Raw genomic sequence first — 58,843 nt, 5'->3', positions numbered from 1 at the left:
TATAACTTCTATTATTATTAATCATGTTAATTTCTCATTATTTACTACTATCCTAGATTGTATTATCATCATTATTAATAACTCATCTTCGCATTGCCTTCTCACTATCAGCTCTCCTATCCGGCTTCTGCCTCCATCACCCTGTTCACCTGTTGCTTCAGTCACCTTGAATATTGTGGGAAAATAATCAAGTAAAATATTTTTAAAAAACTACATTCCCCGGCATGCACGGCCCTCACACATCATGTGATACATCACGTGACTCTTTTAGACGCAACCAGCGGGCGGGGCAAAATAGCGGTGCTGATAGATGATTGGCTAGCTGACGCGCCGCTTACTATTGGCTCTGTTGTTTCACTTCCTGTTCGCTTCCGGTTTCCGGTTCTCGCTGAACAGAAGGAGAAGTGACAGGAGGAAGTAACTGAGGCGTCACGTGAGAGCAGGAGCTGGCGCTCATCTCCCCGGTGTCTGGTGATGTGCAGTGGATAGTCGGAGTCTCCGGTCTGCACATAGGGCGCTGTGTGTACGGGGAGCCCCGGCCGACACTACAGTGGTATGGAGGCGGTGACACTGGAGTAGAGGAGGACACACATCACTACCGCGTGTTGTGCTCACATACGGGGTCCTGCAGGTGTTTGGGGCCCAGACCTCGGTCCTGTGTTATCCTGACAACCCGACATCGACCTAATATCACAGGAAAACCCACAGGAAGTGACAGGATCCGTCCAGGTAATAGTGTGTGACTCTTCCCAGCTGTATGGGGGGCTCAAGTGTGCATGGGGTCTCAACTCGTGGGTCCCACCCCGTGGTGTGTGTGTGTGTGTGTGTGTGTGTGTGTGCGCAGTGTCACCTCGTGGGTCCCACCCCGTGGTGTGTGCGTGCACAGTGTCACCTCGTGGGTCCCACCCCGTGGTGTGTGTGTGTGCGCGTGCGCAGTGTCACCTCGTGGGTCCCACCCCGTGGTGTGTGCGTGCGCAGTGTCACCTCGTGGGTCCCACCCCGTGGTGTGTGTGTGTGCGTGCGCCGTGTCACTTCGTGGGTCCCACCCCGTGGTGTGTGTGTGTGCGTGCGCCGTGTCACCTCGTGGGTCCCACCCCGTGTGTGTGCGTGCGCAGTGTCACCTCGTGGGTCCCACCCCGTGGTGTGTGTGTGTGTGCGCGTGCGCAGTGTCACCTCGTGGGTCCCACCCCGTGGTGTGTGCGTGCGCAGTGTCACCTCGTGGGTCCCACCCCGTGGTGTGTGTGTGTGCGTGCGCCGTGTCACCTCGTGGGTCCCACCCCGTGGTGTGTGTGCGTGCGCAGTGTCACCTCGTGGGTCCCACCCCGTGGTGTGTGTGTGTGTGCGTGCGCAGTGTCACCTCGTGGGTCCCACCCCGTGGTGTGTGTGTGTGTGTGCGTGCGCAGTGTCACCTCGTGGGTCCCACCCCGTGGTGTGTGTGTGTGTGTGTGTGCGTGCGCAGTGTCACCTCGTGGGTCCCACCCCGTGGTGTGTGTGTGCGTGCGCAGTGTCACCTCGTGGGTCCCACCCCGTGGTGTGTGTGTGTGTGCGTGCGCAGTGTCACCTCGTGGGTCCCACCCCGTGGTGTGTGTGTGTGTGCGCGTGCGCAGTGTCACCTCGTGGGTCCCACCCCGTGGTGTGTGCGTGCGCAGTGTCACCTCGTGGGTCCCACCCCGTGGTGTGTGTGCGTGCGCAGTGTCACTTCGTGGGTCCCACCCCGTGGTGTGTGCGTGCGCAGTGTCACTTCGTGGGTCCCACCCCGTGGTGTGTGCGTGCGCAGTGTCACCTCGTGGGTCCAACCCCGTGGTGTGTGAGCGGGATCTCTCTTCGTTGGTCCCATCCCATGGTGTGTGTGCAGGATTTCGCTCCGTTGGTCCCACCCCGTGGTGTGTGAGCGGGATCTCTCTTCGTTGGTCCCATCCCATGGTGTGTGTGCAGGATTTCGCTCCGTTGGTCCCACCCCGTGGTGTGTGAGCGGGATCTCTCTTCGTTGGTCCCATCCCATGGTGTGTGTGCAGGATTTCGCTCCGTTGGTCCCATCCCATGGTGTGCGTGCGCAGCATTTCGCTCCATTGGTCCCACCCTGTGGTGTGTGCGTGCGCAGGGTCTCGCCTTGTGGTGTGTGTTTATGATCAGTGGGGGTTCAACCTCTGGGTCAACCATAACTCTGGAGACTGAATATGATGTAGTTTTAATGTAGTACTGCCCCTTCACTCTTCTTGTTTTTTCTTCTGATGCTGCTCTCGCTGGCTGTTCAAAGAACGGCGGCGTGGCTTCATTTACATCAATGAGAGAATTTCATCCTGCATCCCCTTCAATTCTAGAGTCTCTGGGGGAACCCCACCAAACCCCATTATGGCATATCCTAGCTAAGCAATATCGCTAGATGAGATGACCCCTTTATTTCCATACACTGTTTCACAACACTTTAAAGAGTGTCCACTAGTATTGACAATTTTTTTCATGCTTAAATTCATATATTAAAGAAGCCCTCCTTCCATCAAAACTTCTATCTTAATATATTGCAATCATCATATTATACAGCACTGTGTGCTTACAATTGCTCATTTTGCCTTTCTACCCAATTAATTCTTTGCATTAGGTCTATGACATCACATGATTAAATGGCATGGCAAAATGAGCAATTGTAAGTACACAGATATACTATGAGACTGCAATATGTTAAGAGGATACAAGCTTTGATGGGAGGAAGAGGGATCCTTTAATGACCAAAAATAATTTCATTAAAATGTTGCACCGTTTATCTTCTATAATCTTTGTTTTGCGCTATGTTTATCTAGCTGCGGAATGAGTTGGCTGAGAAATCGTCAGTGTGCTTATTCTGACAGCCCAATTGGACGTCTTTTGACTGTTATCTGTCTCAGCTCGTTTATGACCACCGACCACATCATGGGACACAAAGAACCTATAAATGAAGAAAAAAGATGCAAAATTTGTAATGAAACCAAAACTTAGAAATGACTTTTAGTTCTAAATATGTGCATTTAAGTAAAAATAAAAAAACTGTTCCCAGTGGTGGACGACTCCTTTAAGTCTAAAGTCTCTGCACATTTCTATTACCAAAAGCTACAGCTGAACAACAACAACAACACACACTTTCCTTTTGGTTTTCCCAAAAATTGTCATGCGATTCCTACCTTGATTTCTTTGACATTGAACTCTGGTTTTGTAAGGCTTTGAAGGGGTTTTCTGGCTAATAATGTTGCAAATAAATGTGTTTTTAAATGCATTATATACGGTAACTTCCGTGTCTGATATGTGCCCCAATTTTCAGCCAGAACCTACTGCTCCTGGTTCCGGCCGGTTGTCCAAAACAAGACAAGGTTTCCTGCGTTGGCATGTCATGTGTATAAAGGAAGCTGGTTGCATGCTCATTACAATAGCTCAGCCAGCCTCCTTCTGTGTCACAGCCGATGTACAGACATAGAATAATGTAGGATTGGTAATAAACGGAGCAGTCAGCCGTCTTCTCACTCCGTGCCGGCACAGGAAATTCTATCCAAACAGCCGGGGCCATGACCAGAGCTTGTAGATGAAGTAATGTATTAGTAAGTTGCTCTTGCACTTGTTCAACGTGCAGCCGTTGCCGTGTGGTCGGTGCCGGGCAGCCGTTGCCGTGTGGTCGGTGCCGGGCAGCCGTTGCCGTGTGGTCGGTGCCGGGCAGCCGTTGCCGTGTGGTCGGTGCCGGGCAGCCGCCGCCGTGTGGTCGGTGCCGGGCAGCCGCCGCCGTGTGGTCGGTGCCGGGCCGCCGTGTGGTCGGTGCCGGGCCGCCGTGTGGTCGGTGCCGGGCCGCCGTGTGGTCGGTGCCGGGCCGCTGCTGCTCTAAAAACATGACAAGAAATGTGATTGATAATGTACTGTAACATTCCCGCTTGTTCTTCCAGTTATTCCTGTCCGTGTCCCAGGTCAATGTTACTGGTTAGAAAATCAAAGCAATTCTAGAATTGTTGGAAGAATCAGCCCTGGGAGAGAGGAAGATATAAATATATATTTTATAGTGTTGTTTTTGTTTTGTTTTTAATTAAGATTTACATAATACTGAAATTATAAAGTTTTTTTTGGAACTTGTTCTTAAGGGGGAGGTAAAACGTCTGTAGCGGCTTTCATTATTTATCCATCCTTTTTCCTTCTATGGGGTTTTCCTGGGCTACAAATCTCAAGCAGTGCGATCTCTTGAGACCAAGGATATTTCAGCCATCGGTACAACTAGGCCACGTTCAGTATTTGGTTAGTGTTTTACATCCGTATTTGTAACACAAAATCAGAAGAGGAGAAGTATACTAGAAACACGTCACCACTTCTGGATTTATCACCCACTCCTGGTTTTTGTTTATACCAATGTAAAATACTGAACGTGTGACCGTGGTGTTAACATCGGATCCTGACGCCTGTTATAGACGTTTTCTACCTATCTTTATTGTAAGTGATGAATATCAGACCGGTGGGGGTTCGACTCTATTCATCCCCTACTGTTCAGCTGTTTGCAGCAGAGGCCGGTTGTAAATGTTGCATAGCTGCATTATACTGTTGGGTGGTCGCTGGCAGGATCTGCAGATCAGCTCCGCTCCGTACACTGCTAACAAACAGCTGTCGGTGGGGGTGCTGAGTGTTTTATCTCCCCATCGATTTGTTATTGATACTAACTATTTCAAAGTGGTGGCAACTTCCATAACGTGACCCACCATTTTGTGACCGAAAAGGAACCTGCTTTTGCATCCCACTACCCCCTATGCTCAGATTGGCATTACATCCCCCACTTCTAGGATGGCCGCCGGGGGGCATGGGGAGTGCAGTGTTAAGTCTCTCCAGTGCTTTGGGAAGGGAAAGGAAGGGGATGTGAAGTTTAGACTTGCCAGTGCTCACCTTGGCTCTACAAGGCCTTGGCTCTACAGCGGCATCTTGGAAGCCTCAGGAGCAGGATGCTGATCTGAGCAAAGGAGGCAGCAGGAGGCAAACAGCGGGTGCCAGGTAGGGTGATGGAGGGTCGCTCTGATGGTCACTAGGAGGGTATGTTCATGCAGAGTTTCTATATGGAATCTTCAGATAAAATCTACTTATAAAGCCACTTTGAATCCACTTGCAGAAAGTTTAGTATTCATTTGGGTAGAATATGAGCCTGTAGTGCACATAATGCATTTATTTACCTTTTTATGCAAGGTAGAAAATGTCCTTGTTTTGACTGTTTGAGGAGGGTTATTTTATTTTTATTTTTTTTGGGGTGGGGGCAGGTTTTTGCCATTGAAACATGCAAAAAAAACACACCATGTTAAAATGAAAAACCTAGCAAGCTACACAGAAAAATGGCATTCGGGTTGATAAATGCTTTGGATTATTGGGCTATGCAATGTATCGGCCGGTGCAGATCAGTATAATTCTGAGAACACTCCCCTTCCTTCTTCTCTACATGATGCACTTGGCTCAGGTCAGTGCACTTGAGGCCCCCTCGACTGTGATGTAAGGACCACTTGAGTCGCTCTCGCTAATATTTACCCTTCCTGTGTGACTTATACCCATCTCCAGCACTTCTGCAAATCCTGCCGACTGCTAGAACCGGTCAGAGCAGTTTGCGAGCGGCACATGACTTTGTGTGATCCCTGACAGTGATAGGAAATGAGGAATTAAAAATTAGAAATGCAAGCGTCACCCCCTCTCGATATGCTGCGATCTTGGGGGGGCTTTTTTTTTTTTTTTTTTGCATGGTTTCACATGCTCCTTTGCCTGTAGAGATCACTAACATGGAATGAAAGGGTTAATTCTGCACCACCAGTAGATCAAGGATGGAAGATAATTGACTAGTATCTAAGACGTACCGATATATGGCGGCCTTCTTTCCCGAGACGGTGAGTAATGCGTTCTGAATAAATGTATACTTGTCTTCTTGCAGGATGTACGCCCGGTGGCTGTGCGTCTGTCTCGCCGCTCTATCAGCTGTGGCTGCGGAAATTGTCGACAACTGCAAGCTGAGCAGTGACAAGGTTTCGGCTTCGGAGCAGGCGCTCCTCAACAGACTGGCTCCACTGAAGCACAGGAGGTAAAATCTGTGAAGTAAGGCAGAGCGCACGCTGCAGTGTATACTCCTGTGCTGATCGGAAAGAGTTCTGGGCGTCTAGTTGGTCACATAGAGGGCATAGAGTTGGGCATAGAGGAACAGCTAGATTTTCTCTACCTACTGTCGGGCATAATCTTTTTGCGTCATTTATGTAAGTACAGAACAATTCCTTTGCGTTTAGTAAACCGGCATTTCTGATGATCTGGCATTTCCAGAACAGAACTGCAATAATAATACAGGATTTCTCCTGACCGGGAGAGGAATGCTGATCAGGAATAATCAGCATTCATTGAGTTATTTAGAGGGGTATTTTGTGATGGCATATTGCTAGGACGTCTAACTATCCTGAGATAGGGCAGCTTCTCCGTCCATCCTTTATCTCCGCATAGCAGCAGCGTGGCCCCGCTCAAAAAAAAAAATAGTGCCGTGCTGCAGTGCCACAGCGCCGGAGGAAAAACTGTGAAAGGGCAAAGCATTGAAATGTTGTTAGGAGACATTAGCGATTGACTAGTGATGGGTGAATGTGCTCGGATAAGATGTTATCCATGCTCGTATGCATTCAGTGACTCTGGCATGCTCGAATATGTTCCAGTCCCTGAGTCAGTATGTTTCGCAGCCGTTTGACAAACAGTCTGACAAAGACAATCCCTCCATGTGTTGCAGCTGTCGAACAGCCGCGGGGACTCGAACATGTTTTTTGAGCACGTCGCAGACACTGTTAACACCCGAGCTTGCTCAGATAACACCTTATCCCAGCACATTCGCTCATCACTACTGATGACATATCTTAATACTGCTGCCATTGGTCAGTTTTGAGTGTATTAAAATCACTGTCCATTCTATTCATTGTCTATGGACTGACAAGAAATGAATGGGATGGAGATGCACATCCTCGACCTCCATAATGTACAGACAGGGATACTCGGATCCCTGTTTTCGGGATCAGTGGTGAATTATAAGGGCTGCTGTGATGTTTTGGTAGTTGTGTTGTTTAATTTTATAAACTTTACACTTTTTGCTACATTTTAGGTTTGAAACCACAGTCAAGCAAGGTGCTGACTCCTATACGTATACCTTCGTAGTATGTGGAGGCGTCCTCAACGGCAGCAAAAGCACTAATGAGGGTCTAGTGCAGAACAGGACAAAGGACCAAAGCATCACGGTGGTCGGCCGCATCAATGACACTAGCATCGTCAATGGAAGTAAGACTTGCTGTCTCTTAATGTGTGAATGGGCTAAACAGCGCCCCTCTTCCTTCATGGGCTGCACTGTCATTGCAGTTCAGCTTGCCCTTTAAGAAAAATATTCAGCTGTTGCATTTAAAAAAAAAAAAGTCATCTTGACATGTTCAGACTTGAGCAATGACTGACCACAATCTTACCATAACAGCCAAGTGCTTATATCGGGTGTAGAGAAAACCCGTTCCTTATGGCGGTTAGAAAATTTTTCTTATTTTCAGGATCAAACTATTGTTGGTCTATACTTAGGACAGGTTATCTGAGTCAGATGGGTGGGATGACACTATTGGTACCCCCCAACGATCAGCTGTATGAAGGGGCTGCAGTGATCACACAAGTTTGGAGGAGAAGAATGGCAAAGCTGTCTTCGTCCCATTGGAAAATGTAAATGTGCATTTATGAAAGTCAAGTATTAAAGACACATTTTTTATTTTGCAGCGGATTGGATGCTACTTACTTATAAATCTGGAGAGCCGTATGATTCTCATTGCGCGAGCGAGCCCAGGAAAGCCATGATCATGATATCCTGTAACAAGAAAACACTGGCGGTATGATATGTCAGTATATGGAGGGAGGGGCGGCTGAAGAAAACTCCCCAAAACATCTGACAAGTGTATCAGTTACCCAACCTCCCCCCCCACCCCCCCAATGTCTGTACGATAACACTGAGAGGTTGGAGCACAGCTCCAGAAGTGTTGTCATAGGACATCAAAGACGTTCTGAATCCTTGGTAATATATTATTGTTCTATGTTTTTAAAAACTTTCATGGCAGCATCCATAGTGTTTGACCAGAATAATGCACACAAATATAGATAATTATGGTAATGATGAACTATTATCGCATGGTCAAGTCCCCATATGGGGGGAGCTCTTAAATATTTGATACAGACTTTATTTTTATTTTTTTACCTGCAGATGTGTTACAGAAATAAACAAACATTTTTGCTGTATATAAAAGAAAAAAAAAGTAAAATCTAAAAAATGAATTAGTATGACCATAAACATGACCTGTCTTTTATAACATATGGTGATTCCTTTTCTTTTGCACCCCCTCAAAAAAAAAAAAAATACAAAAAATAAGTAATGCGGCCCACTCTCTGCATCGATAATATTTATTTCTTACAACCAATTGTTGGTTGCGATTTTTTTTTTGTAAGTTTTTATAATGACTGCCGCTCCATTATAATGTGGTGATTTATTTCTGTATTACAGGAGGGCTTCATGATGATTAATGAGGAGAGAGACAAGGAGAGCGAGTGCTTCTACCTCTTTGAGATGGACAGTAGTGTGGCGTGTCCTCCAGAGGAATCGCATCTCAGCGTGGGCTCCATCTTGCTCATTGTGTGAGTTTTCCCATGTATACCGATTTTATGTGGATTAACTCCTCGCTCATCGTTACTGTCAAACTTGTCTTTACCAAATGGTCAGTAATTGATTTTATCAGCATGTGCACTTAAAGGAGTTGTCCACTACTGTTAATCAATTCAGGAACCTAATCAAAATTAAAAAGTGCATAAGCGCATCCTGCAGCGGCATTTTTCCTGGCGGTGATGTGAACTTCCTCCTACCTGCCTGCATCTTAAGCTACTCTTTTGAGAAGCCGGCATGGTGCAACATCTTTGTTGAGGTGTTGGGTCACGTTGGGAAAGCCCATAAGCAGGACTCCCCTGCTGCCAGAGAAATCACTGTCATCACTGCCTAATCATGGTTCTGCAAATTGATTTGCCGCACGTCGGTCAGCAGTCTCTGCATAGCCATCTGCAGTGTCCGCCAGGTACTTGAATGCTGATATCCATGTCACGGCCTCGGCCTTTTACACTCCTCCTAGTTCTACTAATCACTGTTAGTCTCCGCTTATTAGGGCTGACACATGACCGGCACATGATTCACACATTACAGTTGTCTCTTCCCTCACAAGACTGAATGCAGAAGATGACTGATTTCGTGGTTTGAGGCTGGCATCATCTGACTTGAATTAATGTGAGGAGTTTTCCATAATCGGCATTAGATTTTCTTCTTGCCAGGAGGATCTTGTAACGATGCTATGTATTTCTGCCATCCTGATGTCGTTTGTGACCGCTCTTGTGTTGTCTTCTGTCTTAGGTTTGCTGTACTGATTGCAGTTTACATTATCGGTGGATTCCTTTACCAGCGGTTTGTTGTAGGAGCCAAAGGCATGGAGCAATTTCCAAACATCACCTTGTGGAAGGAGCTGGGGAACCTAGTCGCAGTGAGTATTGGAAATGTGACATGGCACTGTTGACCATGGATATAACTCGTGCTATGTGGACATTTCTATTTTGAATGCTGTCTGCAAATGTGCTTTGAGATAGATATATATATATATATATATATATATATATATATATATATATATATATATATATATATATATATATATATATAGTATATATTTTTTTTTTGTTGTGTGGGATTACAGGGTGTGAAAATTATGCCTGGAAAAAAAAGTTTGCAGCTATTCATCAGAGTAGAAGTGTTTTTTTTTTTTTTCCACTTTTTTTTATTTTTTTTAATCATGAGAAAGTGTTTTTTACAGTACAAGCAAAACCAGTGAGATTTTTAAAATTTCAGGCACATGGTGTGCTTTTTTTCTGTTGCAAATACTCAACATGTGCTCATAGCCTAAGGCTCTCGGCTAAGTTCTGTTCCCAGGTATTACTTCTCCTTGAGTGAGGACTCCCATCAGCAGTATGTACTACTGGAATAGGTGAACATATTCTTTGTCTTCATTGGTTTTGCATTGAAGTGTTAATATTAGGAAGGGGAAGAGCTGTAGGTGCATTGCTTTCAGTAAGTTGGTACCATGATTTGAGGTTTGTCCAAGTGCAGGTGTAGGCTTGTAAGCTAATAGTTGCATTGAATCATCATTCATGTGAGTCCTCCATAATCCCCTGTGTGTATTTCATCTAATTGCTCTTGAAGAAAGAAAAAAAAAAAAGGCTAATCATTATCGATGATGAGCTGTCTTCATGGTAACCAAGTTAAAATCCTTAATTTCTGAACAAGGTTGATCATATATAGAGAATCTGATTTCACCTCAGGATACCCTGTCTGTGTTCCTAAAATACAAGAGACCTAGGGTTCAGGCGGACTCTACTCCTAAATCTGAGGAAGAGTCCACATATATTTTAGTTGCTGAATTGGAGGAGGTTAAGAAAGTTGCATGAAGTTACAAAACATAACTTTCAGCGTCTTCAGAGAAGTAATCGGGGGAACTAAGATCATAAATAATTCCATCAATTTTGTGCTGTAAAGACCAAACTGCCTGAGGCTCTAAAGGCTAGGAAGACTTTCTCCCCTTCAATACAACTTTGAAGGAGTTTTATTCTGGAAAGAATCAGAGAATAGATTTGTTTCCACCTCTCAACACCAAGTGGTGGAATGAAATCGTTAATAAAGTCTTTTTAACTCTGCACTCCTGGTATCTCCAATATTAGATTAGGTGGATAGTAGTGTGAGCAGCCTCTTCTTACTTAAGCACCTCTGGTATCTCCAGTATTAGATCAGGTGGACAGCAGTGTGAGCAGCCTCTTCTTAAGGCCCCCTCACATTTAGCGACGCTGCAGCGATACCGACAACGATCCGAATCGCTGCAGCGTCGCTGTTTGGTCGCTGGAGAGCTGTCACACAGACCGCTCTCCAGCGACCAACGATGCCGGTAACCAGGGTAAACATCGGGTAACTAAGCGCAGGGCCGCGCTTAGTAACCCGATGTTTACCCTGGTTACCATGCTAAAAGTAAAAAAAAACAAACAGTACATACTTACCTACAGCCGCCTGTCCTCCAGCGCTGCGCTCTGCTTCTCTGCTCTCCTCCTGTACTGTCTGGGAGCCGGAAAGCAGAGCGGTGACGTCACCGCTCTGCTTTCCGGCTCACAGCCAGTACAGGAGGAGTGCAGAGCGCAGCGCTGGAGGACAGACAGCTGTAGGTAAGTATGTACTGTTTGTTTTTTTTTACTTTTAGCATGGTAACCAGGGTAAACATCGGGTTACTAAGCGCGGCCCTGCGCTTAGTTACCCGATGTTTACCCTGGTTACCAGTGAAGACATCGCTGGATCGGTGTCACACACGCCGATCCAGCGATGTCTCCAGGGAGTCCAGCGACGAAATAAAGTTCTGGACTTTATTCAGCGACCAACGATCTCCCAGCAGGGGCCTGATCGTTGGTCGCTGTCACACATAACGATTTCATTAACGATATCTTTGCTACGTCACAAATAGCAACGATATCGTTAACAATATCGTTATGTGTGAAGGTACCTTTACTTCAGCACCTCTGGTATCTCCAGTATTAGATCAGATAGACAGGGTGGACAGCAGTGTGTGCAGCCTCTTCTTACTTCAGCCCCTCTGGTATCTCCAGTATTAGATCAGATAGACAGGGTGGACAGCAGTGTGTGCAGCCTCTTCTTACTTCAGCACCCCTGTTATCACCAGTATTGGATCAGAACGACAGGGTGGCCAGCAGTGTGAGCAGCCTCTTCTTATGACTTGCGTGATTTGCTTGTTTGGTGGCCGGCAGAGACTATACATTGTGATCCCATGGCAGACTGTGTGCCATATTAGTAACATAGTAACATAGTTAGTAAGGCCGAAAAAAGACATTTGTCCATCCAGTTCAGCCTATATTCCATCATAATAAATACCCAGATCTACGTCCTTCTACAGAACCTAATAATTGTATGATACAATATTGTTCTGCTCCAGGAAGACATCCAGGCCTCTCTTGAACCCCTCGACTGAGTTCACCATCACCACCTCCTCAGGCAAGCAATTCCAGATTCTCACTGCCCTAACAGTAAAGAATCCTCTTCTATGTTGGTGGAAAAACCTTCTCTCCTCCAGACGCAAAGAATGCCCCCTTGTGCCCGTCACCTTCCTTGGTATAAACAGATCCTCAGCGAGATATTTGTATTGTCCCCTTATATACTTATACATGGTTATTAGATCGCCCCTCAGTCGTCTTTTTTCTAGACTAAATAATCCTAATTTCGCTAATCTATCTGGGTATTGTAGTTCTCCCATCCCCTTTATTAATTTTGTTGCCCTCCTTTGTACTCTCTCTAGTTCCATTATATCCTTCCTGAGCACCGGTGCCCAAAACTGGACACAGTACTCCATGTGTGGTCTAACTAGGGATTTGTACAGAGGCAGTATAATGCTCTCATCATGTGTATCCAGACCTCTTTTAATGCACCCCATGATCCTGTTTGCCTTGGCAGCTGCTGCCTGGCACTGGCTGCTCCAGGTAAGTTTATCATTAACTAGGATCCCCAAGTCCTTCTCCCTGTCAGATTTACCCAGTGGTTTCCCGTTCAGTGTGTAATGGTGATATTGATTCCCTCTTCCCATGTGTATAACCTTACATTTATCATTGTTAAACCTCATCTGCCACCTTTCAGCCCAAGTTTCCAACTTATCCAGATCCATCTGTAGCAGAATACTATCTTCTCTTGTATTAACTGCTTTACATAGTTTTGTATCATCTGCAAATATCGATATTTTACTGTGTAAACCTTCTACCAGATCATTAATGAATATGTTGAAGAGAACAGGTCCCAATACTGACCCATGCGGTACCCCACTGGTCACAGCGACCCAGTTAGAGACTATACCATTTATAACCACCCTCTGCTTTCTATCACTAAGCCAGTTACTAACCCATTTACACACATTTTCCCCCAGACCAAGCATTCTCATTTTGTGTACCAACCTCTTGTGCGGCACGGTATCAAACGCTTTGGAAAAATCGAGATATACCACGTCCAATGACTCACCGTGGTCCAGTCTATAGCTTACCTCTTCATAAAAACTGATTAGATTGGTTTGACAGGAGCGATTTCTCATAAACCCATGCTGATATGGAGTTAAACAGTTATTCTCATTGAGATAATCCAGAATAACATCCCTCAGAAACCCTTCAAATATTTTACCAACAATAGAGGTTAGACTTACTGGCCTATAATTTCCAGGTTCACTTTTAGAGCCCTTTTTGAATATTGGCACCACATTTGCTATGCGCCAGTCCTGCGGAACAGACCCTGTCGCTATAGAGTCACTAAAAATAAGAAATAATGGTTTATCTATTACATTACTTAGTTCTCTTAGTACTCGTGGGTGTATGCCATCCGGACCCGGAGATTTATCTATTTTAATCTTATTTAGCCGGTTTCGCACCTCTTCTTGGGTTAGATTGGTGACCCTTAATATAGGGTTTTCATTGTTTCTTGGGATTTCACCTAGCATTTCATTTTCCACCGTGAATACCGTGGAGAAGAAGGTGTTTAATATGTTAGCTTTTTCCTCGTCATCTACAACCATTCTTTCCTCACTATTTTTTAAGGGGCCTACATTTTCAGTTTTTATTCTTTTACTATTGATATAGTTGAAGAACAGTTTGGGATTAGTTTTACTCTCCTTAGCAATGTGCTTCTCTGTTTCCTTTTTGGCAGCTTTAATTAGTTTTTTAGATAAAGTATTTTTCTCCCTATAGTTTTTTAGAGCTTCAATGGTGCCATCCTGCTTTAGTAGGGCAAATGCTTTCTTTTTACTGTTAATTGCCTGTCTTACTTCTTTGTTTAGCCACATTGGGTTTTTCCTATTTCTAGTCCTTTTATTCCCACAAGGTATAAACCGCTTACACTGCCTATTTAGGATGTTCTTAAACATTTCCCATTTATTATCTGTATTCTCATTTCTGAGGATATTGTCCCAGTCTACCAGATTAAGGGCATCTCTAAGCTGTTCAAACTTTGCCTTCCTAACTTTTACCTTAAATAAGGTTGTATGCAATTAGAATAACGTTAGGGCTGTCTCAAATTGCAGCTTAACATTATTTGAAGAGATGCTATTATAAGAAAATAGCATATTGTTAAAATCAAGTTCTTGTGTTACTTTTCTCCTTCGCCACATTGGGGGACACAGGACCATGGGTGTTATGCTGCTGTCGCTAGGAGGCTGACACTAAGTTGAGACAAAAGTTAGCTCCTCCCCTGCAGTATACACCCTCATGCTGGCTTCCAGAGACCCAGTTCAAGCTTAGTGTCCGTAGGAGGCACACGGTTCTGCTATTCACACCAAAACTTTTTCTTACCTTTTTGGATTTTTTTTACTATTTAACCTTTCTACCCCGACGACGGGGCGACAGAACCTTTCAAGGCTCCGATCTCCTGAACCAAAAACAGGTGAGCATAGAGCGTGTCGCCTCTCCTGCGACGTGGGATGCCACTGCCCGAGCTGATTCTAGGGGCGACTGGTCCCTTCAAGGGCACAGATTCCCCACCCCCCTCCCTTATCAGATGAGCACTGGAGTGTCACCTCCACGTATCCTCTTCTGCAGCCAGGCCTATTGCCGGACATCTCGCCCTGCCCACCAGGGCATACCCTTGGATGTTCAGAGGCACTCTACATTGTGGCGTCCGTGCAGTCCCCACTGCATCACCACTGAAAAGAGCTGATGATGGAAGGAGGCGGACAGTTCCTCTCCACCCCCCTTTCAAGGGGATGGTGGATGGAGGCTCCCCCAACCCTGCACCGTCCTATCTACCCCAGGCACAGCTCTGACCTGCGGCATCTGCCATCACCTTCATATCGGGGTAAGTGCCACCCGGGAGGGGTCGTTTTCCGGCAGGCATAGGAGGGCTCCATAGCGGCAGGGCTCTGCGGCTCTTTACCGGCGGTCCGCGGGTGCGTGCCGGCCGCGGCCAGAAATTTAGTCCCCGGCTTTGGCTTTTGTGTAGGCTGCATCCCGATAGGCCCCGCCCACCACTCGCATCATTCCGGCGGCTCCGCCCACAGACCTGGCGCTTCTCACTCTATGCGAGACTACCCCCCAAATCTTGGCAGCCATTTTTCCCTGCAGAGCACCGCTGTTTCGGCCACCTTTATTCTGCACGTGTCAAGTCCTGGACGCCAGTCTTCTTCCCTACTCAGCACGCCGCCTCATCTTATTGCGGGACACAGGACCTGGGTAAGAAGACTGCACTAGGTGCTTCCCTGCAGCTTTACCCCACATCGCTTCCACTAACGGCGTTTTTACTTATATTGGGGTACATCATGTCACAGTCAAGGGCTACAAAGATTCATACCACCTTTTTCACTGTGTGTACCACCTGCCAGGCTCCTCTCCCCCGGCCTCAAAGCTCTCCTCTCTGCCCAGCGTGTGATGCCCAAAGTGCCCAGGAGCCCTCCGCCGCTACCAACCCCAGTGTATCTAGCCCCCCTGAGTGGGCCGCGTCACTGTCACAATCCATGGCTTCACTGGCCAAAGCGATTGAATGCCTTCATGACCTCCCTGGGGAGCGGGGCACTCGTTTACCTGGGTTAAGAGACCCCTCCCTTACAGGGGAATCATCGGCCAGCAGGGGCCGCTCTCACCTGAAGGAGGTACGGACATCCAAAAAAACGGATCCGCTCTACCTCTCCTGAGCATTCACCACGCCATTCAGCCTCTGGTAGCTCCACTTCTCGCTCACCCTCTCCAGGGGTTTGCAGCGATCATGACTCTGAGTATGAGTCTGAGGCGTCCTTGGACCCGGATTCTCCAGAGTTTAAATCAACTGTGGATTCCCTCATTGAAGCTGTCAATCATGCGCTAAAGGTTGATGATGACCCTAACTCGGCTCCAGATCATGCGGTGTCTTTTACAAGAGCCAAGCGATCCCATAGGGTGTTCGCCTCTCATCCGGATTTCTTAGATATATAGTCCGGCGACACAGGGAGCGACCGGATAAGCGCTTTACGGGTAAAAAGGCCCTTGGATTGCAGTATCCCTTTTCCGCAGATCTTGTCAAAGATTGGATGGAACCTCCAACAGTAGACCCTCCGGTATCTCGTTTGACTACCAAAACGCTTTTATCTGTACCTGATGGGGCTTCAATTAAAAATCCCACAGAACGCCAGATAGATTCCCTGGCTCGCTCAGTATGTGAAGCCTCAGGTTCCTCTTTATCCCCTTCCTTCGCGGCCAAATGGGTCGCAAAAGCAATGGTTTTCTGGGCCATTCAGGACCAGGCTCTTCCGTCTGAGGCGGCGGATCTCGCCAAACAAATCGCTATGGCTGGAGACTGTGATGTATGCGTCTTTAGACGCAGCAGACTGTGCGGTAGTTGCTGCCTCAAACACCGTCACCGTTAGGAGAGCATGATGGCTTAGAGTGGCGCACTGATTCCTCCTCTAAAAAGTCTCTGATTTCTCTGCCTTTTCAGAGCGGACGTCTGTTTGAAGAAAAATTAGACCAGCTTATTTCCGATGCTACAGGAGGGAAAAGCAAATTCCTCCCGCAGCACAGGCCTAAAACTGCTTTTCAGCGTCAGCAACATTTTCGCTTTCGGTCCTTTCGCAGTAGCCCATTCTGGTCCTCCTCCACGGCCTCGTCCAGATCAGAACGATCACCACGTACAGACAGAGATCCTCGGCCCTCATACAGGCCGAATCAGTCCTGGCGAGGTAAGCCTAGGCAACCCAGAACCGGGGGATCCAGGCCCTCCAGATTTCCTTCACAATGACTCGGGGAGTCTTCCGGTCGACACCACCAGAGTAGGCGGACGCCTGCTTCTCTTTCAACATGTCTGGCTTTCCGTCATCCATGACGAATGGGTAAGAGACCTGGTGTCTTCTGGTTACAAAATAGATTTCTCCGCCTCCCCTCCGACACGGTTTTTCCCTCTCGTCTCCCAAGTTCAGGAGCTTAGTCTTGTGGACTTCACCGCACCATCGAATCTCTCCGCCAAAACGGAGTCATTGCTCCGGTTCCAGAACACGAGAGATTCAGAGGTTTTTACTCAAATGTCTTCGTCGTTCCAAAAATGGATGGAACGGTGCGCCCTATTTTGGACCTAAAGCTCCTAAACAAGTATGTAAAGGTCCGGCACTTCAGGATGGAATCCCTCCGGTCGGTAATTTCCTCATTCGAGAGAGGAGAGTTTCTAGCATCAATAGACATCAAAGATGCTTATCTCCATAACCCAGTCTTCCCGCCACATCAAAGATTCCTGCGTTTTGCCATCCAGGGGGGCCATTTTCAATTCACGGCCTTACCCTTCGGCCTTACCACCGCGCCCAGGGTATTCACAAAGGTCATGGCGGCGGTCATGGCCATTCTTCACTCCCGAGGAGTGCCATACTTAGGACGGACCTTTGATCAGGAGGTCGTCTATCACGCCTGCAAAGCAAGTGTCTGCATTACCTTGGATACCCTTTCACGCCTGGGCTGGCTGATCAACTTGGACAAGTCCTCCCCCGTTCCAACCCGACGAATTGCCTTCCTAGGCACGATCCTGAACACGTCCCAGGGGCTGGTCCTGCTTCCTCGGTCTAAGGCCCAAGCGCTTCAGCAGGGAACCCGGACGCTTTGTCGTCACTCATTCCATTCGGTTTGCCATGAGGATCCTGGGAAAAATGGTGGCCGCAATGGAAGCGGTTCCCTTCGCTCAACTGCATCTCCGCCCCTTACAACAGGCTCTGCTGGACAACTGGGACAGGAGTTCCTTATCCCTCGATCGTCCATGTCCTCTGCCCCCGCGGATCAGGCAAGCGCTCAAATGGTGGACTTTGGAATCATCCCTCAGCCAGGGGAGGTCCTTTCTCCCAACCCACTGGCTGGTGGTGACTACCGACGCCAGCCTCCTTGGTTGGGGAGCGGTATTTCACCACCACACTGCCCAGGGGCGTTGGACCATTCGGGAGTCGAGACTTCCGATAAACATCTTGGAGATTCGACCGATCAGATTTGCCCTGAGACATTTCCACTTCCTCCTCGCGGGTCACCCAATTCGGATTCAACCAGACAACGTCACAGCTGTGGCGTACATAAACCATCAGGGGGGGACCCGCAGCAGAGCGGCGATGCGGGAGGTCTCTCACATTCTCCATTGGGCTGAGGACAACCGCTCCATCATTTCCGCGGTGCACATTCCAGGCGTCGAGAACTGGGCGGCGGACTTTTTCAGCCGTCAGGTTCTCGCCTCGAGAGTGGGAACGCCATCCGGAGGTCTTCCAACAGATTTGCCTTCGCTGGGAGCTCCGGACGTGGATCTGATGGCGTCCAGACTGAACGCAAAAGTTCCCAACTTCATAGCACGTTCTTGTGATCCCCAGGCCATTGGAATGGACGCGCTGATATCCCCATGGCATCGGTTCCACTTCCCGTACGTGTTTCTTCCACTTCCTTCACTACCGAAGGTAATCCGGAAAATCAAGTTGGAAGGGGTTCCTTTGATCCTAGTCGCCCGTGGTACGCGGAGCTCGTTCAACTCGTAGCTGACTTTCCCTGGCCCTTACCGGGCCTCTCTGACCTTTCCGGCTCCTGCGCACTGCAGTACTTTCCCTCAACAGGGCAGACAAAGTACGCCTGCGCCGGAGCCGCGGCGTGAAGACCAGAAGAGGACGTCATGGGATGAAGATGGGAGGCGCTGTTCCGGACCTGAGACACCCATCGGAGCAGGACCGCGCCTCGGTGAGTGAGTATAATCTAACGTCTTTTTCTCCTCTTTCAGGTAACATCGGCGGCTTATCTACAGCATTACAGAATGCTGCAGATAAGCCCCTGATGACTGTGAGCTTACCTCACCATCGATTTTGGGGGTGACAGGTTCCCTTTAAAGCTGCAGCACACGTTTGACTTACATTTCCTTTTGTTCTTTTAAATTGTTGGAATACAGCTTTAAGTGAATAGTGCTACAATTCACCTATAGTCAGGAGTACTGCCATTTCATTTAAAGGGGTTTTACTGCTGCGCCTCCCACTTGTGGGAGGTAAGAGGCGCCGATTACTAAGCTCTCATTGGCTGCTTGTCAGATATCTGAAGGTATTGCGCATGTGTCCTTTTTTACTTAACCCCTTCCCGACCTTTGACGCACCGTATGCGTCATGAAAACCTGTGCCATTCCGACCTGTGACGCAGTATATGCGTCATGGCCGGATTGGGCTCCTGCAGGCCGGGTGAAAGGGTTAACTGTAATTTCACCCTGCCTGCAGGGACAGGGGGAGTGGCACTTTAGCCCAGGGGGGGTGGCTTCACCCCCCCGTGGCTACGATCGCTCTGATTGGCTGTTGAAAGTGAAACTGCGATGCTGCAATATCATCGGCCATGGCTGGAAACACTGATGTGCCCCCACCCCACCGATCGCCCCCCCAGCCCCCCGATCTGTGGTCCGCTCCCCTCCGTCCTGTGCTCCGCTCCCCCGTCCTCCTGTCCGCTCCCCCTGTGCTCCAATCCCACCCCCTGTGCTCCAATCCAACCCCCCTGCACTCCGATCCAGCCCCCCCGCACTGCGATCCACCCCTCCCCCCGCACTGCGATCCACCCCCACCCCCCCCGCACTGCGATCCACCCCCCACCCCCCCGCATTGCGATCCACCCCCCCGCACTGCGATCCACTACCCCCCCCCCCCCCCCCCCCATGCTCCGATCCACACACCCCCGCCCCCCCCCCCCCCCCACGCCATCATACTTACCGAGCCTCCCGGGGTCTGTCCGTCTTCTTTCCTGGGCGCCGCCATCTTCCAAAATGGCGGGCGCATGAGCAGTGCGCCCGCCGAATCTGCCGGCCGGCAGATTCGTTCCAATGTGAATTTTGATCACTGTGATAAAACCTCACAGTGATCAAAATAAAAAAAAAAAACAGTAAATGACCCTCCCCCCTTTGTCACCCCCATAGGTAGGGCCAATAATAAAATAAAGAATTTATTTTTTTTTTTTTCCACTAAGGTTGGAGTTAGAACTAGGGTTAGGGTTTCGGTATGTGCACATGTATTCTGGTCCTCTGCGGATTTTTCCGCAGCGGATTTTGATAAATCCACAGTGCTAAACCGCTGTGGATTTATCGCGGATTTACCGCGGTTTTTCTGCGCATTTCACTGCGGTTTTACAACTGCGATTTTCTATTGGAGCAGTTGCAAAACCGCTGCGGAATCCGCGGAAAGAAGTGACATGCTGCGGAATGTAAACCGCTGCGTTTCCGTGCAGTTTTTCCGCAGCATGTGCACAGCGATCTTTGTTTCCCATAGGTTTACATTGAACTGTAAACTCATGGGAAACTGCTGCGGATCCGCAGCGTTTTCCGCAGCGTGTGCACATACCTTTAGAATTAGGCTATGTGCTCACGGTGCGGATTTGGCTGCGGATCCGCAGCAGTGTTCCATCAGGTTTACAGTACCATGTAAACATATGGAAAACCAAATCCGCTGTGCCCATGGTGTGGAAAATACCGTGCGGAAACGCTGCGTTGTATTTTCCGCAGCATGTCAATTCTTTGTACGGATTCCGCAGCGTTTTACACCTGTTCCTCAATAGGAATCCGCAGGTGAAATCCGCACAAAAAACACTGGCTATCCGCGGTAAATCCGCAGGTAAAACGCAGTGCCTTTTACCCACTTATTTTTCAAAAATGGTGCTGAAAAATCTCACACGAATCCGCAACGTTGGCCCATAGCCTTAGGGTTAGGGTTGGAATTAGTGTTGTGGTTAGGGTTAGGGGTGTGTTGGGGTTAGGGTTGTGGTTAGGGGTGTGTTGGGGTTAGGGTTGTGATTAGGGTTACGGCTACAGTTGGGATTAGGGTTAGGGGTGTGTTGGAGTTAGAATTGAGGGGTTTCCACTGTTTAGGCACATCAGGGGGTCTCCAAACGCAACATGGCGCCACCATTGATTCCAGCCCATCTTGTATTCAAAAAGTCAAATGGTGCTCCCTCACTTCCGAGCCCCGACGTGTGCCCAAACAGTGGTTTACCCCCACATATGGGGTATCAGTGTACTCAGGACAAACTGCGCAACAATTACTGGGGTCCAATTTCTCCTGTTACCCTTGAGAAAATAAAAAATTGCTTGCTAAAACATCATTTTTGAGGAAAGAAAAATGATTTTTTATTTTCACGGCTCTGCGTTGTAAACGTCTGTGAAGCACTTGGGGGTTCAAAGTGCTCACCACACATCTAGATAAGTTCCTTTGGGGGTCTAGTTTCCAAAATGGGGTCATTTGTGGGGGATCTAAAATGTTTATGCACACATGGGCTCTCCAAACGCGACATGGTGTCCGCTAATGATTGGAGCTAATTTTCCATTTAAAAAGCCAAATGGCGTGCCTTCCCTTCCGAGCCCTGCCGTGCGCCCAAACAGTGGTTTACCCCCACATATGGGGTATCTGCGTACTCAGGACAAACTGGACAACAACATTTGGGGTCCAATTTCTCCTATTACATTTGGCAAAATAGGAAATTCCAGGCTAAAAAATCATTTTTGAGGAAAGAAAAATTATTTTTTATTTTCATGGCTCTGCGTTATAAACTTCTGTGAAGCACCTGGGGGTTTAAAGTGCTCAGTATGCATCTAGATAAGTTCCTTAGGGGGTCTAGTTTCCAAAATGGGGTCACTTGTGGGGGAGCTCCAATGCTTAGGCACACAGGGGCTCTCCAAATGCGACATGGTGTCCGCTAACGATGGAGATAATTTTTCATTCAAATAGTCAAATGGCGCTCCTTCCCTTCCGAGCCTTACCATGTGCCCAAACAGTGGTTTACCCCCACATGTGAGGTATCTGTGTACTCAGGAGAAATTGCCCAACAAATTTTAGGATCCATTTTATCCTGTTGCCCATGTGAAAATGAAAAAATTGAGGCTAAAAGAATTTTTTTTGTGAAAAAAAAAGTACTTTTTCATTTTTACGGATCAATTTGTGAAGCACCTGGGGGTTTAAAGTGCTCACTATGCTTCTAGATAAGTTCCTTGGGGCGTCTAGTTTCCAAAATGGGGTCACTTGTGGGGGAGCTCCAATTTTTAGGCACACGGGGGCTCTCCAAACGCGACATGGTGTCCGCTAAAGAGTGCAGCCAATTTTTCATTCAAAAAGTCAAATGGCGCTCCTTCCCTTCCAAGCCCTGCCGTGCGCCAAAACAGTGGTTTACCCCCACATATGAGGGATCAGCGTACTCAGGACAAATTGGACAACAACTTTCGTGGTTCAGTTTCTCTTTTTACCATTGGGAAAACAGTAAGCTTATATAGATAGATAAATAAATATTTCCATGGTCAGACATACCCTGATGATAAGCCTGCACGGCCCAACACGTGTTTCGCTTCAGCTTTGACGAGGGAGACTGAAAATATTTCACATGATTACATTTTGGTGCACTTGGTAACTATTTGATGTTATTTATATCTTTGTTTGCCCCTTTATTTACTGTGCACAGCACTTTATTATATCTATTTTGGGGGTATATTATTTATCTATCTATATAAGCTTACTTATGCACAGTGTTCACTTTAAATGGATACTTTCCTGATATATGCACTTTATATTGTATTATTAACACGCAGTGCAATGTGACTTATTTGGTGCCCTTTTGAGGTAGTTTATTATTTACTATTTATTTATTTAGATTTTTCTGGGTAAATTTGACTTTTTTGTCCCTGCATTTATTTTTTGAGTATTTTTTTGCAATATCAACTCTGCTATATGCACGATATTCACTTTATTCCTTACTTTTCCATATGGAATATACTATGTAATGTGAACAGTGCAATATAAGCAAAATTACCTCAACCTTTGATCATTTATGGTGAGATTTCCATGCTCGTTACACTATCTGATTCGCTTGGAAATCAATTATTCAAATTTTACTGACATGCCCTTGTATGATAACCTGCATTCTACTGCCACCTGGTGGTCCTTTCCTGAATTTTAAACTGTTATTATTGTGTTTATAATAAAATTTATATTTTAATCTCATATCATTGCTTGTTGTTTCATATTTATAGGTGTTATATATTTATACAGATACACGACCACACATATAGTTGTTTATTTGGTTGATTAACCCTAAAAAGTATGCAAGATTGGTGCCCCTGATCAACGTAGTCTCACCCTAGGAAACCCTATAGAAACCCTATACCATAACATTCACCCCTAATAGTAAGGGTTCCCTTTAAAGGTCAAGACAGCTTCTATCCGTATGGGATTATTACACTAATCATATACAGCATACCATAGCTGCCTACTACATATAGTGTTTATTTACAATAGATGAAAAAGCGCCATAGTGCTTATAGGGGAATAATGTAGAAAACCCTAATTGGGGGAGGAAGTATCAGAAATTAATCCAAACCCCACATTTTCTATTCGCCACGACAGCACCCACTAGAGAGAGGGGATCCGCCCCTAGGAACAGGAAACCTACAGAGAGATAAAAGGGGCGGCCCCCCCTCGCTCCTCAGTTGGTTTCCTGTTCCCAAGGAGGGAACCCTCAGAGAGAATCTCTGCAGCTAAGAAGAGGAAAAGCTCGCCTGGAACACAGCCTGTACGTCTCTGCTGAGCGACAGGGGCCCCAGAGCGAGCATCAGAGACGGGGGTTCCTGTTGGTTCCCCCCTCATCTGGATACATCAGCATGCCGGGATCACAACAGTCTCCCTGTTGGGAGACCGTTGGTTTTTGCTCCACCGCCTAAAGAATCCCCGTCAGCACACCAAGTAAGTGTCGCTATGGAAAGCGCTTACCCTCCGGCCACAGTGGGGCATGAACGGCCGCGGTAGCAGGAGCTTCTCTTCCTCTGCAGAGAAGGAAGACGCGCGAGCGCATGCAGGCGCTGTATGGTCGGCGTACCCGGATGTAAAGAGCAACTTCCGGGTATGCGGGGTCAGCTGAGCATGCTGGCGTGGACGCCTTGGCGCTCAACAGCGGTGGAGAGGACCAATAAAGTTGGTCAGGTAAAAAAAAAAAAAAAAAAAAAGGGGGGAGGAAACATGGGGGCGTGTATCCATTGTAAGAACGGCTCTATATAAGGCTGAAGACACATGGCACTGTGCGCACCATGTCGTCTCAGGAAGATATTGAGCGCCCACTGGAGGTTGTAATCCTGCCTAGTGGTGATGCTAATAAGAAAATCAGCGGACACTCAAAAATGAGTGATTCCACGGATAAATCAGGGAAAAAATCGTCCCGTTCCAAACCCCAGGCCGACCAGACAACTCTGCAGCCGGTATATATTTTATTTTCCGGATAAGTGTATATATAGCTTCATATCTCTTACAGTAGTCTCCTCTGCTTGTGTCTTTTTTATAGGCTAAGCGGACTTCAAAATCTAAACATAAGCAGTGTAAGATATGTAATGAGCCCCTACCTGACTCATATATTAAGGAGCTATGTCAACATTGCATTGATAACACTTTACAGCAGGAGAGTTCGGTCAGGATGAATGACATACGTCTCATGATCCGGGAAGAGCTTCAGTCCTTGAGGGGTAGTCCGGCGGTTAATATGGAAAGGAGAAGTAGAAGGACTCTTTCACCTATAGCCGACACATCAGCAGAAAGTGGAGAGGTGGACTCAGACATCTCTCAGAGATTGGATTCCTCGGAGGAGGAAGATTATGTCTGTTTTCCTACAGACAATGTAAATAATTTGGTTAAAGCTGTAAGAGGAACAATGGGGGTGTCAGAGTCTAAAGATCCCCAGACACCACAGGACATCATGTTCGCAGGTTTATCGCAGCGAAAGGGCCAAGTATTCCCTGTGAATCAGGCCATTAAAGACCTTGTTAAAAAAGAATGGGCTAAAGGACAGAAGGGCTTTGTACCGGTAGCATGTAAGAGGCGGTACCCCTTTGATGATGAGGACTTGGCAGTTTGGTCTAAAATTCCTAAAGTGGATGCGGCTGTAGCATCAACTTCTCGCCGATCCTCCTTACCCGTAGAGGATGCGGGCTCCTTGCCGGACCCCATGGATAGAAAATCAGACGCTCTGCTTAAGAGGTCATGGGAAGCTTGTGTCACGGCATTTAAACCGGCGATCTCAGCCACGTCCACTAGTAGATCTATGCTGGTCTGGCTGGAACAGTTGGACCAAAATATTAAGAGTGGTGTATCTAGAGAGAAACTACGTGCCTCTATTCCTTTGATTAAGGGGGCGGCAGCCTTCATTTCTGATGCCTCTATAGACTCTCTCCGCCTAGCAGCCAGAACAGCCAGCCTTACTAATACGGCACGGCGCGCTTTATGGTTAAAGAATTGGAAAGGGGATGCCCAGTCCAGGGCTAAATTGTGTACTATACCCTGCCAGGGTGAGTACCTCTTTGGAACGGTCTTAGACGAAATTCTCACTAAGGCAGGTGAAAGGAAGAAGGGGTTCCCTAATCCCTTTATTCCTTCTTACAGAAGGGCGTTCAAGAAGCCACCATTCGGAAGGAAAGGAGGCTTCAGGGACCGATGGAATAACAAGGATTTCAAACAAAGAGGAAATTTGTTCAATAAGCGCCCCTTCAAGCCAGCAGATAAATTCCGCTGATTATATTTCACCGGTGGGAGGAAGACTAAAACAATTTAGTAAGCAGTGGAAAGACATAACGGTTAATCCATGGGCCATTGATTTAATATCTTCAGGCCTCACATTAGACTTTATTAGAAGACCTCCGGACTCCTTCCTCCTTACCACCTTAAGATCCAGGCCTCAACAAGAGGCACTTGAAACCGAAGTTAAATCCCTCTTACTCAAACAAGTGCTGGTAGAGGTTCCATCTTCCCAGATAGGGAGGGGATTTTACTCTCCCTTATTTCTGATTAGTAAGCCTGATGGCTCTTTCAGAACTATAATTAACTTGAGAAAACTGAACTCCTTTATAAGACCCAAAACATTTAAAATGGAATCCATACGTTCGGCCATAAAAAATCTATTTCCAAACTGTTACATGGTAGTATTGGATCTTAAAGATGCTTATTACCATATTCCTATACACCATTTACATCAGCAATTTCTTCGGGTAGCAGTTTGTATAGAAGGGCAAATTCGTCATCTACAATACCGGGCAATGCCCTTCGGTTTATCTATGGCCCCAAGGGTTTTTACCAAATTGCTACTGGAAGTAATGTCCTTTTTACGGGTAAAAGATACCTTGGTCATTCCGTATTTGGATGACCTATTGATTGTAGGTAAGAACTCCCTACAGTGTGAGCAGAGGTTACAGGAGGTAGTGTCATCCTTACAAAACCTGGGCTGGCTGGTTAATTGGGAAAAATCTAGACTCCAGCCAGTAACGTGTCAGAAATTCCTTGGGCTCCTTCTAGATTCAGTTGACCAGATTTGCAAGCTTCCTGAGGATAAGAAAACTTCCATATTCGATAAAGTGTCCTTAGCGATCAGAAAGCGTAGTATGTCATTAAGGAATGTCATGTCACTACTAGGTTCTTTAACATCGTGCATTCCTGCGGTCCAGTGGGCGCAGTTCCATACTAGACATCTACAAAAATTTGTATTGGATGAGGATATTAAAAATAGAGGATGTCTGGATAGAACAGTTTTCCTAACGTCAGAAGTAGTACACTCCCTTATGTGGTGGTTGAATCGGAAAAATCTTTCGAGAGGGGTTCTATGGGTAATCACCCCTTCTAGTATAGTGACCACAGACGCTAGTCCTGAAGGCTGGGGGGCACATTTTCAGGATCAATGGGTCCAGGGTCTTTGGTCCAGTTCAGAACTTAATAATTCCTCAAATGTCAAAGAGTTGAGGGCTATATACTACTCCCTACTTCACTTTCTTCCTCAGCTCAGCGGCTCACACACAAGAGTATTCTCCGACAACACCACTGCGGTGGCGTATCTGAACCATCAAGGAGGTACAAGGTCGGACAAACTCAGAGAAGTGGCTTCAGACATCATGGAGTTGGCCGAAGGTCATCTGCTATCCTTGTCAGCAGTGCACATCAGGGGCATAGACAATCTTCATGCCGATTTCCTCAGCCGTCACACTCTTCATCAGGGAGAATGGATGCTGAACAGGAAGATTTTCAGATTAATAACAGCTCGATGGGGTGTTCCTCAAATAGACTTGTTTTCCACAAGAGCCAACCGTCAGGTCAGGAGGTTTGCCTCTCTATGCAGGGAGGACAAGCCGGACATACTCGATGCCCTCCAGGTACCATGGACATTCGACCTGGCCTATGCTTTCCCCCCATGGAATCTATTACCTATAGTAATAAGAAAAATAAGGGAGGAAGGCGCAAGAGTTCTGTTAATAGCCCCATTCTGGCCCAAAAGGCCATGGTTCTCATGGCTGAGGGCGATGTCAGTGTCAGACCCGTGGATTCTGCCTCAGTCCAAGGACTTGCTCTCTCAGGGACCATTCCTTCATCCTCAGGCAAAGGGCATGAACCTGACTGCCTGGAGTTTGAGAGGCAGTTACTAAGTATAAGGGGGTTTTCTAGTGGGTTAATTAACACTCTTATGAAGAGTAGAAAACCTTCAACTACTAGAATTTATGTTAGAATTTGGAGAAAATTTCTTCAATTCCATACTGCACAACTTTCATCTGAGGTTCCTATATTTCCAGTGTTGGAATTTCTACAAAGAGGTTTGGAATTAGGACTCTCCGTAAGCACTCTGAAGGTCCAGGTTTCAGCTTTAGGAGCTCTTTTTAATTATGATGTTGCGGGTAATAGGTGGATATCCCGATTCATATCTGCCTGTGAGCGTTCAAGACCAATTCGCATACCGCAGGTGCCTCAGTGGGATTTATCCATAGTCCTGGAAGCATTGACACAGCCACCGTTTGAGCCTCTCCATACAGCCTCACTAAAAAATATTTCTTTGAAAACGGTATTGTTAGTGGCATTAGTTTCTGCTAGAAGAGTGAGTGATCTCCAGGCATTATCTATAGATCCTCCCTTTTTATCTGTAACATCAGATAGGATAATTTTGAAAACAGACCCTTGTTATCTTCCTAAAGTAGCCACTACTTTTCATAGAACCCAGGAGATCTTGTTACCTACCTTTTATGAGAACCACTCAACTCCAGAAGAAGTAAAACTTCATACTCTAGATGTAAAAAGAATTGTGCTAGCCTATTTAGAGAGAACCAGGGACTGGAGGAAGAGTAGGGCTCTCTTTGTGTCTTTCCAGGGTAAAACCAAAGGTACCAGAGTGACAAAGAACACATTATCTCGCTGGATCAGAGAGGCCATAATCCTGGCGTATAAAGCTGGAGATAGAGATCCTCCAATGCATATAGGAGCACACTCTACAAGAGCCTTGTCGACTTCCTGGGCAGAAAGGGCGAATGTGCCAATAGACCTTATATGTAAGGCTGCAACTTGGTCTTCACCTAATACCTTCTATAAACATTATAGATTAGATCTATCCTCTGCTTCTGATCTGACTTTTGGGGTATCGGTCCTTGACTCAGTAAACCCACCCAGTCTATAGTCTCTGAAATTCTCTCTAGTGGGTGCTGTCGTGGCGAATAGAAAATACCGGATTACGTACCGGTAATGCTCTTTTATAGAGCCCACGACAGCACCCTTTCACATCCCTCCCTTTTCTGTATATAGTCGCACGTGGTGCTTCTTTGGTGAGGTGTAAATATTAGAAGAAAGTAGCATAAGGTTGTAAATATGTATATATATATATGGATATACCTGAACCTGTTAACTAAAACCTGGCGGCGGTTCCTCCTATTCTCTGTAAAACAACTGAGGAGCGAGGGGGGGCCGCCCCTTTTATCTCTCTGTAGGTTTCCTGTTCCTAGGGGCGGATCCCCTCTCTCTAGTGGGTGCTGTCGTGGGCTCTATAAAAGAGCATTACCGGTACGTAATCCGGTATTTCTACACAGTCCACTCCAAAAGAAAAAATGAACAAATGAAATAGATTGCAATGAGTCCCACATAGCTACCAAATCACCATGACCTCGACGTGTTTCTCCATTTTTGTACTGGGTGTTCCATTATGGGAAGTTTATTAGGGCAATAACCCATGGACATCAGCATGTCCGTCTGTAGCTTCACTTCCCCCTAAATATGGCCTCGTTGATTGATCATTCTCTGATGAGATGGAGGGACTGATAGACCTAACATCTTTGGTCTAGATCAACCTCCGGGCTCCTGATAAATATGTATTGAGAAACTCTATATCGGAGACCAATGTCTCATTTCTCTACACTTATGCCATATGTCCTAAGGTGCCAGATAGATGCAGACATTGGCCAATCCGGGATTACTTACGGCGCATGCGCCGATTGGCATTCTGACGTCACCGCACATCATGCCGTGGCATTGGATAAGAACTAACCTATCACAGATAGGCGCCTGCGCAACAGGGCCCACATCAGGGGTATTACATATGGCGCATCAGGATGACACATATACAGGGTTGCATGCGGCGCTTGCGCCGAGTGACGTCACCACATTCTTGCTGCGTTATTGAATATATACTCTATCACCGTTTGATGCCGGCGCATCGGGGTTTGATGATTTATTCGGACTCCGATGATCCTATACCGCACATGTGCCAGACTCAAGCAATATAACATTGCGTATTGGACACATTGTGGTTACGTTTGGCAACAATGAGCGTCCCATTTTCTAACACTGTATGTTCTAGATCCTGTTATTTTAATAAATTATCCAGGAAAAACTGCCTTAGATTGAGCTAACCAGTTAAAGAAATATACATATCATATAGACATACATTGTGTGCAGAATTATTAGGCAAGTTGTATTTTGATCACATGATACTTTTTTATACATGTTGTCCTACTCCAAGCTGTTCAGGCTTGAGAGCCAACTGCTAATTAAGTAAATCAGGTGATTTGCATCTCTGTAATGAGGAGGGGTGTTGTCTAATGACTTCAAAACCCTATATAAGGTGTGCGTAACTATTAGGCAACTTCCTTTCCTTTTGGCAAAATGGGTCAGAAGAGAGATTTGACAGGCTCTGAAAAGTCCAATTGTGAGATGTCTTGCAGAGGGATGTAGCAGTCTTGAAATTGCCAAACTGTTGAAGCGTGATCACCGAACAATCAAGCGTTTCATGGCAAATAGCCAACAGGGTCACAAGAAGCATGTTGGGCAAAAAAGGCGCAAAATAACTGCCCATGAATTGAGGAAAATCAAGCGTGAAGCTGCCAAGATGCCATTTGCCACCAGTTTTGCCATATTTCAGAGCTGCAACGTTACTGGAGTAACAAAAAGCACAAGGTGTGCGATACTCAGGGACATGGCCAAGGAAGGCTGAAAAACGACCACCTTTGAACAAGAAACATAAGATAAAATGTCCAGACTGGGCCAAGAAATATCTAAAGACTGACTTTTCAAAGGTTTTATGGACTGATGAAATGAGAGTGACTCTTGATGGGCCAGAGTCTGGATCAGTAAAGGGCAGAGGGCTCCACTCCGACTCAGACGCCAGCAAGGTGGAGGTGGGGTACTGGTATGGGCTGGTATCATCAAAGATGAACTTGTGGAACCTTTTCGGGTTGAGGATGGAGTGAAGCTCAACTCCCAGACCTACTGCCAGTTTCTGGAAGACAACTTCTTCAATCAGTGGTACAGGAAGAAGTCGGTATCGTTTAAGAAAGACATGATTTTCATGCAGGACAATGCTCCATCACATGCCTCCAACTACTCCACAGCGTGGCTGGCCAGTAAAGGTCTCAAAGAAGAGAAAATAATGATATGGCCCCTTGTTCACCTGATATGAACCCCATAGAGAACCTGTGGTCCCTCATAAAATGCGAGATCTACAGGGAGGGAGAACAGTCCACCTCTCGGAACAGTGGGAGGCTGTGGTGGCTGCTGCACGCAATGTTGGTCGTAAACAGATCAAGCAACTGACAGAATTTATGGATGGAGGCTGCTGAGTGTCATCATAAAGAAAGGTGGCTATATTGGTCACTAATTTTGGGGGGGTTTTGCATGTCAGAAATGTTTATTTCTAAATTTTGTGCAGTTATATTGGTTTACCTGGTGAAAATAAACAAGTGAGATGGGAATATATTTGGTTTTTAAGTTGCTTAATAATTCTGCACAGTAAGTTACCTAAAAAACAGCAAAACAAGGCAGAGCTTCTTACCTGCCTAGGCCTCTAAACAAATGCACTATCAGGATGCAGTGGACCCATGTGGCTAAGATGGAGACTACACAGGTGCAGCATAACCGATGAGGCAGCCACTCTCAACCTACCAAACTAATGGAGGGGGTGGCTGCTTGGCACATTGCTGCACATAAAAGACTTGTATGTGGCACTGTTAACACAATGGAGATGCACAGCATCCAGGCAAGCCTAGTAGTGACACCCTTCTATTAGATCAGGCGGGCCTGCCCAGCGCTATCCAAATGCACCCCATATGAACAGACACCACAGTTTACAAGACAAAAATGGGCCCAACTGCACCCCGAAAAAAAGTGCAAAAAACACAAAAAAATCTAAAAAAAATTTTTTGAGGTATTCGTTTATACTTTGGCCAAAATACGCAAGCTCGTAACCCGCGTCAAGGGTCCCCACGCTTACGAGTCCTAATTCTAAACAGCAAGAGCACAAGAAGAGGATTCAGAGATCCTCCAAAAAATAGTAAAAAACAGCAAAACAAGGCAGACATGCTTACCTGCCTAGGCCTCTAAACAAATGCACTATCAGGATGCAGTGGACCCATGTGGCTAAGATGGAGACTACACAGGTGCAGCATAACCGATGAGGCAGCCACTCTCAACCTACCAAACTAATGGAGGGGGTGGCTGCTTGGCACAATGCTGCACATAAAAGACTTGTATGTGGCGCTGTAAGTAAGTTACCTGCACAAACAGATATCCTCCTAAGATAGCCAAATCTAAAAAAAAAAAACCACTCTAACTTCCAAAAATATTAAGCTTTGATATTTGAGTCTTTTGGGTTAATTGAGAACATAGTCGTTGATCAATAATAATAAAAATAATCCTCTAAAATACAACTTGCCTAATAGTTTATACACTGTGTGTAGGATTATCTCTTATTAATCATTCCTCGTCAGCGAGGGAGGGCAAAAAGGAGAGGAGTGGGGAAAAAGAAATGGAAAAAGGTATCTTTAAAATTTAGATGAAAAGACATATATACCACTGATGTTGTGTATATGATGATTATGAAAAAGTGCAGATCCCCACCCTCATCATAGATCAGTGGCTGAGGAGTTAATGGTATTACGGCATTGTATGACACCCCAAGAAAACGGAACCAGAGCATAAGAAATTTTCACTATAAATCCAAAATAAGAAAATTACATACAGTGGGGCAAAAAAGTATTTAGTCAGTCAGCAATAGTGCAAGTTCCACCACTTAACCCCTTCAAGACCCAGCCTATTTTGACCTTAAAGACCTTGCCGTTTTTTGCAATTCTGACCAGTGTCCCTTTATGAGGTAATAACTCAGGAACGCTTCAACGGATCCTAGCGGTTCTGAGATTGTTTTTTCGTGACATATTGGGCTTCATGTTAGTGGTAAATTTAGGTCAATAAATTCTGCATTTATTTGTGATAAACACGGAAATTTGGCGAAAATTTTGAAAATTTCGCAATTTTCACATTTTGAATTTTTATTCTGTTAAACCAGAGAGATATGTGACACAAAATAGTTAATAAATAACATTTCCCACATGTTTACTTTACATCAGCACAATTTTGGAAACAAAATTTTTTTTTGTTAGGAAGTTATAAGGGTTAAAATTCGACCAGCGATTTGTCATTTTTACAACGAAATTTACAAAACCATTTTTTTTAGGGACCACCTCACATTTGAAGTCAGTTTGAGGGGTCTATATGGCTGAAAATACCCAAAAGTGACACCATTCTAAAAACTGCACCCCTCAAGGTACTCAAAACCACATTCAAGAAGTTTATTAACCCTTCAGGTGCTTCACAGCAGCAGAAGCAACATGGAAGGAAAAAATGAACATTTAACTTTTTAGTCACAAAAATTATCTTTTAGCAACAATTTTTTTATTTTCCCAATGGTAAAAGGAGAAACTGAACCACGAAAGTTGTTGTCCAATTTGTCCTGAGTACGCTGATACCTCATATGTGGGGGTAAACCACTGTTTTGGCGCACGGCAGGGCTTGGAAGGGAAGGAGCGCCATTTGACTTTTTGAATCAAAAATTGGCTCCACTCTTTAGCGGACACCATGTCACGTTTGGAGAGCCCCCGTGTGCCTAAAAATTGGAGCTCCCCCACAAGTGACCCCATTTTGGAAACTAGACGCCCCAAGGAACTTATCTAGATGCATAGTGAGCACTTTGAACCCCCAGGTGCTTCACAAATTGATCCGTAAAAATGAAAAAGTACTTTTTTTTCACAAAAAAATTCTTTTAGCCTCAATTTTTTCATTTTCACATGGGCAACAGGATAAAATGGATCCTAAAATGTGTTGGGCAATTTCTCCTGAGTACACCAATACCTCACATGTGGAGGTAAACCACTGTTTGGGCACATGGTAAGGCTCGGAAGGGAAGGAGCGCCATTTGACTTTTTGAATGAAAAATTATTTCCATCGTTAGCGGACACCATGTCGCGTTTGGATAGCTCCTGTGTGCCTAAACATTGGCGCTCACCCACAAGTGACCCCATTTTGGAAACTAGACCCCCCAAGGAACTAATTTAGATGCCTAGTGAGCACTTTAAACCCTCAGGTGCTTCACAAATTGATCTGTAAAAATGAAAAAGTAATTTTTTTTTCACAAAAAAATTCTTTTCGCCTCAATTTTTTCATTTTCACATGGCCAGTAGGATAAAATGGATCATAAAATTTGTTGGGCAATTTCTCCCGAGTACGCCGATACCTCATATGTGGGGGTAAACCACTGTTTGGGCACTCGGCAGGGCTCTGAAGAGAAGGCGCGCCATTTGACTTTTTGAATGGAAAATTAGCTCCAATTGTTAGCGGACACCATGTCGCGTTTGGAGAGCCCCTGTGTGCCTAAACATTGGAGCTCCCGCACAAGTGACCCCATTTTGGAAACTAGACCCCCCCAAGGAACTTATCTAGATGCATATTGAGCGCTTTAAACCCCCAGGTGCTTCACAGAAGTTTATAACGCAGAGCCATGAAAATAAAAAATAATTTTTCTTTCCTCAAAAATGATTTTTTAGCCTGGAATTTCCTATTTTGCCAAGGATAATAGGAGAAATTGGACCCCAAATATTGTTGTCCAGTTTGTCCTGAGTACGCTGATACCCCATATGTGGGGGTAAACCACTGTTTGGGCGCACGGCAGGGCTCGGAAGGGATGGCACGCCATTTGGCTTTTTAAATGGAAAATTAGCTCCAATCATTAGCGGACACCATGTCACGTTTGGAGAGCCCCTGTGTGCCTAAACATTGGAGATCGCCCAGAAATGACACCATTTTAGAAACTAGACCCCCAAAGGAACTAATCTAGATGTGTGGTGAGGACTTTGAACCCCCAAGTGCTTCACAGAAGTTTATAACGCAGAGCCATGAAAATAAAAATAAAAATTATTTTCTCAAAAATGATCTTTTAGCCTGCAATTTTTTATTTTCCCAAGGGTAACAGGAGAAATTTGACCCCAAAAGTTGTTGTCCAGTTTCTCCTGAGTACGCTGATACCCCATATGTGGGGGTAAATCACTGTTTGGGCACATGCCGGGGCTCGGAAGTGAAGTAGTGACGTTTTGAAATGCAGACTTTGATGGAATGCTCTGTGGGCGTCACGTTGCGTTTGCAGAGCCCCTGATGTGGCTTAACAGTAGAAACCCCCCACAAGTGACCCCATTTTGGAAACTAGACCCCCAAAGGAACTTATCTAGATGTGTGGTGAGCACTTTGAACCCCCAAGTGCTTCATAGAAGTTTATAATGCAGAGCTGTGAAAATAATAAATACGTTTTCTTTCCTCAAAAATAATTATTTAGCCCAGAATTTTTTAATTTTCCCAAGGGTAACAGGAGAAATTTGACCCCAATATTTGTTGTCCAGTTTCTCCTGAGTACGGTGATACCCCATATGTGGGGGTAAACTACTGTTTGGGCACACGTCGGGGCTCAGAAGGGAAGTAGTGACTTTTGAAATGCAGACTTTGATGGAATGGTCTGCGGGTGTCACGTTGCGTTTGCAGAGCCCCTGGTGTGCCTAAACAGTAGAAACCCCCCACAAGTGACCCCATTTTAGAAACTAGACCCCCCAAGGAACTTATCTAGATATGTGGTGAGCACTTTGAACCCCCAAGTGCTTCACAGACGTTTACAACGCAGAGCCGTGAAAATAAAAAATCATTTTTCTTTCCTCAAAAATTATGTTTTAGCAAGCATTTTTTTAGATTCACAAGGGTAACAGGAGAAATTGGACCCCAGTAATTGTTGCGCAGTTTGTCCTGAGTATGCTGGTACCCCATATGTGGGGGTAAACCACTGTTTGGGCACACGTCAGGGCTCGGAAGTGAGGGAGCACCATTTGACTTTTTGAATACGAGATTGGCTGGAATCAATGGTGGCGCCATGTTGCGTTTGGAGACCCCTGATGTGCCTAAACAGTGGTAACCCCTCAATTCTAACTCCAACACTAACCCCAACACACCCCTAACCCTAATCCCAACTGTAGCCATAATCCTAATCACAACCCTAACCCCAACACACCCCTAACCACAACACTAACCCCAACACACCCCTAACCCTAACCACAACCCTAATTCCAACCCTAACCCTAAGGCTATGTGCCCACGTTGCGGATTCGTGTGAGATATTTCCGCACCATTTTTGAAAAATCTGCGGGTAAAAGGCACTGTGTTTTACCTGCGGATTTTCCGCGGATTTCCAGTGTTTTTTGTGCGGATTTCACCTGCGGATTCCTATTGAGGAACAGGTGTAAAACGCTGCGGAATCCGCACAAAGAATTGACATGCTGCGGGAAAATACAACGCAGCGTTCCCGCGCGGTATTTTCCGCACCATGGGCACAGCGGATTTGGTTTTTCATATGTTTACATGGTACTGTAAACCTGATGGAACACTGCTGCGAATCCGCAGCCAAATCAGCACCGTGTGCACATAGCCTAATTCTAAAGGTATGTGCACACGCTGCGGAAAACGCTGCGGATCCGCAGCAGTTTCCCATGAGTGTACAGTTCAATGTAAACCTATGGGAAACAAAAATCGCTGTACACATGCTGCGGAAAAACTGCACGGAAACGCAGCGGTTTACATTCCGCAGCATGTCACTTCTTTGTGCGGATTCCGCAGCGGTTTTACAACTGCTCCAATAGAAAATCGCAATTGTAAAACCGCAGTGAAATGCGCAGAAAAAAACGCGGTAAATCCGCCATAAATCCGCAGCGGTTTAGCACTGCGGATTTATCAAATCCGCAGCGGAAAAATCCGCAGAGGACCAGAATACGTGTGCACATTCCTAACCCTAGCCCTAACCCTAGCCCTAACCCTAGCCCTAACCCTAGCCCTAACCCTAGCCCTAACCCTAACCCTAGCCCTACCCCTAACCCTACCCCTAACCCTACCCCTAACCCTAACCCTATTCTAACATTAGTGGAAAAAAAAAATTTCTTTATTTTTTTATTGTCCCTACCTATGGGGGTGACAAAGGGGGGGGGGTCATTTATTATTTTTTTTATTTTGATCACTGAGATAGATTATATCTCAGTGATCAAAATGCACTTTGGAACGAATCTGCCGGCCGGCAGATTCGGCGGGCGCACTGCGCATGCGCCCGCCATTTTGGAAGATGGCGGCGCCCGGGAGAAGACGGACGGGACCACGGCTGGATCGGTAAGTATGATAGGGTGGGGGGGGACCACGGGGGGGGGATCGGAGCATGGGGGGGGGAATCGGAGCGCGGGAGGGGTGGAACGGAGCGCGGGGGGCGTGGAACGGAGCACGGGGGGGCTGGAATGGAGCACGGGGGGGTGGAACGGAGCACGGGGGGGTGGATCGGAGTGCAGGGGGGGTGATTGGAGCACGGGGGGAGCGGACACGAGCACGGGGGGGAGCGGAGCACTGGATGGAGGGGAGCCGGAGCAGTGTACCGGCCAGATCGGGGGGGTGGGGGGGCGATCGGAGGGGTGGGGTGGGGGCACACTAGTATTTCCAGCCATGGCCGATGATATTTCAGCATCGGCCATGGCTGGATTGTAATATTTCACCCGTTATAATGGGTGAAATATTACAAATCGCTCTGATTGGCAGTTTCACTTTCAACAGCCAATCAGAGCGATCGTAGCCACGAGGGGGTGAAGCCACCCCCCCTGGGCTAAACTACCACTCCCCCTGTCCCTGCAGATCGGGTGAAATGGGAGTTAACCCTTTCACCCGGTCTGCAGGGACGCGATCTTTCCATGACGCCGCATAGGCGTCATGGGTCGGATTGGCACCGACTTTCATGACGCCTACGTGGCGTCAAAGGTCGGGAAGGGGTTAAAAAGATGAGAGGCGTCTGTAATTTACATCATAGGTAGACCTCAACTATGGGAGACAAACTGAGAAAAAAAAATCCAGAAAATCATTGTCTGTTTTTTTAACATTTTATTTGCATATTATGGTGGAAAATAAGTATTTGGTCAGAAACAAAATTTCATCTCAATACTTTGTAATATATCCTTTGTTGGCAATGACAGAGGTCAAACGTTTTCTGTAAGTCTTCACAAGGTTGCCACACACTGTTGTTGGTATGTTGGCCCATTCCTCCATGCAGATCTCCTCTAGAGCAGTGATGTTTTTGGCTTTTCGCTTGGCAACACGGACTTTCAACTCCCTCCAAAGGTTTTCTATAGGGTTGAGATCTGGAGACTGGCTAGGCCACTCCAGGACCTTGAAATGCTTCTTACGAAGCCACTCCTTCGTTGCCCTGGCGGTGTGCTTTGGATCATTGTCATGTTGAAAGACCCAGCCACGTTTCATCTTCAATGCCCTTGCTGATGGAAGGAGGTTTGCACTCAAAATCTCACGATACATGGCCCCATTCATTTTTTCATGTACCCGGATCAGTCGTCCTGGCCCCTTTGCAGAGAAACAGCCCCAAAGCATGATGTTTCCACCACCATGCTTTACAGAAGGTATGGTGTTTGATGGATGCAACTCAGTATTCTTTTTCCTCCAAACACGACAAGTTGTGTTTCTACCAAACAGTTCCAGTTTGGTTTCATCAGACCATAGGACATTCTCCCAAAACTCCTCTGGATCATCCAAATGCTGTCTAGCAAACTTCAGACGGGCCCGGACATGTACTGGCTTAAGCAGTGGGACACGTCTGGCACAGCAGGATCTGAGTCCATGGTGGCGTAGTGTGTTACTTATGGTAGGCCTTGTTACATTGGTCCCAGCTCTCTGCAGTTCATTCACTAGGTCCCCCCGCATGGTTCTGGGATTTTTGCTCACCGTTCTTGTGATCATTCTGACCCCACGGGGTGGGATTTTGCGTGGAGCCCCAGATCGAGGGAGATTATCAGTGGTCTTGTATGTCTTCCATTTTCTAATTATTGCTCCCACTGTTGATTTCTTCACTCCAAGCTGGTTGGCTATTGCAGATTCAGTCTTCCCAGCCTGGTGCAGGGCTACAATTTTGTTTCTGGTGTCCTTTGACAGCTCTTTGGTCTTCACCATAGTGGAGTTTGGAGTCAGACTGTTTGAGGGTGTGCACAGGTGTCTTTTTATACTGATAACAAGTTTAAACAGGTGCCATTACTACAGGTAATGAGTGGAGGAAAGAGGAGACTCTTAAAGAAGAAGTTACAGGTCTGTGAGAGCCAGAAATCTTGATTGTTTGTTTCTGACCAAATACTTATTTTCCACCATAATATGCAAAAAAAATGATAAAAAAACAGACAATGTGATTTTCTGGATTTTTTTTTTCTCAGTTTGTCTCCCATAGTTGAGGTCTACCTATGATGTAAATTACAGACGCCTCTCATCTTTTTAAGTGTTGGAACTTGCACTATTGCTGACTGACTAAATACTTTTTTGCCCCACTGTATACCTAGGAATAAATCATGATGAACAAGACCGGCCTAATCAAGTAAAGCATCCAAAAGTTAACTGTTCATTTAATCATTTACAGTAGGAGTACGAGAATCTAATCGAAATTTGAGGTTCTTTTTGCAGAATTTGTTTATTCCAATCTCTTCCCCTTTCATGTTTTCTCACAAAGTCTTCTATCTGTTACCCAATTTATCTCTGGAATTACCGTTACGTCTTACCGATGTAATTAAGTGGATTTGTGTACGTGCCCATATATACCACCCCACTGTTCTGCAGTTGGCAAATTCTCTAGTGAAAATTTCCCTCCCAGTGGATCTGGTGGGTCTGATGAAGGGGCAAAAGCTGCAATTTACATATTTAAATATTCCACAGATTCTGTTATCAAGCAGTGTCCCAGCATGCTTTGGTCTGCTACATATGCAGTAGACAAGGCGATCACCAATTACCGTAATCTTATCTTTATGTATGTAATTTTTTGGGGTGAAAGAAACCACATTATGTAAATGGGATCTGCCTACAGAATGCCCCCATACTTATTGAGGATTTGATATACCTTATTTGCCTGGTTGTCAAATGTGCCTATGACACATATGGGTCCACTAATCTATCTCTTTTTAGAGGTGAGGAGCGCATGTCTATCCTTAGGGCATGGTTAAAGGCCGTGGTTAGGTTATGAGCAGGATAGCCCTATTGGGTGAAGTGATACTTAAGATCTCTGACCTGGGGAAAGAAATCCTCCGTCCTTGGACAATTGCGTCTCATCCTGAGGTACTGCCCTTTTTGGTATACCTCTTTTCAGGGTCTCAGGGATGTGGCTGTTCTAGTTCAGCAAGTTATTACTAGCTGTTCGTTTCCTGAACAGGCAAGTAGATTAGTTTCCATCTATTGTCCTCTTGATCATCACATCCAGAACTGGCCAAATAGAATTCTATGGACTCACAAGGCAGCGTCATTCTGAAAGACCAGCATTTCTTCCCATCAGCCAAGGAGGAGGTTCCCATATGAGTGAGCGTAGGATGTGCCCATCGCGGTCCCTCATAGCTGGTGGGCGTACTTGTTGTCGAGTAGAAAATAATTGTGTTCTTACAAACTGGAGAAGGTTAACAACAAATCGACTGTTTGTTAAAATACTTGGCTCTAAACTCATGAAGTGCTCAGTCACCTTAATCCCATATTTGTGGAGAATACTACTAGAGATTCAACTTCTATTGATGCCAGTAAGGCTACGTTCACATTTGCGTTGTGCGCTGCTGCGTCGGCGACGCAACGCACAACGCAAACAAGAACGCATGCAAAACGCATAGTTTTGCGACGCATGCGTCCTTTTTTTGCCGGATTTTGGACACAAAAAAAATGCATCTTGCTGCGTCCTAACGCTTGCGGCAAAAAAGACGCATGCATCGCAAAACGCATGCAAACGCATGTCCATGCGCCCCCATGTTAAATATAGGGGTGCATGCGTCGCCGCGGCTGCGCCCGACGCAGCCCGGCAGGACGCAAATGTGAGCGTAGCCTAAATTATCACTCTCCAAAACTACGTCTTCCAGTTTTAATGAATGGTCCACTCTAATATGACTCCACAAATGTGATCAACAAATACATTTTATCTATTGAATTAATTTCTGAAACTATGGAACATCCCAGTTTGTGATATCTTAAGAACAGCTCTTCTTCAGTTTGGAGTTTTTTCTTTTGTCCTATTTTACCTGATGTACATGTAGGGACAGTTTAGAATCGTCATGGAAGATAATTTGATTTCATTTTTGTTTCTTCCAGGACGGCTGTGATTTTGTGTGTCGATCCCAACCCCGATCTTCAGAAACTGCCTACAGAGGTGTTGGCGACGATCAACTTGGAGAGGAGCCGGAAGAGAGAGATGACCACCTATTACCCATGTGATCTAGTTCCATTCACAATAACTTTACAAAAATTAGCAATTGGAGGAAGCCCACATCTTCCACCCCATTTTCTCCCGCTGCTTAGAAAATCTTTTGTCTCCTAATGCTCCTCTGCTGCAGGTGGGGGCCTCTGTCCCCATTGCCCTTCTGTGGTGTAACCCTACATTGGGCAGCCACCTCTTTTGCTTTGTACTGGGAGTATAGCCAATGTGGTACTTTTGGTTTATGGCCAGAAATAAACCTGATGTCTTCTCCTGTATTTAGCACTACATGAGTACAGGACTTAAACCAAGAAATAAACTCAGGATAAGTAAGTCGATATAAGACCGAGGTCTTTGGAAGGCTTTTCTTACCACAGTGTGGTAGGTCCATCCGGCAGACGGACTGTTTGTCAGAATAGCATAATTGACATAATTACTTGCATACGGCCACTCCTACAACATCACTAATATTGGACCCACAGAAGTACTTGAACTCTTTTGTACACACTGGAAACACACAAACCTGTACAGATCTACGACAGATATCATCACCATTGGGGTTTACGTGTTACTTAGTGCTGCATCTGAATCACTATTCTACTTTCTTGCTTCGCTTTCCCTGTAATATTTTTTCCAAATAAGGTTTTTGGGGTATTTACATTTTTATGGGTGTTTATATCTTGTGTGACTTATTGGCAGTTTCTGGAATTTTTTTTTTGTTTCATTTTTTAACAAAAGAATTAAAAAGTGAAAAAAAAAGCCAATGTGTTTGGATATTGTCTTTTGCGTGTGTATCGCAGCAGCACAATTGCTAGAAGGTGGGCTTGAGATGAGTAAACAGTGCTTTTGCCACCAGTGCCATCCAATATGAACTGATCTATTCGGGTTCCAAAAAAGCCAAGAACCCTGGATGGGATTTTTTTGGATGTAGAATTCGCATTGCAGGCTTTTTAAAGGGAAACTGTCACCAGCAAAAGTGCTAATAACCTGCAGATATTACGTTAATCTGTAGGTTAATAGCGTTATCTTGCTGGCCGGCTCCTGCACTTAGCCAGATGCTGTGGGGAGAAAATAAACTTTTATTCTCCCTGGCCGTGTTAGGGTTTCAGTCGAGTCAGCTGTAACTGCGACCCCGGCACTGACTGACAACCGGCCCCAATGCAGAGCCTGTGTCTGTCAGGACTGGGGAGCAGTTTGTCAACTAATATCTGAAGGGATGTCACAGTGTAGAGGGATCATCCGTATTCTCATTTGCACATGGAAACAAGAGAAGCAATGGAATGAAACTGAAAGGGAGAAGATACAGATTAGATATTAGAAAAAAACTTTTTTTCAGTGAGGGTGATCAATGAGTGCAACAGGCTGCCAAGAAAGGTAGTGAGTTATCCAATGGAAGTCTTCAGAGGCTGGACAGACATCTATCTGAGATGGTTTAGTGAATCCTGCATTGAGTCGGGGGTTGGACACGACCCTGGAGGTCCCTCCAACTCTAAAGGTACCTTCACACGTAACGATTTCGTTAACGATATCGTTGCAATGTCACGCTTTTTTGTGACATAGCAAAGATCCCGCTAACGATCTCCTTATGTGTGACAGCGACCAACGATCAGGCCCCTGCTGGGAGACCGTTGGTCATTGGAGAATGATCATGACCTTTTTTTGGTCGCTGATCACCCGCTGTCATCGCTGGCTCGGCGTGTGTGACGCCGATCCAGCGATGTGTTCAATTGTAACCAGGGTAAATATCGGGTTACTAAGCACAGGGCCGCGCTTAGTAACCCGATATTTACCCTGGTTACCATTGTAAAAGTTAAAAAACAAAAACACTACATACTCGCATTCCGATGTCTGTCACGTCCCCCGCCGTCAGCTTCCCGCACTGACTGTCAGCGCCGGCCGTAAAGCAGAGCACAGCGGTGACGTCACCGCTGTGCTCTGCTTTACGGCCGGCGCTGACAGTCAGTGCGGGAAGCTGACGGCAGGGGACGTGACAGACATCGGAATGTGAGTATGTACTGTTTGTTTGTTTTTTTTTTTTATACTTTTACAATGGTAACCTGGATAAATATCAGGTTACTAAGCGCGGCCCTGCACTTAGTAACCCGATGTTTACCCTGGTTACCCGGGGACTTTGGCATCGTTGAAGACAGTTTCAACAATGCTGAAGTCGTTCCCCTGATCGTTGGTCGCTGGAGAGAGCTATCTGTGTGACGGCTCCCCAGCGACCACACAACGACTTACCAACGATCACGGCCAGGTCGTATCGCTGGTCGTGATCGTTGGTAAGTCGTTTAGTGTAACGGTAACTTAACATTCTATGATTAAAGCTAGAGCAAAGCAACCAGCAGCATCAAGGGAAACGGAGAGATAATATTTGCCTGCATGAGCTGCTAGTTTAGCTTGTGGGATGCAAGAAATTATACTTTGTTGTAGCTGCTTGACCCAGGTAGCACGAAGGTCTGGGCACATGGCTGAGTCTGTAGCTTCAAAGGCTGATGTGGCTGGAGACTCCGTGTCTGTCTGTAGGATCATTGAGGAACGCGCCATTGGAGAGTGGAAGATTAGGGTTGGTGGATAACAGATGATGGAAATTCGGCCCAATTCTTGAAAAAACCGGGAGGAAAAGGAAAAAGGATCTCCATGTGTCTCAATCTCTGAAATTGTCTGGGTGCTCCCACTCCTATGACAGGACTCAAATTCTATGTGGTTAGACAATAGTCTAGGTGATTAAGAAGATAAAGCAAAAGTGCACTGTCTGCTCAGAAGACAAGGGGTGTACTTCCATGACAATCAAGGTCTGGTTAGCTGTCTTAACCAGACTGTTGACCATGTACCTTACTTTGGAGGCTTGGTCGCAGTTGAGATCGGGGTAAGATTCTAGAACAGCGTGGAGAAGACAGGAGGGGGCCCATTCTAGAGAAGACAGGAGTGGAAGGATACCTAGGGGCAAGCACTTGTTCATTGCCAGTTTATGGATCTCTTCTGTGATCTGCCATGTTGGTGTGGAACAACTGGTGGGTCTGACTCACCCTTGGAGGTGGTCAGAGTAACTGGGGCAAGAGAAAGTTTAAGCAGACGTTCTATGACAGAAACCAGGGCATAAGATACATTGGTTAAGTCAGAGAGCGCAATAGTTAGTTCATGGAAATGGGGATTTTTTGTACTCACCGCAAAATCCTTTTCTCTGAGCCACTCATTGGAATACAAAGAAAGTTAGCTCCTCCCCTGCAGTATACACCCTCATGCTGGCTTCAAGAGAACCAGTTCAGTGCAAAAGCAGTAGGAGAACACTAAAAATACATGAGTACATGTCAAACTAAAGCACAAGCCATTAGGCTAGCCGGGTGGGTGCTGTGTCCCCCAATGAGTGGCTCGGAGAAAAGGATTTTGCCGTGAGTACACAAAAATCCCTATTTCTCCTTCGCCCCATTGGGGGACACAGGACCATAGGACGTCCCAAAGCAGTCCCTGGGTGGGAAAAACAATTGAAAACATCAGGCTTCACGTAACAACTGCCTAGATTTGCGCCACCGCAGCCTGCAGAATTTTTCTGCTCAGCCCCGCATCGGCCGAAGCTTGAGTATGAACATTATAGTGCTTCGAGAAAGTATGTAGGCTGGACCAAGTTGTGGCTTTACAGACCTGCTCCGCCAATGCCGAATGGCCCAGGAAGCACCCACAGACCGAGTAGAGTGTGCTCTCATCCCTGCTGAGATAGGCTTACCTCTGATGCGGTAGGACTCCTGAATGGTGGAACAAATCCACCTAGCTATCGTGGTCCTCAGGAAGCACGAACAAAGAAACAGACCTTCGGAAGGACGCCGTCCTCGAGACATACCTTCTCAGAGCTCTTGACTACATCCAGAGTATGGAGAGCCCTTTCCACTCTGTGGACTGGAGTAAGACAAAATCAAGGAAGAACAATGTCCTCATTAAGGTGAAAAGATGAGACAACCTTGGGCAAAAAGGATGTGGACAGTCGAAGGACAACCTTGTCCTGGTGGGAAAATAAGGAAGGCGCCCGACAAAACAGCAGCCAGGTCCGAAACCCGCCAGACTGATATGATTGCAATGAGAAAGGAAACTTTCCAGGACAGAAAGGTGAGCAAAATGTCCTGAAGTGGTTCAAAAGGAGCTTCCAGTAAGACTCCCAGGACCAAGTTAAGGTCCCCTCGGTCTAAAGGCATGTGATGGGGGGAAACATATGTAACCCCCTGAACGAACATCTTCACCTGAGGTTTTGTAGCAATCCTACGTTGGAATCAGACAAATAAGGCGGATATCTGGCCCTTGAGCGAGCTGAGTCCAGGCCTGTCTGTAGGAACTCTAGAATGGTGGGAATAGAGAGGACAAGGGGAAGACGTCCACGATCCTTGCACCAAGCACAAAATGTCTTCCAGGTACTGTGATAAATGCGTACCGCCACAGGCTTACAAGCACTGATCATTGTGGATGCAACCCATTGTGAAAAATCAGTCTGGGTCAGAATCCAGGATTCAATGGCCAAGCCATTAAACACAGGGCTGCTGAGTTCTGGTGGTAAATCTGTCCCTGGGAGAGCAGTTCTGGATGATCTGGCTGTCACCATGGTACTTCGGCGACAAGACACACCAACTCTGCGAACCACACCCAGCGTGGCCAATTCGAAGCGACCAGGATCACTGTAACCCCTTCCGCCTTGATCTTCCTGATGACTCTCGGAAGAAGAGGCAGTAGGGGAAAAATGTACGGAAGACTGAATTGGCGCCACGGAAGAACCAGAACATTCACTTCTATGGCTCTTGGATCTTCTATGGCTATGAATCTGGAGACTTTGGCACTCAGACTGGACACCATCAGATCCACATCCGGTGTCCCCCAACAAGACAGATCTGTTGGAAAACTTCCGGATGAGGTTCTCACTCCCCGGAGGTGAGACCCTGACGGCTGAGGAAGTATGCCACCCATTTTTCCACGCCTGGTATGTGCATTGCTGAGATTACTGAGTGGTTCCTCTCTGCCCATCGAAGAATGCGAGATACCTCACACGTGGCCGCCCTGCTCCGGCTACCTCCTTGATGGTTGTGCACCTGTGCAAAAGGAACCACTTCCATTGCTGCCACCATTTTCCCCAGTACCTTAATTGCAAAGCGGATGGAATGAGGGGATGACTGAGAAAGTGTGCGGGCTCCTTGCTGAAGGGCTAGACCCTTCTCTCGAGGGAGAATCACCAACCCTTCAGGTGTCCATGCCTAAAAAGGATATGTGCTGGGCTGGAAGGGGGAAGACTTGGCTAAGTTTATCAGCCAACCCAGATGAGAGAGTATCGCAAGTGATATGAATGGACACTGTGCAGTCATGGAAAGATGGACCCTTGACTAGGAGGTCATCAAGGTAGGGCAGGACAACCATGCCCCGAGAGTGCAAAATGGACATGACGGCCGACATGACCTTTGTGAACACCCTGGGAGCGGTAGTGAGACCAAAGGGCAAGGCTGTGAATTGAAAATGCTGTTCGAATGGTGAAATGCAGGAATCTTTGGTGGTGGGGAATCGAGATGTGCAGGTAAGCATCTCGAATATCGATTGATGCTAGAAACTCCCCCTTCTCCATTGAGGTAATGACCGAACGCAGAGACTCCATGCGGAAGTGACAGACCTTGACAAACTTGTTTAGAAGTTTGAGTTCTAGTATGGGTCTCACTTTTCCGTCCTTTTTTGGGGACAACAAATAGGTTGGAGTAGAATCTCTCGAACCTTTCGTTTTCCAGAACCGGGGCAATGATGCCATCGCGGCTCAAAGAAACTATTGCTCTGGAAAGAGTTTTTGCACTTGTCCTTGACGCTTGAAGCCGGGAAGTAGAGAAATGAGCTGGGGGATGCGAAGAAAGCATTAAGCTACTTACTGGTAGCGGCATTTCTCGGAGGCCCATGACAGCATGACGAGAGAGGGGATCCGCCCATTAGGAACAGGAAACCTACAGATACAAAAGGGCGGTACCTCTCCCTTGCCTCAGTTGTATTTCAGAGTCTTGAGAGGACTACCGCGGTTAGTGGTACACAAAAATATACACTATATACAGATTATATACAAAAATAGCAGACATCTATTGGGACTGGTATCATATTGTGAAATATATACATTTATATGGAGTGCAACCCCCACGTGAATAGGGAGGGAACTAAGGGTGCTGTCATGGGCCTCCGAGAAATGCCGCTACCAGTAAGTAGCTTAATGCTTTACTCGGACTCCCATGACAGCACGACGAGAGAATTACAGAGATGTAAGCTTCCTTAGGGAGGGACTATGGCCTGTAGCACCCTTAACCCGAATGTGAGATCAGAGGAAGCCCCCAAATCCAACCTATAGTGCTTAAAGAAGGTGGACGGGGATGACCATGTGGCCGCCTTGCATATCTGGTCGATTGATACTCCAGACTTTTCCGCCCAGGATGTAGCCATGGCCCTGGTGGAATGCGCCCTCAGATTCTGCGGAGCCGGACCCCCACCTGCAGTGTAAGCCAAAGAGATAGCCTCCCTAATCCACTTTGCTAGTGTGTACTTTGATACCCTAAGTCCCTTTCTAGGGTTTTGGAAAGATAAAAACAACGCATTATCTTTCTTCCAAGTGTCAGTAATAGAGATGTATTCTAGCAGGCATCTCCTAACATCTAATGTATGGAGTAGTTCTTCTTTAGGGTTGGAGGGATTGGGAAGGAAGGATGGTAAAACTATCTCCTGTGTCCTGTGAAACCGTGATGACACTTTCGGTAAATAGGCTGGGTCCGGTCTGAGGATTACTCTGTCTGGTAGAAACTCTGTATAAGGGGATACCCTGGAGAGCGCTTGTATGTCTCCAACTCTACGAGCAGATGTAATTGCCACAAGAAAGGCTGTCTTAAGAGATAGGGCCTTAATTGAAGCTGAATGTAATGGTTCAAACGGCTCTCTAGTCAATGCTGACAGGACTAGGTTGAGATCCCAAGGCATAGATCTATCTTTATGTATGGGTCTAGATCTAATAGAAGCTTTAATGAACCTTGAGATCCAATAATTATTGGCGATGTTACATGAAAATAGAGCCCCTAGGGCCGAGACCTGTACTCTTAGAGTACTAGTGGATAGATCTAGCTCTAGGCCTTTTTGCAGAAATTCTAAGATTTGTTTAATAGGTAATCCCTCTTCTAAATTAAAATCGGAAGAGGCCAGAAATTTCCGCCAGGTCCTAGCGTAGATTGTTGTGGTTATTTGCTTTCTACTTTTCATAAGGGTCTCAATTAGACTCGGGGAGAACCCTTTGCTTTTTAGTAACGCCCTTTCAAAATCCATGCCGTTAAATGGAGATTCTTTACTTGAGGATGGCTGATCGGCCCCTGGTAGAGCAGATCTGGAATGTCCGGAAGTACCCAGGGGTCCTCCACTGACATGATCCTGAGCCAAGTGAACCAGGCCCTTCTGGGCCAGAATGGGGCAATCAATATAACTCTGGCTCGATCTTCTCTTATCTTCCTGACTACTAAGGGTATCAGGCCTAGTGGAGGAAATGCATATGCCAGTTGAAAATCCCATCTGATCAGAAAAGCGTCTACCGACAGAGGATTTTCTCTGGGATTTAGGGAACAAAATTTTGTTGTCTTCCGGTTGTCCCTGGTAGCAAATAAGTCTACTTCTGGATGTCCCCATTTGTGGACGATCTGATCGAACACGTAATTGTTTAGGGACCATTCCCCTTGTCTCAAGGTGTTGCGGCTTAGAAAGTCCGCTTTGATGTTTTCTTTTCCTCTTATGTGTAGAGCAGTTAGGGATAAGAAGTGATTTTCTGCTTTCTGGAACAGACGATCCGCCACTCTCATCAGTGACTCGGAATGAGTTCCACCCTGATGATTTATGCATGCGACCGCCACCTGGTTGTCCGATAGGATCTTGACATGATGACCCTGTAGATATATGAGGAATTTTTTCACTGAAAGCTCTACTGCCATTAACTCTTTCTGGTTGGAGGAGGCTGATGTTAGGGGACCATAGACCCTGAACCATCATGTCATCCATGTGTGCTCCCCAACCCATAGGGCTAGCGTCTGTAGTTACCACACGTGTTACCTGTGACACCCAGGGAACTCCCGCCGATAAGTTTTTACTGTCTAGCCACCACCTAAGAGAAGTGAGTGCTTTTGGACCTAAGGTAATCTGATCCTGCAGGGACCCCTGTAAGATTCTATCATTAACCAGCACCTCGGATTGTAATGGTCTGGTGTGGAACTGGGCCCAACGGACAGCGGGAATGCAAGAGGTTAAAGAACCCAATAGTGACATAGCCTGTCTAAGGGTCATGGATGGCTTATCAATTGCCCTAGACACCTGTTGTTGGATATGTAACAACTTGTCGGGTGGAAGACAACACTGTTGGGATTCTGAGTTTAACAATAGTCCCAAAAATCTTTGTATTTTCTGGGGCTGTAAACGAGATTTTTCGTAATTTACGATCCACCCCAGATGCTCAAGTTCGGATGTGGCTGTCTCTAGCTGAGAACGGCAATGGTCTTCAGAGGTCCCTACTATAAGAAAGTCATCCAAGTAAGGAATAATTAGGATGTCAGACTCTCGTAAGTGTGCCATGACTTCGGCCACTAACTTTGTAAACACCCTAGGAGCTGCTGATAAGCCGAAGGGAAGAGCTCTGAACTGGAAATGGCGAATCTGGCCCCCCATTGACACAGCTACCCTCAGGAATCTCTGGAAGTGTTCATGTATTGGAACATGATAGTATGCATCTTTTAGATCTACCACTACCATGAAACAGTGATTAAACAACATTTTTATTGCTGAATTGATTGTTTCCATTTTAAATGATTCATTGACCAGGAACTCATTAAGACATCTGAGATTAATGATCGTTCTAAAAGATCCGTCTGGTTTCTTAATCAGAAAAAGAGGAGAATAAAATCCCCTTCCTCTTTCTGATTCCGGAATTTCAATCAGCACGTTCTTGGAACATAAGTTGATAACCTCTGCTTCCAGGGCTGCTTGCTCAAGGGGGGAGGAACGTAAAGGGGTTAATTTAAATTTTTCACGAGGCCAGTGATTGAAGTCCAGTTTTAGACCTTCAGTAATGATGCCTCTGACCCATTTACTGTTTGTAATGTCAAGCCAAGCTGAAGAGAATGCTGACAGTCTACCCCCCACAGGGATTGCTAGTCATTGGTCCGGTTTTTTCTGATCCTTTGAGGAACGGCGAAACATATAGCCCGTACCTCTACCGCGTCTGTCTTCCCATCTGAAACTTTCTCTAGTGGGAGAGGACCCGCGTTTTTTCCCGCGACCAAATCTCCTTCGATTGAAGGGCCGGCGGTAAGATGAATATAGACTGGGGAATTTCTTTTTGTCATCCCCTGCTTTTTCCAACAACTCGTCCAGAGTTGGACCGAAGAGATATTGTCCTTCGCACGGAATGGCGCAGAGCTTGGTTCTAGACTGAATGTCACCTGACCAGCATTTCAGCCACAAGGCCCTGCGAGCCGCGTTAGATAGTCCTGCCGCTCTGGCCGCCATTCTGACAGAGTCCACCGATGCGTCCGATAGGAAGGCTGCAGCATTCTGGATGGTCGGTAGAGCCTTCAGAATAGTATCCCTGGATGCACCGTCCTTAAGCTGAGACTCTAACTGATCTAGCCAGACCATTAAAGATCTGGCCGTACATGTTGCCGCTACGGCTGGTCTGAGAGATCCAGCCGCCATCTCCCAGGTACCTTTAAGGAATATATCTGCCTTTCTGTCCAGAGGATCCTTGAGGTTTCCCATATCCTCAAAGGGTAATGAGGCCTTTTTTGACGCCTTTGCAACAGCCGCGTCCAGTTTAGGAGCTTTATCCCATGTATCCACAACCGGATCGTCAAAGGGATACCTGCGTTTTAACGCTGGTGGTAAGGCCCCCTTTTTTTCTGGTTTCTTCCATTCTCTAAGGATTAAGTCCTGAATCTTTTCGTTTACCGGGAAAGATCTATGTTTTTTACGATCAAGTCCGCTAAACATCATCTCCTGTTTCGAGGGCTGTGATTTAGGTTCCTCTATACCCATGGTGCCTCTGACTGATTTGACGACTTTGTCGATTCTATCCAAGGGTAGACAGAATCGTCCTGACTCCTCATCTGATGAAGAGGAGAGAGGACTGGAGAGATAGGAATTCTCCTCTCTTTCTTCCTCTGAAGAATTAGAGTCCAAGAGAGTCCTATGCTTTGAGCCTTCCGCTTGGGATAGGGACCGTAGTGATTCCCTTACTTCCAGCCGGATCATTTCCCTCAGATTTGCCGGAGTTACGGACTCTTCTGCTACCTAGGGGAGGACAATGTAGGAGATAACTAATATCTGACCTAAAGTCACTACCACCAACCCGCTCCTGTAGACCTCACCGTCTGCTGTATACAGGGGGCACATAATTGTTTTGAACAAGAGTCAGGTAGAGGGACTCCACAGAGGGCACATTCCTTATGTTTAGACTTCCCCGTACTCTTCTTCCCCTGGAATGATAAAGTATAAAGGGGCCCGCGTCACAGAGTGAACTTTCACGTAGATCACTTACCCGTGCGCCAAAGTACAATACCGGAATCCGAGGGGTCTCTTTAGTCGAAGCTCTGGATCCTTGTTCGGAAGAGCTCTTACGACTGGGCTGGTCGCCTCTATCCTTCTGTTTGGGCTTCTGACGTACCTCGTCTGGCAGCTGCTGCTGCTCACCACCACTCTCCATGATGAAATGCGACCAAAAGCAGGGATGTAGGCACCCGTCCCCTCAGGAACAGGAAACCAACTGAGGCAAGGGAGAGGTACCGCCCTTTTGTATCTGTAGGTTTCCTGTTCCTAATAGGCGGATCCCCTCTCTCGTCGTGCTGTCATGGGAGTCCGAGTAAAAATCGATTTTTGTATCCGAAAGACACCAGGTTTCTGACCCGTTTGTCGTGAACGACAGAGCCAGACCTGGTGAAAAAGCAGGCGACTGCCTACCCTGCTGGTGTCGACCAGATAACCCCATAAGTCATTGGGCGGAAAATCTCTGGGACCTAGATCCTTTAGATCCAGACTGTGCCGACCCTTCCATTGCTAATTGGAGTTATAGGATGTCTGGGGACCTCTGTTCCTATGTGGAGAGCATCCTGATTCTGAAGAGTTAGTGGACCAAACCGGATTGGTGCAAAAGGATTGAAAACGGATTTGTTGTTGACCCCTAAACCTCTGCTGGGTAAGAAATTTGCTCTTTCCTCCAAGCATCCGAGATAAGCTGATCCAGCTTCTCTTCAAATAAACTCCCACTCTGGTAAGGAAGAGATGTCAGAGACTTTTTTTAACGCAGAATCCACCTTCCATTCTCTGAGCCATAAAGATCTGATCGTGATGGCATTTGCTGCTGACAGAGCAGCACTGTTAGCTGCATCCAAAGAAGCGTGTACTAGGTAATCTCTTGCCTGAGACATTTGGCTAGCCAGCTGTGCTGCCTCTGGAGGAAGATTACTGCTCTGAATGGAATTAGCCAAGGTCTCCGCCCAGGAAACCATTGCTTTAGTTACCCACGCTGCAGCGAAGGAAGGATATAGAGCCGCACCTGAGGCCTCGAAGACAGATCAAGCCAAACTTTCTATCTGGCTGTCTGAGGGATTTTTAATAGATGATCTGTCCGGCAGGGATAGAAGGGTTTTGGATGCCAGGCGAGAGACTGACAGGTCTACTACAGGGGACTTGGCCCAATCTTTTCCCAGATCGGCTGAGAAAGGGTACTTCGCCTCAAGCTGTTTTTGTCCTGTAAAGCTCTTATCCGGTAGTTCCTTGTGCCGATTAACTATATCCTGAAACTCTGGGTGAATGGTGAATGTTCTGAGGACGCTTAGCTTTTTTTTTTTAAGCACACCGTGTGATCCGGTAAGGCTATGTGCACACGGTGCAGATTTTGCTGCGGATCCGCAGCAGTTTCCTGCATGCGGGAAGTAAGCGGATCATGTGCGGATGGTACCCGGGGTGGAGGAGACGAGACTCTCCTCCAGGCCCTGGGAACCATATTTGTGTACTCACCTCTCAGTGCTGCACGCTGCTGTCCGGTTGCAGGGTTGCTATGCGAGCAGGGCCTGCGATGACGTCGCGGTCACATGACCGTGATGTCACGAAGGTCTTTCTCGCATAGCATCTTTGGAACCGGACCGCCGCGTGCAGCCCTGAGGAGGTCGGGGGGTGAGTATAACATTTTTTTAAATTATTTTTAACATTACTATTGATGCTGCATATGCAGCATCAATAGTAAAACAAGTGCAGGAGTAAAACCCGCAGCGGAAACCGCAAGATAAACCGTGATAAATCTGCAGGGATAACCGCAGCGGTTTTGCCCTGCAGATTTATCAAATCCGCTGCAGGGGAACCCGCAGAGGACCCTTCCTACGTGTGCACATAGCCTCAAGAGCCAGAGTCTTCATCAACCTTCAGCGTTTGGTTGACGGCCTCAATCATAGAATCGACCGTCCTCTGAAAGTCTGGCGAATCTGGATCTAAAGATGTCCAATTCATACACAGAATAGAGTTCGCTACCGTCTGGAGAGGGAGAGCAAGAGACGGGGCTCACGGACGCCAGGGCACGTGACTGTACGGGAGACGTACTACGTATCCTTTTCCTGGACGCTTGTATGTTTCTAGATTGTGTGTGGCCCCTGCTAGTCGACTGTTCACGTGTAGGGGAGGGTCCCTCTGCGTCAGACGTGCGAACACCACGATCCCCAGAAGGAACACTGAAGGATTCAAATGCTTTAGCCAGTGAAGTCACAGATTGCGACAGACGAGACCCACTCAGGGGGACTAAGGACACAGGGCTCAGTGTCAGCGGGGGGTTCCTGAGCGCATTTGGGGTCACAGGCTTTGCAGAGCGGCGAACTCTGAGCAGACTGGCAGGAGTTACATGAAGTGAAAAAGACTGTAAGAGTCTTATGGGACTTTTTAGATGCCTGAGGCTGGGACATGATGTACTCCTATGCGCCCCCTTAATCAGCGTTCACACAGAGGAAAGGATACTCAAAGGGAGAGAGCGAATGCAGCGCTCCTTACCCAGGTCCTGTGTCCCAGCCACGAAAATCACACTCCGCTTCGCTATCCTGGCAAGCAGGAAGCTTCCTGAACATTCGGAGGCCCTGTCAGCTTGTGACAGTGTGTAGGAAGATGGCCGACGAGATTTCATGGGCAACTCTCGTTCAGAACGAGAAGTGCCGAAAGTGGGCAGGGCCACCGGAATGCATCTTACCGGGGGCGGAGCTTTGGCCTGTACCCAGGCCCGAAAAACAAAACCTCCCCCACTGCCAGAAAGTCTGCTGCCTGTGCACGGACTTCTCAGAACCCCCCCTACCCTCCCCCTCCTTCTTAGCGCTTACCCGGAGAGGCTGGACATGTCCTTCGGACGATGCTGCAGGTGCCTCCGTTGTGCTGCTGTCGTTATCTTTTTGGACGGTGCAGGGATAAGGCTAAAAATCCTCAATCCACTCTCCCTTTCATAGGTAGATGCTTCATCCGCTAGACAGTGGTGAAGCAGTGGGGGCAGCACAGACACCAAAATGGAGGGTGCCTCTGTGCATCCCAGGGGTTTAATCCTGGTGGACAGGACTGGTTGTCTGGCATTAGGCCTGGTTGCAGAAAAGAGTACATAGAGGCAACACTCCATGTGCTCGTCTGTTGATGGTGCTGGGAGATCGGTGCCCTTTAAGAGACCCGTCACCCCTAAAAATCAGCCCAGGCTTGGCATCCCACATAGCAGGAGAGGATACGTGGAGGTGACACGCCACATTCTCGCCTGTTGTTGGTTCAGGGAGATCGGAGCTTTGATAGGTTCCGTCGCCCCTTCATCCAGGTAAAAAAAAATCTTAAGAATTAAAAATTTAAAATAAAAAAAGTTTTTCGTCTGAATAGCAGACCCGTGTGCCTCCTACAGACACTAAGCAAGAACTGGTTCTCTGGGAGCCAGCATGAGGGTGTATACTGCAGAGGAGGAACGAACTTTCTTTGTATTAACAGTGTCAGCCTCCTACTGACAATAGCATACAAGCCATGGTCCTGTGTCACCCAATGAGGCGAAGGAGAAAGTCTGCTCTTTCTCATCGTGGGCAGCAATTCTCATGTGCGGTTGTAATTGTGACTGAGAACTGTAGCTTGACCTGATGGAAATTTGCATTTCCAGGTGCAACATGCAAAGTGCAAAATTAGGGAAACCGAGCAGGTTCACGAGAGTGATCCTCTCTGAGGTTAGGCATGGTAAGAACAGAAGAAGGAAGAGTCCCAATATAAGGCCATGCTCATTGTATAGTCAGTATTTTACATCAGTATTTGTAAGCCAAAAGCAGGAGTGGGTGAAAAATGCACATGTGGTGACGTGTTTCTATTATACTTTTCCTCCGATTGTTCCACGCCTGGTTTTGGCTTGCAAATACGGTTGTAAAATACTGAACGTGTCAACGTGGCTTAAGAGGAAGCTACTAAAGAGGAATAGTGTTGGTGTCTGAGAACGTCAGAGAGAAGTGTTTCTCAATATGGTGAATGCAACAGTCAAGAGGGAGTATTCCAGTGAAGAGATCCCTGCAGTGAGGCTTCAGGATCTGCACTCTGCAGGAGATGGTGCTGTCCCAGAAAGAAGAGGGTGGAGCTGGAGAGTGTGCAAGAATTACCTGTGTGATACTGATGGGCACCACATACCATGAAGGAAGATGGTGGAACCAGCAAAACATGCGAGAAGGACCTACGTGCAGGCAATGGCCAGAAAATAGGGTAAAGGAAAATGAGGAACACTGCTGAAGGGAACAGTTACCGGTGTGAACAGAGCGCACCAGTACACCCTGGGAATGGTTAAGGATCCCTCAATGCCATAAGGAGAACATGGAACGATCAAGAATAAGTCCCTGAAGACTGGGACCTGTCTTCTCTTCCTGCAAATGCTCCACTATGGTGGATGATGGAGCCAGGGATAAGTGCAAGGACCGTCTACCTGGTGACCTAAACGCTCTTCAGTGTGCTGGGGTTAGGGTTCTGCTACATAGAACCGAGAGGATATACGGTGACATTTTCAGCACTGTGATCTCGGTCTCTATGTGGCGTGACAGAATGGCATGTCTGCTCTGTTCCCCAAGATAGCAAAAGCAATTCTCTCTGAAAGAAAAAAAAAAAACCCTAAGGAAGAAACTGTCTGCAGCCATATCTCCTAAGCTAAAACTGATTAGCTTGCTTACAGTAGGTGGATGTAACCTGCTGCGGTGCTAACATTTTTTCTTAAGGTACCTTCACACTGAACGATATCGCTAGCGATCCGTGACGTTGCAGCGTCCTGGCTAGCGATATCGTTGAGTTTGACAGGCAGCAGCGATCAGGATCCTGCTGTGATGTCGTTGGTCGCTGCAGAAAGTCCAGAACTTTATTTTGTCGCTGGACTCCCGCAGACATCGCTGAATCGGCATGTGTAACGCCGATTCAGCGATGTCTTCACTGGTAACCAGGGTAAACATCGGGTTACTAAGCACAGGGCCACGCTTAGTAACCCGATGTTTACTCTGGTTACCAGCGTAAACGTAAAAAAAAAAAAAAACACTACATAGTTACATCCGGCGGCGTCTGTCCTCTGGCGCTCTGCTTCTCTGCACTGTGTAAGCGCAGCGGCCGGAAAGCACAGCGGTGACGTCACCGCTGTGCTCTGCTTTCCGGCCGGCGCTTAGTGCAGAGAAGCAGAGCGCCGGAGAGGACAGACGCCGGAATGTAAGTATGTAGTGTTTGTTTTTTTTTACGTTTACGCTGGTAACCAGGGTAAACATCGGGTTACTAGGCGCGGCCCTGCGCTTAGTAACCCGATGTTTACCCTGGTTACCCGGGGACTTCGGCATCGTTGGTCGCTGGAGAGCTGTCTGTGTGACAGCTCTCCAGCGACCACACAGCGACGCTGCAGCGATCAAGATCGTTGTTCTAGATCGCTGCACCGTCGCTTAATGTGACGGTACCTTAAGTGTCAGCAGCACACTCCCAATGTAGCGATAGAGAAAAGCTATTAAATAGCAGTGCACAAGCATCAGGCCCTGATGCCATTCTTTGGGACCCCCTTCCCCCCGACATGATTGTTTTTGTCTATCTCCCATGGAAAATGTGAGCAAACATGTGGCACATACAGCAAGAGCAAAAACAGGTATTTAAAAATGGTGCAGGCATTTCTGAGAACCCCATATACTGGAAAAATAAGGTGAACAAGTGGCCATGCAGCTATTTTTATTGCAGAATATGGAAGGATTACCGTAACTTCTTGTGCCTGCATGGTCTGTTGGCGTCTCAACAGTGTAGAAAATGGGCTGAAAGACCTGATAGGAACAAGATGCACACACATCGGGCACCTACCACATACAGTTATATGAAAAAGTTTGGGCACCCCTATTAAGCTTAATGTTTTATAAAGATTGGTTTTTTTTTTTGCAACAGCTATTTTCAGTTTCATATATCTAATAACTGTCTTGAAATGAAGTTTATTGTACAGAAAATGTGCAATCTGCATTCAAACAAAATTTGACAGGTGCATAAGTATGGGCACCCCACCAGAAAAGTGACATTAATATTTAGTAGATCCTCCTTTTGCAAAAATAACAGCCTCTGTTCGCTTCCTGTAGCTTTTAATGAGTTCCTGGATCCTGGATGAAGGTATTTTTGACCATTCCTCTTTAGAAAACAATTCCAGTTCAGTTAAGTTTGATGGTCGCAGAGCATGGACAGCCCTCTTCAAATGATCCCACAGATGTTCAATGATATTCAGGTCTGGGGACTGGGATGGCCATTCCAGAACAGTGTGAATGCCTGAGTAGATTTGGAGCGGTGTTTTGGATCGTTGTCTTGCTGAAAGATCCATCCCCTGCGTAACTTCAACTTTGTCACTGATTCATGATCATTATTGTTAAGAATCTGCTGATACTGAGAGGAATCCATGCGTCCCTCAACTTTAACAAGATTCCCGGTGCCACACAGCCCCAAAGCATGATGGAACCTCCACCAAATTTTACTGTGGGTAGCAAGTGTTTTTCTTGGAATGCTGTGTTTTTTGGCCGCCATGAATAAAGCCTTTTTGTATGACCAATCAACTCAATCTTGGTTTCATCAGTCCACAGGACCTTCTTCCAAAAAGAAATTGGCTTCTCCAAATGTGCTTTTGCATACCTCAGCCGACTCTGTTTGTGGTGTGCTTGCAGAAACGGCTTCTTTCGCATCCCTCTCCCATACAGCTTCTCCTTGTGCAAAGTTCGTTGTATAGTTGGCCGATGCACAGTGACACCATCTGCAGCAAGTTGATGCTGCAGCTCTCTGGAGGTGGTCTGAGGATTGTCCTTGACTGATCTCACCATTCTTCTTCTCTGCCTTTCTGATGTTTTTCTTGGCCTGCCACTTCTGGTCTTAACAAGAACTGTACCTGTGTTCTTCCATTTCCTTACTATGTTCCTCACAGTGGAAATTGACAGGTTCAATCTCTGAGACAGCTTTTTGTATCCTTCCCCTGAACAACTATGTTGAATAATCTTTGTTTTCAGATCATTAGACAGTTGTTTTGAGGAGCCCATGATGCCACTTTTCAGAGGAGATTCAAACAGGAGAACAACTTGCAAGTGGCCACTTTAAGTAGCTTTTCTCATGATTGCATACACCTGGCTATGAAGTTCAAAGCTCAATGAGGTTAGAAAACCAAAAAAAAGTGCTTTAGTAAGTCAGTAAAAAGTAGGTAGGAGTATTTAAAACAAGAAAATGATAAGGGTGCCCATACTTATGCACCTGTCAAATTTTGTTTGAATGCAGATTGCACATTTTCTGTTAGTACAATAAACCTCATTTCAAGGCCGAAACATTACTGTGTCCAACAGTTATTAGATATATGAAACTGAAATAGCTGTTGCAAAAAAAACAATTTTTATAAAAC

At 46.5% G+C, this 58,843-nt stretch overlaps 2 protein-coding genes across 2 annotated transcripts; one reads left to right on the top strand and one right to left on the bottom strand.

The window, feature by feature from the left end:
• The first annotated feature begins 380 nt into the window (after positions 1 to 380).
• On the top strand, positions 381 to 41,204 carry M6PR (mannose-6-phosphate receptor, cation dependent). Its single transcript, XM_069753852.1, has 7 exons — positions 381 to 729; positions 5,903 to 6,049; positions 7,097 to 7,269; positions 7,744 to 7,853; positions 8,519 to 8,649; positions 9,410 to 9,536; positions 40,824 to 41,204. The coding sequence occupies exons 2-7, from the start codon at positions 5,904 to 5,906 to the stop codon at positions 40,944 to 40,946; spliced, it is 810 nt and encodes a 269-aa protein (XP_069609953.1). The 5' UTR covers positions 381 to 729; position 5,903; the 3' UTR covers positions 40,947 to 41,204.
• Positions 41,205 to 50,100: 8,896 nt separating this feature from the next.
• LOC138665898 (lamina-associated polypeptide 2, isoforms alpha/zeta-like) lies at positions 50,101 to 51,330 on the bottom strand. Its single transcript, XM_069753847.1, has 2 exons — positions 51,312 to 51,330; positions 50,101 to 51,234 (listed from the first exon to the last, which is right to left on the bottom strand). Exon 2 carries the CDS (start codon positions 51,193 to 51,195, stop codon positions 50,101 to 50,103), a length of 1,095 nt encoding a protein of 364 aa, XP_069609948.1. The 5' UTR covers positions 51,196 to 51,234; positions 51,312 to 51,330.
• Between the last annotated feature and the right edge of the window lie 7,513 nt (positions 51,331 to 58,843).

The sequence above is a fragment of the Ranitomeya imitator genome, chromosome 2 (assembly GCF_032444005.1).
Source record: "Ranitomeya imitator isolate aRanImi1 chromosome 2, aRanImi1.pri, whole genome shotgun sequence".
Taxonomy (NCBI): domain Eukaryota; kingdom Metazoa; phylum Chordata; class Amphibia; order Anura; family Dendrobatidae; genus Ranitomeya; species Ranitomeya imitator.
This window is presented reverse-complemented; position numbering and strand designations above follow the sequence as displayed.

Coding starts and splice junctions, on each gene's coding strand:
- M6PR (XM_069753852.1), top strand. CDS start 5,904: ATGTACGCCCGGTGGCTGTGCGTCTGTCTCGCCGCTCTATCAGCTGTG. Junction 7,270..7,743: donor CACTAGCATCGTCAATGGAA/GTAAGACTTGCT, acceptor TTTATTTTGCAG/CGGATTGGATGCTACTTACT. Junction 8,650..9,409: donor GGCTCCATCTTGCTCATTGT/GTGAGTTTTCCC, acceptor CTTCTGTCTTAG/GTTTGCTGTACTGATTGCAG.
- LOC138665898 (XM_069753847.1), bottom strand. CDS start 51,195: ATGATCCGGCTGGAAGTAAGGGAATCACTACGGTCCCTATCCCAAGCG.